This window comes from Fundulus heteroclitus, chromosome 23 (genome assembly GCF_011125445.2).
Source record: "Fundulus heteroclitus isolate FHET01 chromosome 23, MU-UCD_Fhet_4.1, whole genome shotgun sequence".
Lineage (NCBI taxonomy): Eukaryota > Metazoa > Chordata > Actinopteri > Cyprinodontiformes > Fundulidae > Fundulus > Fundulus heteroclitus.
The window spans coordinates 14,104,197-14,165,144 of NC_046383.1; the positions used below are offsets into that span (position 1 = coordinate 14,104,197).

At 40.5% G+C, this 60,948-nt stretch overlaps 2 protein-coding genes across 6 annotated transcripts; one reads left to right on the forward strand and one right to left on the reverse strand.

Annotated features, from left to right (window-relative positions):
• The first annotated feature begins 1,948 nt into the window (after nucleotides 1-1,948).
• egf (epidermal growth factor) lies at nucleotides 1,949-29,796 on the forward strand. Of its 5 annotated transcripts, none has more exons than XM_036127551.1 (23): nucleotides 1,949-2,326; nucleotides 7,429-7,628; nucleotides 9,726-9,907; nucleotides 10,249-10,476; nucleotides 10,606-10,808; nucleotides 10,923-11,036; nucleotides 12,224-12,346; nucleotides 14,481-14,603; nucleotides 18,510-18,635; nucleotides 18,799-18,935; nucleotides 19,135-19,283; nucleotides 19,745-19,849; nucleotides 20,087-20,313; nucleotides 21,256-21,423; nucleotides 21,661-21,810; nucleotides 21,892-22,044; nucleotides 22,135-22,251; nucleotides 23,010-23,175; nucleotides 24,563-24,721; nucleotides 26,730-26,832; nucleotides 27,292-27,345; nucleotides 29,325-29,415; nucleotides 29,530-29,796. In XM_036127551.1, exons 1-23 carry the CDS (start codon nucleotides 2,200-2,202, stop codon nucleotides 29,688-29,690), a joined length of 3,366 nt encoding a protein of 1,121 aa, XP_035983444.1. In that variant the 5' UTR covers nucleotides 1,949-2,199; the 3' UTR covers nucleotides 29,691-29,796. The 5 variants fall into 5 exon arrangements, with proteins under 5 accessions (XP_035983444.1, XP_035983442.1, XP_035983445.1 ...); XM_036127549.1 differs by having other exon boundaries at nucleotides 1,950-2,326; nucleotides 29,527-29,796; XM_036127550.1 differs by having other exon boundaries at nucleotides 1,951-2,326; nucleotides 20,090-20,313; nucleotides 29,527-29,796.
• A 9,815-nt stretch (nucleotides 29,797-39,611) lies between these two features.
• Nucleotides 39,612-59,163, reverse strand: elovl6 (ELOVL fatty acid elongase 6). Its single transcript, XM_012876937.3, has 4 exons — nucleotides 58,913-59,163; nucleotides 44,643-44,774; nucleotides 43,470-43,621; nucleotides 39,612-41,338 (listed from the first exon to the last, which is right to left on the reverse strand). The coding sequence occupies exons 1-4, from the start codon at nucleotides 58,993-58,995 to the stop codon at nucleotides 40,896-40,898; spliced, it is 810 nt and encodes a 269-aa protein (XP_012732391.1). The 5' UTR covers nucleotides 58,996-59,163; the 3' UTR covers nucleotides 39,612-40,895.
• Nucleotides 59,164-60,948: the final 1,785 nt, after the last annotated feature.

The following is a 60,948-nucleotide window of genomic DNA, read 5'->3' on the forward strand; positions in this document are numbered from 1 at the left end:
GGCAGAGGGAGGCTCTTCTACCATGGTTCCTGCTGCTATATTTTGATTCAACTGAATTCAAACCTCATAAGGTTCATTTAATATAGCACATAAATTATGTGGATTATTTTTCTTGAAATCTATGACTAAGTGGGATTGTTGTCACGGCCAATGAGCCGAGTCGTGCTGAATCTAATTGGATTAACATGCATGTTTTTGGACTGTAGGAATTCCCACCCCATAGAGATCAGGCAGGCCGGGATTAGAACCCAACACCTTGATGCTGCAAGGCACACAGTGCATCGAGCAACCAGAGACGGGTAGCATTAAATGCAATGTATGCAATGTATACAGCAAAATCAGATTTTCAATCATTTCTGATTAAGGTAATAATTGCTGGTTAAAAAAAAGGAAAAAAAGAAAAGCCAAACCTGTTTCTGTCTCAGGAGTTAAAAAAAGTTTTGAGATCATCTTCAGAAATCACTTTAAATCCAAAACATAATATGGCAAATCAAATTTAAATATATGTAAAATAGAAATAAAAATGTCACATAAAAAAACTGTATTAAACATACATGATGATATAGTGTTGATGTTTATGTTGTGCTAATATTAAATTACTTAACCAATAACCACAAATCTCTTCAAGTCTCTTTCCACCAGCTGGAAAGTTTGGGAACCTCTTTTCTCTTTAGTCACACAGAAAGTCAAAATAACTCGCACAGTTAAATATATTCAGCCAGTATAAAGATCATCTTCCTCAGATAGGAAGCTTTTTGACCAATTTGTCTTATTTGATTGATTTTGACTTATTAAAGTGCATTGGGATGACATGTGTTGTGAATTAAAGCTATAGAAATCAAACTGAATTGAATTGAATCAAGGTTTTTGACCAAAATAAATAAACTTGCCGTTATAATAATGATCTAAAATAGTCCAGATGAAATGATGGGTGGACACTGAAACCATACGAGAAGGAACCTAAAGCACACAGATGCCCACTGCTGCAATTGCCCACGATTTCCCACATTAAAGAGATCCATTTATTACAGCAAACATCATCTATTTTTATTTGTTACAGGAGCCTCCTCTTTATTCTTTCTGTTAAAATGGCAGTTTTTACCCTCCGGATGTGGTCGTTTATGGAGAAAAAAGCGAATATCTTATCAAAAAAATGTCCTCTACCTGCTGATTCCAGCTCATGTGTGCCTGTGACTCGACCCGCCAGTCATTTGGTGTCTGATTACCAGCATTAACATTTTTATTATCTGTCTGGGGTGAAGCGGTGAGCAAAGGTTATTGACCTTCAGGCCGGAGACAAGACAACGTTCTCAGCAGCGTAAATCTTCCGCTCCTCTGCGAGGTTACCAGTGGTGACGCCGGCTCTAACAATATCCCAGTCATGGAGGCCATGAATGGAGGCCGTGGTCTCTGGCCTGGGACAAACAATTTAGGGATAATCTGTTCAACTCGGACAACGTCCTCCAGAAATGAGTCATTCTGTCAATTCCTCCTGGGAGCCAGAAGAGCCTCACACCAAGCCCCAAACAAAATGTTTTCTGTCTTTTCTCTCTTAAAATGTCCAAACAGACCTTCACTGTAAGATGGTTTCACAAAATAGAAGCAAAACATTCATTTTTCTCCAGAATTAAGTAATAGAATTCATAGGATTGCCACAGCTGTGCAAATAAGGTCCATTCCGCCCATTTTTGCTCAGGCACAGAAGCGTCCATCTCCATTTAAACCAGGGCGCAGGTCTGTGGGTGGGGAGTGAGAGTAATGTGTTGTTGGGACCTTTCTTCAGATCAGTTTGGAGCAAATCCTGCTACAATGCCAGACTGGTAAGTGCAAAATCTACCACTGGAGTGTCAGGAATTTCAAGCTTTGCTTCCAAAAGAGAAGCCTGAAGGTTGGGGGCGAGAGCCGGACCCCACACACCTTTCTTTTTTTGTGAGTGGAAAGCTGCAGTGAGAGTGCTGCTGTCCTGACTGGGAGGCCCACCGTCTTCTCAGACCCCCCCCCCCACCACCACCACCACCAGCATGACTTCTGCTGGTATGTAAAGCTCCGGCCGTCTCTCCTGGGTTCAGCCTCGGACAAGGATGCCAAGAAGACAGAAGAAAACTTTGCTCAAGTTTTGGGAATTCTTGTGCGCCAGCGAGGAAAGCGGGAATGCCTGAAACGAAGTGAGGAGGCGCAGCCGGGCCAGAGCGCGGGATTATGCTGGCAGCAGTGATTAAAGCAGCGCTGCTCTGTGTTTTGGTGCAAAGCGCTGGAGGCTTGGCTCTCGGTGCGACATGTTGGGATGGACGGCTTCCAGGAGCAGAAAGTAACAGCAGCTGCACAGGTGAGTCTCACACATTTACCTGCAACTCCGAAAGGGACTCCTGGACGCCTCCAAGCATGGCCGTCCTTTCATTTCAGACAAGTTCAATCTGCTTTCATTTCTTCTTCTAACTGCACAATCTTGTTTTTACTTTACATTGCTAACTTAATAATGAGCAGGTGGAACAGGGTGTGACATTTGCAGAGAGCATCATCTACAAACGTCACAATATACAATAATAAAAAAAGATGCTTCTAATCATTAACAGGTTGTGATAAGTGTTGTTTTCTAGATGAGTTAGTAAAGTGACTGCTCTGATATTTATACTCCCAGGAAAAATTTATAAAGATTAGATTAGATTAGATTAGATTCAACTTTATTGTCATTACACAGGTACAAGCCAAGGAAATGCAGTTTAGGTCTAACCAGAAGTGCAATAGCAGCAAGTGCAGGATAAACAATGGTTCCATAAGTACAGGACATGGGTTTTTACTGAATAAATATAGAAATGGATACTATTATAAACAGAATTTTACTGATAGGTTTGTCCCTTGAGTATAATATATAGATAACTAGTATTGTGAACTAAATTTACAGCTGGATATGTACAGAATATAATATACAGGTGGATATTACTATGAGTAGAGTTTTACAGATATGTACAATAGCGTAATACACAGAATAATATAAAGCTGACATAAATTGAAACAGACCCTTTTTCTACTAAAACGTGACGGAAGAGGCAGAAAACGGCACCAAATGTTCAGACAGCAGACTGCGTGGCGTAGGTGGATTTCAACCGGAGTTGTCAGAGGGACGCCAGATGTTCACAGATGCTGAAACCCAAATGGCTGAATTTGTTTTACCGGCACACACTATAATATTTACTGCTGAAAAAAATAAAGGGAACACTAAAATAACACATCCTAGATCTGAATGAATGAAATATTCTTATTAAATACCTTATTCTTTATGTAGTTGAATGTACTGACAACAAAATCTCACTAAAAGTATTGATGGAAATCACATTTATTAACCCATGGATGTCTGGATTTGGAGCCACACTCTAACTTAAAGTGGAAAAACACTACAGGATCCAGCTTTGATGTAATGTCCTTAAAACAAGTCACAATGAGGCTCAGCAGCATGTGTGGCCTCCACCTGCCTGTAGCACCTCCCTACAACACCTGGGCAGCTCCTGGTGAGGAGGAGGATGGTCTCCTGAGGATCTCCTCCCAGACCTGGACTAACACCACCAACTCCTGGACAGTCTGTGGTGCAGCGTGGCGTTGGTGGATGGAGAGAGACATGATGTTCCAGATGTGCTCAGCTGGATTCAGGTCTGGGGAACAAACAGGGGGGGGGGGGGGGGGGGGGGGGGGGGGACCATAGTATCAATGCCTTCGTCTGGCAGGAACTGCTGACACACTCCAGCCACATGAGGTCTAGCATTGTCTGCATCAGGAGGAACCAGGGCCAACCTCACCAGCATCTGGTCTCACAATCAGTCTGAGGATCTCCTCTCTGTACCTGATGGCAGTCAGAATACCTCTGCTGAGCTCATGGAGGCTGTAGGCCCCCAAAGAAATACCCCCCCCCCCACCCCACCCACACCATCAATGACCCACTGCCAGACCGGTCCTGCTGGAGGATGCTGCAGCAGCAGAACGTTCTCCACAGCGTCTCCAGACTCTGTCATGTGATCAGTGGGAACCTGCTTTCATCTGTGAAGAGCTCAGTGGAGAATTTACCAATCTTGGTGTTTTCTGGTAAATGCCAAACGTCCTGATTGGTGTTGGGTTGTAAATATAACCCCCACCTGTGGACGTAGGGCCTTCATACCACCATCATGGAGTCTGTTTCTGATCGTCTGAGCAGACACATGCACATCTTTATTTTTTGAGCAGTATACACATGGTGGCTGCCATGGCCTTGGAAAAAATAGATTTTAATACCTGCTGAACCATTTCTGCAATGATTTGGTCATAAACATCACTCAATTTTGAGAATTCTGGTGAAGACCTAAATTTTTTTTTTTTTTAATGTGCTGGCCTTTCAAAAAGTCCATGAATCCATGAAACGCCCACAGCTTCACACATTCTCTGCCACGCTGTACTGAAGGCATGAGGTGCGTTTCCACATATTTACCCGCTGATCCACGTCGATCCCCTCTACAGTTTTTGTTTCCTAGAACCTCAAATTAATCATTTATGCCACCAGTGATTCTCCTACAAACAATTATTAGTTATTTATGGGATTGTTTCTTTGCTCCATTCACTGAAACTAAATGCTGCTACAGTAAAGGATTTGTTTAATTGAACAGTTTTTACACGTCTTGACGGATGAATAACTTATCTTTATCTTTGATGTCTGAAGAAGAAATTACATTTCATATAATGCATTGTAAAAACTTTAATTTATTCAAAAGGGAGGATCAGCTGAAATGTACCAGAAGTATTATTTGTTTCACTTCAAAACACAACTTCTTTTCCAATTCTAAGCCTTTACTGACTGATAAAATTATCAGGTTAATCTGAAAGCATGTTTCTTATTCTGTCTGATGAACATTTCTGAGCTGGATCAACGGCCACTGCAGGAAAATCACCGTGGTGTCGTCATTTTGAAAAATCCAATAATTTTTAAATAAGTAACCGAACAAACAGCCAAAGGAACCTTTGATCGCAGCTTGATTCTTTTCTTCAAGCCATCCAACATTTTCTAAAAAGTGTGAATATGAAACAGTTTTGCCTCCATTGTTATAGTCGGACGTTTACTTAACTCCTGACCAGGGGTCCGTTCTTCGTACGTCGCTAACTCAGTTAGCAGGATTTCATTGTTGACGATTTGGCATGATCTTGGATCATTTGGTTCTTCGAAAGACATCCTGCACTTGTTGTCATAGCAACATGTGCGCCAGCTTGAGCCTGCTCCAGAGCAGGCATTTTCATGTAAACAAGATTAGATCACGGCTGTATAAGCGGAGGAGATAGGGAAGTCTGTCGTAGCCATGTCCATTTTTACGACTGCAACCTGTTGCTGAAGATGCAAGAATAATTTTAGAGTTTTTCGAATTAATCGTGTATTGCGCAATAGACAGGATCCTTTAGAGCAGCGCGACAGTGTAGAGATTTTTTCTTGGTGGCTATTATAAACAGACAAACACATCATTTAAGAGTGGCTTTTAAAGAGGAAAAAGTTGTGTTGGAGCCATAAATCTAAAATATTTAAGTTATTTGTATGATGGTTTGCTTTTTATTTTTATCCTATTCAGTAAGAAGATTTGTTCAGGTCATTTTATTGTGAAGTTTAGTTTACTTTGAAAGGCTTGCTTCCTGTCGAGCCGTATATTATATTAGAAAAAACTATGGATGGATTATCTAGACACGGAGCAATACAGTTTTACCGTGTAAACTGTGGATGACTTGGAAAAGGAAAATTTAAATTTTTTATGGATAAAGATTTTTTTTTGTTAAAATTCCCAGTTTGCACGCGTCCTTTACTTCCAGTGTCTAAGGAATGACACTGAAATGTGGATCTCTTGACATAACAAGTGGCTTTTTAAAAAAAAAGTATAATAATTAAAGGCTACCATTTTGTAGAATATTCATGTATCTCACTTTTACTTGTCCCCATGTTCTAGTGGGTCCCGTGGAGGCTCTGATATAAAAGAACAAAGTAAATATGAAATTATTAAAATGCATAAATTCATACTGTAGTAAGTGATAGAAACATCTACCATGGACAGTATTTACGCATTAATTTGTCTGCTGCTTTTTGCCAGCCCTCTCTCCTGGCTTTAGCAGACTTTGAGGTGTTCGTTTTAATTAATAACTCAAATTCAGCATAACCTTCCATTAAAAGCTCGTGTTCTGCTGGGAGAAAAACTGTGGGCGTTCTTTGGCCATGCTGAACAGCCAATAGCAGCGCTGCTGATCATTGTTTCTACTATCGATACATTTCCCCTTTTAAACAAACGCATGAACGCGCAGTTATCTCAGATAACTCAATCCAGCCATACTAATCGTAAACAACAGGTGTGTTCGAAGAACCCAATTAGCCGGATCATGATTAGCCGGATGAAATCATCTTGGATGTCTCATTTGATCTCGGATGTTTTAAGCAACGTACGAAGAACGTAAAAATATTCCCCCATTTCTGAGCTCAGTCAACAATCCCAGCGACCATCTTGTGAACTTCTGAGCCAGTAATAGATGCATAGATGCATCTGTAATTTGGGACAAAATGGACACCGGGGGCCAGACAGTCCGTTCCTCATTGTTGTCACCATTCCACTGAGTTAGCAGCAGTGTCTATGGACGGTTCTGCAGACGGTTGTTTGTTTAAAGACCACTGATTTCTTTTAGCGGCCGCCTTGCTTTCTAGTTTAAGGAGACGTGCAGCCTGCTGGGAAGGAGCTGCAGAATCATGTCTGATAAATTAAGAGCTGCTGCCTTTTAATTCATTCACGGCTCAGAGAAAAGGGGCGGCGTGAGAGCGGAGCGTTGCTAAGGGATGGCGTTTCATCCAGAAGCAGCATTTCTCCCCATTGCTCTGGTGAAAAGACGTTTAATAGGTTGACAAGTTCAGGGCGGAGTGGCAGGGAGCAACGATTAAACTGTGAACGTGCCGTAGATTCCTCTTTTTGCGGGTGGATTTATGTGTTTGAACTGAGAACATGGGCACAAGAAAGCAGCTTTAGGCCCAAATTCAGACTCTTGCTTGTTCTTGCAGAGCCAGAATGCTAAACCTTGGACCACAATGCAAAGACAAGCGGTCATTTTATCATTACTGAGGCACACTGAATATTATTTATCACTGTTATCAATCACTTTGCAAACTGCGGTTGGCAAACTTTTCTCAAACAAAGCAGTAAAACATGCCTTTTTGAATGCAGTATGCCCCAAATCTGAGAAATAGTTGTACATTTAGTAACAGCTTGACAATCTAATTCAATTGTTTTCCAAATTATAACACAACATTCATTTTACACCCATTAGACACTTGCAAACACTGAATTATTACTATCATCTCAGTATGATGCCTCAAAGCACTTCTTAAAAACTGTTTTAAGATCTTGAAAAAGAACATTTAAAAAGCACTGATTTGTCTCTGATTTCTTGAAGTCTTACAGCCTTTCCTCATGTTTTGCCACGGTAAATCTGTCCATCGGATGGGCCTGGATGGCCGGCACCACCGGAGGCTCGCTGCTGGTTTGGGAAGCTCCATCTTCCTCGACTTCCATGTCAGAGAGCGGCAGCTTTACTGGGCTGACAGGCGTACAGGCGTCATCTACAAAGCATCCGTCCAGGGAGCACGCAGACAGGTGATTATGTGAAGATGAGCAGGTTTTAGAGGATGAGGATAGATCAGGATACGCAGCTAAAACATTGGTAATGAATGTTTAGCCCCAACATTAAAGATGTCTGACTAACCTGGAATCGTCCAGTTATACCATTGTGTCTAATATGGATCCCTTGTGTTGTCAGGATGCAGGTTTGACAATGTTGGAGGTTTAAAATAAGTTTTTTTTCTCCTTTAAATTCTACAGAAAGGCTCAAAGATGTACAAACCATTAATGCTTAAGAAATCACACCCTTTCTGTAACCATCAAGAACGTCCTGGCATGATTACGTCTCAGAATCCGGTTTCTTATCAGGACTGGTAGGATTTTAAGCATTGAATAAAAGTGTTTCAGTCAGATTATTCTAGAAGCTTAATGTTAGCCCGCTTTATCCGTCCCAGAACCAGTTCTGATGAGAGTCTGGGATCACGCTGCAAAAAGAGAACTAAAAGTAAGTAAAATTTTCTTGAAATTAGTGTATTTTTCCTTTATTTGAGCAGCTAAATAAGACTATTTGCCAATGGAATAAGAGCTCTGCACCTAAAATAAGAACACTTCATCTCCATCATCTTATTTCAAGTGCATGATATCTAATTTATCTTATTTTAGGGGTAAAAATACTCGTTCCACAGGCAAATACTCTTGTTCAGCTGTTCAAATTGAGGGAAATTTATTAATTTTAAGAAAATTTTACTTACTTTTAGTTCCCTTTTTGCAGTGCATTGTCCTGTTGGAACATCCAGCTGTGTCCAGTTTTCAATGATCTGTTGCTTCAAGGCGCATCTGAAGAATCGTTCTCCTTCTTTATGAGCCGGTACACCTTAAACATAATGCCTAACAGCGGCTTTGCTATTCTTATGAAACTCTGCGTCAGTGTGGCTGAAAAATGAAATCTCTGAAATGAAAACCTTTCTCTAAGTTGTTTTTTTCATGTGGGCAGCCATCTTGAAGCTCTAGATCTGTGATTTGCAAGTCCAGTACCCAGGAGCTACTATCCTGTGACTTTTAGACGTATCCCTCCTCCAACACACCTGAATCAAAGGGCGGACTTAGCATGAAGTCAACAGTGAGGTCCAAATTCAGGGGCTGCATCCTTTGAAGGTCACATTTTTAGGCCGATTCGTCACAGCGAGGTGACAAAGGCTGTCCAAGTGAGGCCGACAAACGCCTCCTTCTCCTCCCAGATTTGAAGGATGGGTCTGGTGTGTCCTTCGTGGTCCACCGTGTCCCATGATTCACTGCAAATCCAGGTGGATTGCTCAAAGCAGCACGTTTTCTAGATCTCACTTTCTCTAACACAAAATGAGCTTTTAAAGGCATACTATGCAACATTTTTCAGTTAATTAATGTGTTCCATACCGTTTTGGATGATTAAATGAGTCATTTCAGGTCGAACAAAGGTTTTTTCGGACGCCCTGCATAGTATACCTTTAAGACATTTTTAGGTGAGAACCAGACTGTCTGAACCCCGGATATCTGCTCTGTTTATCGGCATATTGCTTAATTGCAAAATCTCCAACATTTTTGGAGATTTCAGTTCCTGCTGCGCTCACAGCTAGCTCCATCCAGTCACCGCTGACTGGACGGTGAACCCAGAGGCAGTTCAGTCGGATGATATCTACACATCTTGGTTTATTTCTGTGGCTCATTTGTTGCTGAGCAAATCAGTTCGACTGAGACTAAAGTTAGGCACCATAATAGGACAATCAATTTTAAATTATTGATAATTAATGTTTTTCTCAAGAGAAAAGAACAGCATGCGTCTTTATTGCCCCACAGTGAATTGGGGAGTGCTTGAAAATGAATAATTCACTCATCCTTAACACACGCCTACGATGGCAGCACGAGTGCCTCGAGGATTAAAATGAAAAAATAAATGAATAAAAAGTTGAGCAAAAGTTTTCCAGCTTCACAGCTCAGTGCGACCCCCAGGGACAGGAGTAACTTGACTTTTAGGATGAACTATCATCCCCTAAAAGTCCTGCATGAGCGCGGCATTCATGACAGCAGCCACTTGTAGGGACTGTTTTCATTTAGAACTGTTGATTTCATTCATTTTACTCCTTGTTTCTCCTGCAGAAACTGTCTTCTACTGACAAACACGTCTCCGGCCTGGCGGTGGACTGGGTTGGGAACAGCGTCTACTGGACAAGCAGCAGAAAGGGCGAAATAAAGAACGTCGACACAAACGGAGAAACTGAGAGGACAATTTTAAGACACTTGTCACAACCAAGGTTAATAAATGTTGATCCCGCTCACAGGTAATTTATCTTCTAATGCAGCTTTTTTTAACATGAAGGAAATTGGGAATTTTCTTAAAAAATGAAAAATCTTTGTTGGCAGATTTTATGACTTTCTTTAAAAGACGTTTGGAGTTCTATCAATACAATGTTTCTTTAAACCAATGATTTGATATCTTACAAATAAACTCTGATGTTTTGTTATAGTCCGACTTTCATGACTTTCAGAGCAAAAGATCATTAGTTTTCTTGTGGGTAAGAAAAAAAAGTCCTATAAAAGAAAACCAGTAGATCTATGGAGCATAAAGTCTGTTGGGAAATATTTCAGAATATGTTCCAATTAACTCTGAAGTGTTTTGCAGGTTTCTTTTTTGGCTGTGTGGTGGGAGAACGTCAGGAATCCAGCGCTCTGATCTCACTGGACAAAGCAAAGTGACTGTTGTTGAGCTGGAAGAGCAGCTTGGAGCGCTGACCATTGACCGACGAGACAAAAGGCTCTTCTGGGTCCAGTTTGGGCTCCGGGGAGAGAGTGCCATCGGTTCCTGCGACTACCGAGGGAATTCCCTGCACATCCTGGACCTGCCCCTTCAGTAAGACAGCCTTCCACTTTCATTGGTCACTTATCTTGCTGTTTTTCAAATAAATCCAAGACGTTTTCTCTAAAGGAAAAAAGATGCTAACCTTTCAGAATTTCATGGCGCGTTGACGTGTTCTTTCAGGACTCAGTCACTTGGGATGTCTGTTTTCCTGGAGAACATTTATTACACTGATGCTGCCACCCGCACCATTAAAAAAATTAACAAATACACGGGAGGGGAGCCGGTGGATGTAAATCCTAAAGCCATGGTCAAAGCGCCGGTGGATGTAAAGGTGGTGCACCCCCTCATCCAGCCAACGGCGGATGCTTCAGCATCATTTCCAGGTCGCAGCATGAATTCATGTGTTTCATCTTCTCTTTTTAGTTTCTGCAGCTTCTACTGCTGAATTAAATCAGCAACAGTTTTTACACCATTAATAAAAGCATCTTTTCAAACAGGCTGCAACGACCAGGCTGGGAGCTGTCTGAACGTGTGTTCCCGTCTAGAGGACCAAGGGGTTTGCCGATGTGCCGAAGGCTTTGCTCTCAGTAGGCATGGCACTCATTGTGAAGGTAGGCAGAGCATCAATAACTTCATCTTCTAATTATGAAATATTTATAATGACAACAACATTATTGCCCCTTCAGTTTACAGCTAAGGTTCTGTACCAGTCTGGAAACAGGTCCGTGCCCCTGACTGGGTGTGAGCTATGCTACCAGACATACTGTAGAAAGTACCGCCTGGAAATATTATATTGAACATGTGAGCCTTGTTTTGTGCAAATGTGTTTCTAATCAGGATATGGACACAAAATATGGCAGAATTAATCCATGTATGGAAGTACATAAATAGTTTTTATAGTTTTAAGTCGAATGGCAGAGGAAATATTTTCTGAATGTCTTTACTGAAAAAAATAAGCAAACTGTCCTCTGATGTTGAAGGTTCTAGGATTTAAATCACGGGATTGACTCAGCCAATCAGCTTTTTTTTCTGAACTAGATGACTTTCCGCGGCTGGTATCATTATTTTGTTTCAGAATCCAAAATGTCTCGGAAAATCTCTCCATTTATTGATCTACCTGCAGCAGAGGCTGACAAAGAGCCCTATTCTCACCAAACATCACAGCGTACACGATGTTTTCAGACTAATTTAGATTTATTTCTTTGTTTCTGTGAATAACTTGTGTTGTTTCATGGCCAGTAGCTCTTCCAGCGTTCTGATTACTTTTTACTCATTTTCCACCCCAGTATTTAATCAGCACTAGACTTACACTTTACAGGAGAAGGCTTAAAGCTGGTTAGGCCAATTAACTCTGACCTATAATGTTTAATACACAAGAAGGTAACTAAATGTAAGAGATGAACCAACCTTGTTTCCACACCTGACAACTTAGCAGTTAACTAACTTTTTATTGGATCATTTCACAACAACAGTGTGATTCTCAAAGAGTTATGAGCTGAAATCACGGCAAACGACAAGTAACCGACTTGAACGGGACTTTTCAGGTCTTGTTCATTTGTCAAAAACTTCACCTTTGTGTTCTTCTCAGCTGCTGTAGATCTTTTTAAGTCTGACAGTTATTCTGTTTCTCTTCATTTGTCCAGGGAAACACAGCCGACGTTTAAAGAAAAACAACTTTAGAAAAAGAAGCGCTTTTAAAAATTACTAAATAAATCTGTGATGTTTTCAACCACTGGATAAATAGATTCTGTTCTGTAATTATAACAATGCAGTTAATTCACATCTTTCTGTGTTCTAGATGTGAATGAATGTGCCCACTGGAACCATGGCTGCTCCCTTGGCTGTGAAAACGTCCCAGGCTCCTATTTCTGCACCTGCCCCAAAGGTTACACCCTCCTGCCAGATAGGAAGACGTGCCAAGGTACACATTAAAGATAATTATTTTATATGAACTGTTTCACTAGAGATGTATGTAAATAAAAGCAAGAATTTCCATTGCAATAAAGTTTTAATTGCATAAAATATGTTAGACTAATTTCTGACAATAATAACCTGAGAAAATGCAAAAAGCGGTTTTTAAATGATGATTTCATTAATTTAAGTGCAGACCGATACACAGATCCGTAGGCCACTTGGGCTAAAGTGCCTTGCCCAGGGGCACATTGACAAACAAGCTTTTGATTGCAAGATGACTACGTTACCCAAAGAGTAGTAAAGGGGTTTAATGGGTCCAGATTTAGTTAACTTATTTATTTAGAGGGATACTTTACTAACCACTTAGAAACTGAAACAAATGGCAACTTTTGCAAATCAGGGTATTACTTCAGTGGCATATTGGTGCTAAAATTTCAGAAAAGATTAAGAAATAATTTGTATATTTGTTCAAATCAACGGACACCCCCCCCCCCCTCTTTTATTTGCTTGTTTTTTATGTAATTTTGTGTTTTTTCACACACACATATAAAAAATAAGTCAGTCTTAGTCTCATCTGACCAAAGCGCACATCTCCAGGTCAAGTTCCATTAAAGATGAGCAAATTCCACGTTTACAGTTTTAATGGAAAGCCAGAAAAGGATATTACTCCGATAGTCGTGTTTAATTATTGGGCTTATAGAGTAAATACGGGTAAATTTAGTCCAGCATCTAGGTTTTTGTAGCTATTTGCTGTATTATTAAAATCAACACAAATCTGTCGTACCGGTTTTCTTGTCTTTCCCAATTTGAAGAGTGAATGACAGAAATGGGCATCTCCCTCTGATTAATTCCACACAGCAGGGAGATGTGGATTCTAATTAAAAGCTCCTGTAAACTATGATAAACAAAAAAATGTTTAACTGTATAAACATAAAGGTGTTCAAGTTATTGTTATTTTTAAAGAAGTTTTTATGGGTTTCAATAAGATTGGCACGGGCAATGTTGCGAAATAACAACATATAAAAATCTGATTTTTTTTCCTGCACTGAGTAATTATATTTGCTTTGAGGGAACTTTTGTTATTTGTTTCAGTCTGCCATTCAACTGCTATATAAATTAGTTTATTTTAAACTTTTCCAAGCATTAAAATGCTTCTGTGAACACGTCACAGATGCAGATGGAGCTGACTCTAATACGTGCCAGATTTTACAAATTAGAGCAAAGCAGACAACAAAAAGTAGAGGTGGTGAAGTAGAGGCGGCAGGTATTGGTTGATAAAGTCGCCTGTGTGCTATATCGGTCCGATTCTACTCCTAATCTCTTCTCTAATCTCAGTGCTTGGAAGGCAGCACAATAGGAGGGGATCCCAGGCACAGAGGGATTAGACGGTGAGGTGACATTTACAATAAGGAACATATCTTGTCAGCAGCTTTGTCTGTTGAAGGTATTTAGTGGACAACCTTTGCCAAGGTCCAGAGGAGACTAAGCAACACAACATACGATGGAGATAAGAGCAGAGTCCTGCTGCAAGGAGGCTCGTTTTCTTTAAGTGAAAAGCAAAAAATAACATGTTTTACAAAATCTTTTAAGGCATGTTTGCCATGTTGCTATTATGCAAAATCCAAACTTTAAAAAAAAAAAAAAAAGTAAGTTCAGTGTGATTAATTTGCCATTGCAAAATTTCTAATCTATACAATAGTTTTTTTTTCCTGCAATTAAACAGCTGACTTTGTTAAAAAAAAAAAAATTGTCAGGAAAATTTGCCAAAAAAGCAACAATTTTCTCAGAAGCACTTTTCCGCAGAAATACTCTCCACATCAGAGTCCCAGCCGGCCTCTGTATGTCCCGGCCACATTCGCTCTGGCGCGGGCTGTCGTTCTCCTGTGAGCTAACATTACATCACCCTTAGTGTGTGTGAGCTTCTCAACACACTTTCTACCATTTCAATGGGATTAGGGGTGATTTCATAAAGGGATTTCCCCCGAGCAGGGCCTAAGAAGATTGATCCAGCTCATCTTCCACCAGCGAGGCCCTAAAATAGGCTGTGGAGTCTTAAACGTTCACTGTGTTAACGCCACATTTCAGTCCTCATTTCACCCAAACTTGTTCTGATGCTAAACTAAACTTTTTTTTTATTCCAGAAATAACGGCGTGCGAGGGCAACGCGACAAAGTGTGGCCATGGATGTGTAGCAACAGAAAACGGGGCCATGTGTGTTTGTCCTGAGGGATCCGTCCTACGGGAGGATGGACACGCTTGCTCTGGTACTGACAATACGACACCAATCAGGTCCACTTTACAAACTTTATATACAACAATCTATGTCTAGTATTTATTGAGAAATGTCCACAACCACTGCGTTAATGGGTCATGCATAAGGCTTCTCGTTTTCAGTAAAAAATGCTGTGTGAATGAATCCATACGCAAAGGATAAAAAGAAATCCATGCATTAACTAAGAAAAACATAAAAACAACACTGTTTCAGACGACAGATTGATCAAAAATCAATATTAAGCATGTTCGGTGTCCATCAGGGTTATAGCCTGCTATAAAAAACTCTTGTTCAGTTTTACCTTAACAAGCCGACTGAAACAACAGCCCTCCACCAATCAGTGTTAAAATAAACCAAAAAGCAAATGCAGGGAAAAAAACATTTTGATCATCAGAAAACATGCAACAACTAAATATACCATTTACCATGAACCTTGGCCGTCACATCATCAAAAGGTAAACGATGCTTCTAGCAGATTAAAACAAGTTGTCTTAGGAGGAGTAGAGAAAGACATCGAGGTGGAGGAGATCTTAAAAGGCCACACAGTAAGCAGTAGAGCTGGGCGATAATTCAATAACAATATATAACGATCTATAGATGTATATGTCTATGATAGAAAAAAAAAGGGTCAGTAAAAAGTTCAATAGAATAACAGTTTTCAGTTTTTTTTGCCAGAAGGCAAAAGGAAGGAAAAAGTTGGTTGAATAAAGCGTTTAGTTTGAATTCAGCAGTGACGTGCGGTAGGGTTCATAGCTGGTGAGGCACTGACGTCATCAGAGTCAGATTTACAAATATATAAACTCTACAGAGTAGACTCATTGCAAAGTGCTGAAGGAGACTGATTGAGCCAAATCAATTCACCAAGAGACATGGAAAAAAATATTGATTCTTTGATGAAAAAAAATAAAACTAAATTATTTGTCATTTGATTGGTAACAGTTTATGAGTTATGATGGATTTTTGCATTTGTAACACATTTTAAACCTATAACACACACTATGCACATTTCATTACAAAAACAAAACATGAATAATTATCGCTGTCTTACCTCTACTTTGAAATGAAGTCCATGCGGCGCTCTTTCTGCACAAAAATATCAGTCACTTCCGGTAAAAGTTCTCTTTATCTTCTTCAGATTTAAAAGTCTCTCAGTCTCAGTGGAGCTCACTGCCAGGGAGGAAAGCCTTCCTTCATCAGTCCTGTTCCGGCTGGATGTTTAGAGTCTTTTTAGTGCTTTACTTGTTTAGGAAAACTCGCTAATAATAATACATCCATAACTTGCTGTTACTCTACAGTTTTAGGATCAGGAGCGGTGCTCCTTGAGCGCCCCCTGCCTAGAGGCCAAGGAACTGCCGGCTTCTCCTACAACCAGTTCTCTGCTGGTTATGATCGCCCAGCAGCACAAAAACATGTTACCTGCACACAGTTTGATGACCAAAACCCAATAAGCTATTCACATATATTAAATTGTGTAAAATCAGTTCATAACTGTTTGAACAATTGAATTGATGATCTAGAGACAGGAAGATGCATCACAGAATGGAAGCCAGCGCAGGTAACATGGGATTGCGCAATCCCAGGGGAGGCCAAGCTCGCTGCGGCCTCACCGGCTTCGCTATCAAGCGCCACCAAGGATTTACATGGAAAATAGCGAAAAGGCTGCGATTTTAAAAAGAATATGATCAAAATTGAGGAAATTAGATAAAAAAAAATACTTATTACAAAATATATATTATGTTATTATATATTTTCTTTCTTTCCATGATGGCATGGCCATGATTCCAGGGGATGCCTCCCCTGACTGCATGTCACTGGAATTGTAATTGTGTGTCTGTATCTAAAAATAGGTTGCTAAGCAACAGCATAAAATGGCCAGGGTTGTACTTAAAATATATGTTTTGAATTTGTTGATAATTATCAATATCAATCAATATGATTTCTGTTTTATCGATATGCTTTTCTTCTATATCGTCCAGCCCTAGTAAGCAATGTTTAGGATTGTTCATCGGGGAACAATAGCATATCCCAAAATGGACTTAATGATAAACAACAGTTTATGAAAACGTTACATTTTATAGTTACCTTTAATATTTATGGTGCATCTACTCAGTCATCCAGGACAAGGAGATCCTGAGTGCTAAAGCAGAAGGCAACAGGACTTCTTCTCCTACTTCTTGACGTCTAGTGACCTGGATGGAGCAGTGTGCTTCTGTCCCAAAGGTTCTGGGTTCAACTCTCTCAGACTGCCACTCTGGGTCCCTGAGCCCCAGAAAGCTTCCTGGGCGCTGCACACAACATCAGCGGTTCATGTACAGCTCCAGGAGTAGAGACACTCGTTTGAAGACAGGACTATGAACAATTTGGTGAAAGAGGAGTGAAACAGGCCATCTATGTTAAACATGAAGAATCAACAGGAAATAGAAGAGGTGGCCTCAGATTTCATCTCTCTACCGCCTGCTCTGCAGCCCTGACTCGTCTCCAGATGTCTATTTGCATACGTTTAGCTTCTCAGGGAGTCTTAGTTTGGACATCCAAGCAAATTGCTAATTTTTAACAGGAAGAATCCATTTTTGCACATTTACTTCTCCAGAAATCTGAAACATTCATGTAAATTCCCAGTATATCACATCATCCTGTAAACTGACGGCTACCTGTCTTCAACAAACTTCAACATTTAAGTTTTGGCTATTGATTATTTGCACACTTTTTAACCCCTTAGAAAGCGTTCTTTTGTGATTTATTCATATAATTACACAGTAGTTTATAATGTGTTGTATAATTTACTGCTTTCATTTAAATCTTTTAGATGTTGAGGACTATTAGCTTCTCATGAAGTGTTTGAACATTATGTCTTGTTTGTGTCTGTGTGTTAGGTCTCAATTCTGAGTCGGTGTCTCACTAAACTTTCGTTATGGTTACATAAAGACAATAAAGATTCTGGATTCTTGTTCTGATTAAAACTGATAAGGCTGGTCCTTCAAAGCATGTTCAGAACAGAAGGGATGAGAGGCGAACATCTTTTCCTATTTTACGTTTCTTCTTTTTGTCATTTTTTGACAAATGTGAAGCACCCAGGGCTTCACATTTTACAATGTGAAGATCAGTGGGTTTACTGGCTCCTGGGGGCTTGTTTATTCAATAAGCAGAACAGGAAGGTTTTAGATCTTATTTAGTTTTGTTTTTTACTTAATCCACAGGGTCTTACTGATCATTTTGTGGCCACTTTCTGTCTTTAAAATAGCAAAAGCCTCATTATATCGTAGCTGTGTTTGTGTGTTGGAGGCACATCTGGAGTGATGAGGGGAACCAGCCTTTATGAATGGATGTATAATAAGCTAGAGAAAACAAAGGTCGACGGGTCTGCCATGACTGAAACACAGACAACAGATTCCAAACATGAACCTTAAAACAAGAAGAGCGCATTAACCAAAAAATCTGATCATTTCCATTTAGACACAGTATAAGAAGATGCACAAACAGCATAGATAATCTGTTTTTCTTGCTTTCCTGTGACGAGAAGTCATTAAAAATTCATATCATGGACAGAAATGATGTCAGCTGCTGGAAGTGTTTTCTCTCTCTCTCTTTCTCTCTCTCTCTCTCTCTCTCTCTAATAAAAACTGTGGTAGGATGCATAATAATGCACAATGGCATAAGACTAAATTAACTTTTTATAAATATTATCATTCGGTTAATGAACAAATCCCTCTTTTCTGCACCGAAATGAAAGACTGGAACAAATTGTAGGAAGCGTGACACAATGTTGAGTTTTCTCTAAGTGTCGATCAGCGGTGAATCAAGGAGAAAATGGACGTATATCTAAACGGAAATAGATAAAATAAATGCAAAGGTCTTGTTAAAGACAGGGCGTATCCTCTGTGCTGTCGCCGGTTCCCAGGTTGCTCCTCAGCAGACCGAGGTGGCTGCAGTCAGCTCTGTGCCCCAGTCACCCCGACCCGCTGGCGCTGCGCATGTCTTCCTGGTTACAGGCTCCACCAGGATGGCAAACGCTGCAGTGCAACTGGTGAGTCACACCACAGGCAGCAAAGTCAGATCAGCCCACAAGGTCTTCTCCTCTTATCTACATGCACCTCACTGCCCACATGTCTTTTCTTCTGAACCCAAATGTGCAGAATAACATTCCCCTGTGATGCATCTACTTAGTAAATGCCTCGTTCGCTTTCCAGGACCTCCTGCCTTTCTGATTGTAGCCAATCTCATGGATGTGAGAAGAATGGACCCTGATGGCACTGAGGAACAGACCCTGGTGAAGGAACCCAGAGGAACAATCTTAGCTGTGGATTATGACCCTGTCCACCACCATGTAAATCTTAGCTTCACCTGCTTTCCTTCACACCAGCATTCATATGTTCTGCTGCACTGCTCAGAGATGACAACTTCATGGCAGAGTCATGCAGTGCCACCTAGTGGTCGTTGATCTGTTTGCTTTCTTGCTAGGGTCCATCTCATCTCTATTAAATGACATTTTTCTTTTTTTCTATGAATTTTGGACACATCTACAGGTCTACTTCGCCAGCACAAGCCAGAAGACAATTGAGCGAGTTGATGTGACGTCTGGATCGAGGCGCCTTCTTATCTCTGATGGTTTAGAGTCTCCTGAAGGCCTGGCAATTGACTGGGTCCACCGCAGGATGTACTGGACCGATAAAAGGTAGCTCCCGTCACTGCTTTGCTCTCTGATAAAACTGCATGAATGTTACTGAGAAAAAAAAAACCTATTTGATGCTGCCACAAACCTGGCTTTCTAGAACTACAGAGGCTCTATCTTTTTAGGTTTTAACTTTAAAGGAGCAATAAGTGCTAGGTGCGCTGTTGAGTACTGTCTGTAGACCAACACAAGAACATGCTTCTCTCTACCTTCATTAAAATAAACTTTAGATGCATCTCACTGCTGGATTGTGCTTTCTTAAGATCAGGCTCATTGGCTCCACATGTGGCCCTGGAGGGCTACTTGGTGCCCGCGGGCCCCATGTTGGTGACCCCTGGTAAAATCTTACACACTGGGCTTTTAAGTATCATTGAGGAGACCTTTTAGTGTGATTTAGTGAGACTTTTTGAGTACCTGCTGCAGACTTTTTCCTACCTCTGAACACTTTTACGTTTTCTCTCCAGCAAGCCAGCTGTTGACAGCAGCAGTCTGGACGGACTGGACAGGAAAACTGTTGTGAAAGAAGGGCTGCAAAAACCAAGAGGAATTGCTGTTCATCCTCAAGAAAAGTGAGCTGAGTAGATTATTTCCACCACCAACTTATAAGCAGCTTAAATTTTAACTTTTAACACACATCAACCTGTTTATGTCAAATGAAACAAACCCCCATGACCATTGCTCTTGTGTGTGAAAACTCTGTATGTTCAGCTTCTTTTCCACCTCAGTTTAAACACATTTTCATCATCTTGTCTTTTTTTCCCCCTAAAATACAATTTGTTTTTTTTTTATTGTTTTATCTACTTTTGGAGGAAGTTATTCTGGACTGACACAGGTGCTCAGCCTGCGGTGGAAAGTGCCACTCTGGAGGGAAGCGGCCGCGCCGTCCTGGCGAGCGGCGGCCTCGTGTCCCCCACCGGCCTGACCATCGATTTCACCGACAACCGGCTGTTCTGGTGCGACCAGACGACGGGCCTGATAGAAACGGCTGCTCTGGATGGTTCCGATCGCCGGATCCTGGTAGAGAACCAAGTAGGTGAGGTTTGTTTGGAAGCATGTGCAAGCCAAATTAGACAATAATGAACTGAATCAAATAGCATAATGCTTGTTGTAGATAAGCTCGTTATGCAAAATGACAGTGAAATGTGTTGGTGAGAGATAAAACTGTCTACCATAGGTATTAAGCAAAATATAGTATAAAAGTATATCTTAGCATGTAGGGTCAGGTTCTATGGTTTTAATGTAACATATGTTATAACAAGAACAAAAAAAATTTTTTTTTATAAAGATATTTTTTTTAATTCAAAGTGCAAATGCAAACATACAAAGTTTGTGCCTTACATAGAAATCATAGTGTAATATAATAACATTATCCATCCATACATCTCCAGCATTGAATATTATAGAGAATTTAAAGATAACTAAAAGTAAACTTGAGATAAAAAGAAACATATTTTAAATGTTATACTTGGAATATCTATTAAATCTGTGGGGAGAGAAGTCCATTTCATTTGACTATAAACACAAAAAGCAGCTTTGTGGCATAACTTCACCACTGCCTGGGGGTGTGGGTGATCTGGCAGCTGAATACCAAGTCTTATTTTATATAAAGCAATTCAATCAATAAAAAAGTCATATTCTGTGACACAAGGCTGTGCAATGCTTTGCACAAAAGCAACTTTGAAGTGTAATATGCATTTTTTAGGTAAGTAGTGCAGAGATCTAAGAAGCAGGGTTTTGAAAAGATGGGCATCAGGATAAACTATTCATAGCAGATCTTCACGGGCCACTAAATATGTCTTTATGAAATACCAACATCCTCTGAAAAACCTCGAGATTTGTTTTTATTGTAATGCCTTAACATAATCTGGAGACCAAAATCGATAATCGGTATTAGTCATATTTATTGTTCATGCAGTTAAGCAATAATCTGGAACTCCTTATTTAGTCCTCTTGTCTTCTGTTTGGACGGGTGCAGGACGTCCTTTTGACCTCGCCGTATTCGAGGACAGGCTGTGGATCTCTGAGTGGGAGCACCAGCAGATAAGGAGCGTGCACAAGCGGACCGGGAGGAAGCTGCAGGGGATCCACGGCAGCTTGGTTCAGCCGGCAGCCGTCGTGGTGGTGCATCCCCTCGCTAAACCAGGTAGACAAAGTGAACCGCAGTAGATGTATTTGGGAAAGTTAGCACACCTAAATAAAACATTTCAGACGGTGAGTGAGGGAGAGCAAGGTTCTTTAAGCCACTAGAGCACCTTGGAGAGCAAATGCACGACTGCAGGTGTAGCACGGCACATAAAAAGCATGATTTCTCTCCTATCTTGTCAAAGTTGAGACAAGAAAAAACTAAGAGCCGTGAATGTTGAAGGAAACTTCTCCTCAGGGACAGATGCCTGTCTTCACCTGAACGGAGGCTGTGCCCAGGAGTGTGAAAGCAGCCTGGGGTTTTCCCGCTGCTCCTGTTTGCCTGGCTTCATCCTGGCAGCTGATGGGAGAAGCTGCTTGTCCGTCAGCGCCGCCGATGCATCCTCAGGTAAAGGAGCAGCTTTTATACTCAGGTATGGTTCTGTTAACTATATAACCAGAAATGCTCATGTTTCTTACATGATTCTAGACTCTGGAGAGAGTAAAACCTCTGATTCATCATCGGTGAAAAACCAAACATTAAATGAGGAGAGCACACCACCAACAGGAGCTAACAGGAAGGCTGACTTCCACTCAGACGGAGACTCTGAAGCAGCTCTGTTCACAGAGAAGATGATTGCAGGTAACGGTGCTCCTTTAGCGTTGTTTCTTTTATTTCTCTGCTTCGGCAGCTTTTTCAGCATAACTCTGTATCCGTGTCTCTCTCTGTCAGACCAGAACGACTGCTACTCGCTCCACTGTGCTGCCAACGCCAAGTGTCTGCTGGATGCGGGAAAGCCCAGCTGTTTGTGTGGAGAAGGTTTTACAGGAGACGGACAGACATGTGTGGGTAAGGACGCCGTTTATGTGGAAATTAACGTTCCTTAAATCCATTATCCAGCACAGCTTGGTTGTTTAGAGGTTTACCCGCGGTCCTGAAACTTTCAATGATGGAGCCGGCAACAAGGGATCAAGTTATTATCACTGAAACACATGTTGCTTCAGTTCTGAGACACATATTTCTGGAGAAAATTTTAAATAATCTGATATGACAGATTTGTTATGAAGTAGCTATTCTAGGATTAGGAGGTTTGCAGTATTGCAAATTTTCTGTCATTTTTCAGAGTATTGCTCAAAACAGTTGTGATTTTAAACAGGAGCTCATTGTAGACTTTGCTGGATTTGCATGCATGGTACCCTGCACCAGTGGCTGAAGCAGATGTGCTTTAGCTTGCTGAATGCTGCATCTCCTTATGTAACACATAAGCAATTAAAACACCTTGTTTAGGATCAAAACTCTTTTTTTCTTAGTCATTGATGAGTGTAGATCTGTGACAAACATGCTGAGCGTCAGAACAGTGCAGGAAGGTATCTGTGTAGGTGTCAGACTGGGTAACATGGACAGAAATGTTATGGTACCTCTTTTTTTTTTCAATCGGCATATTTAAAAAATGACTGAACATGCTTTTAAAAGTGGGACTGAGGCTCTCAGGCTTATGGTTTTGTAATGACAAGCAATCCGTCACATTCTCATCATGTTTTTATGTCTAAAAAGCAGTTTATACCAAATAGGACTGTGAGTAATTAGCATGCTGTTACATCCTCTAGCATTGGAGACCCCTTCACCGAAGGCCACATCTGAATCCCCCGTGGATGCGACCACCCGCCACCACAACAGCATCTCAGCACAGAAGTGCCCCCCCAGCTATGATGCCTACTGTCTGTATCAAGGCGTCTGCGTCTACTTCCCTCAGATGGACACCTATGCCTGCAAGTAAATACGTCTCCTCATAATCCTGCTGTGCACTTTATAATTTGCTGTGTATTAATCTGTTAAATGGACATTGAAGCTTGCACTGCAGCAACCTGGGCTGTTGTTTGAGCTGACAAGCACCAGGTGTCACTGTTGCTCCACCATCCAGGACTTTGGTCTGTCCTTGTCAGCAGACAGTCTCACACATTTTAGACAGAATAAATACTAAAAACCCATCTGACAGTTCTGGATACATCCATACAGGCGGGCAGAACTGCTGACTCATGCCTGAAGCGTTGGGAGAAACTGCTAAACTTCACCAGCATCCTGAACTCTGAACAGCGGAGATAAAACATTGCAGAAAGCCAAATGAATGTCCCTATGAGACGTTTGTGAGATGGTTAAAAAGTTTTTGACAGCTGCAGTGAGATTCCCCCTGACATGCTGGACGTTTCTGGGTTGGCTTGGTTGATGCCTTCAGTGTCACTTTAAATTTAAAGGTAAGTTTAGGTTCAGAGACAGAGTGGGCCATTCCTGTAGCTCTGAAGTAGGTCACCTGTCAGGAGAACCACTTTCATTTTGTCATTACATCCAGGATGTGCATAAGCTAGAAAAACCGTGGCACTTTCTAGACTTTTGCACATTGTCAGCTTCACTGCAAAAACAGAACGAAAAATAAGTTACAATTTTCTTGAAATGAGTGTATTTGTACTTTATTTGAGAAGGTAAATAAGATAATCGGCCAATGTAATAAGATTTTAGCACTTAAAATAGGAAAAAAAAAACATATCCATCAACTTATTTTAAGTGCACTATATCTAATTATCTTATTTTAGGGGTAAAATTATTCTATCATATGTTTTTTTTCTATCATATAAAATTCTAATAAAAAGTATTAAAGTTTGCACTGCAAAAGGACACTAAATGTAAGTAAAATCTTCTTGAACTGAGTGTATTTGTCTTTTATTTGAGCAGGTAAATTAGATGATCTGACAATGGAATGAGTATTTCTACCCATAAAACAAAATAATTAGATATACTGCACTTTAAATAAGATGATGGAGATGAGTTATTCCTATTCTAAGTGCTAAAATATTATTCTATTGGCAGATGATCTAATTAACCTGATCAAATCAAGGGTGAATGCACTCATTTCAAGAAAATTGTACTTACTTTTAGTTCCCTTTTTGCAGTGTGTAGTTGTTGCAGACCAGTTTCAGAAATGTGTCGCCCTGAATGCTTACATTAGTTATTCTTCCTTTGCATATGAAAAACTCGCTGATTTGCTCTAAGATTGAAGCTGAGCTGGCTCCATGGCTCCTCTCACGTGTCTGGAGACTTTCATCTAAGGATGAACTTCAGATGAAACCTCTCCTCTTCCTTGTTTTCTCTCTCCAACATCCTGCAGTTGTGTACGCGGCTACATGGGGGAGAGATGTCAGTTCAGTGACCTGGAATGGTTGGAGCTTCAGCAGGCCGAGAAGCAGAAGGAGAGGAACCTGGCCATCGCAGGCTGCACGGTGGTGCTCATTATCGCCATCACAGCCTGTGTCGCCTACTGCTTCCGGTGAGTCTGAAGCGATGCGTGGCGGCGGTGATGAAGGCTAGATGTAGGGTCAGGTACAAAAACCTGAGCAAGGCATGTGGAAAACAGCAGAGGAGTGTCCTGAGTCGGCTGTTATTTGGGTCTTCTGGCTTTTTCAACTTGTTTGTAAAAAAAGGGAGAAGATAAATGAGACGGTTATAAGTCAGTTATGCACATAAGCAGAGAAATTGGTTGCCTATCCTGGTAAAGACTTTTGGAAAGCTTTAAAATGACTTCATCTTTTTTTTGACGCAACAGAGTGAAAAATGTGGTAAAATTTCAACCAGGTACATTTATCCACTTATTAAGTCATCTTAATCAATGATAATTTTCAGTTGTGAAGCAGAAAATATTAGCGCCCCTGCTGTCATTACTTGGTACATCCCTCTTTTGTAAACACGACTGTACCTGGAGCATACAGAGACGGCCGTCTTTGATGTTTTATTACTGCTGAGACATTTTTGTGCTGAATTTGGATAGTTTTTCTCATTTAAAGACACGATGATGCACCTTTTTTATTCTAAAATGTTTTGTCATTCAATGAACTCAGAACAGAAACAGTCCCACAGCATAATGCATCCTCCACTGTAGTCAATCAACTTTATTGTCAATTTCTTCATATGCTCCAGACATACAAAGAGATCGAAATTATGTTTCTCACTATCCCACGGTGTTGACATGACATATTTACCAGACTAAGTACACAGACAACATAACATTCAGATAAAAGTAAATAAGAGGGCACATGCAGTGAAGAAATAAATAAATAAAAGCAGCAAAATTTGGTTTTTAAATTGTACATGGACAGTCAATAAAATATTAGTGCAAAAATCAGGACAAAAAATAATAATAATAATAATAGTCAACAGAGGGCAGGAGGTACTCTCTGTTTAACGCCAGCCCCACATGGAGAGTCTGTAACAGATTCAACCTTAGGGTCATTGGACCGAAAACATACATGTTATATTTGTGATGTCAGGACATGAAAGACGATTTCTTCTTCTGCAACTGGTTGCATCTAATTATGGTCATGGTGTCTTGTTAACCCTAAGATCACAATCTTTTCGGCAGGAAGTCAAGGGTTCCACATTTGTAGCGGTACCAATAATTGGGCCAGCAGGGATTTTGTTTAAGTTACTTCTTAAAATAAGATTTCTTCGGTACACAAATTAAAAGCAGGATCCACCCTGCATCCTTACATGGTGCTCAGTGTGCTTTAGTAATAGCGTCTTTATAAGCAGTACAGCCAGCCATGGAGGCCCTGCTCCTGTAAGGAATGAGCTGCCAGTGTTTAAAGGTGTCCATCAAACGTAACGCAGCGTGGGCCGCGTAACGTCGCCGTCTCTGTGAGACAGCAGGGCGGTCGGGGAACAAATCAAAAATGGAAGAACTGACATGCGGCCCTCATTGGCTGAATGCAGACCAACTCTTTTGCTATATTTCCACCCGACTTGTTTTATAAGCAGCTGATTTGTTTTATTGTTGTTTTGCTGCCGGCTCTCTCCCCTCATTTTGCTTCACAAAGCACGGCCCTCCCCGCGCCCGACAACATCCTGGTGTTTACACTCCTGCTTCCCCGGTGGAAATGGCACGCTTTCAATTACATGGTTGGTTTAGCTTGTTCTACAGCAATTACACACAAAAATAGGTCATTCCTCAGCTACTAAATGGAGCCGGCGAGGTATGACCCCCGTGGAAACGCTACATGGTCGCCTATCGCGCCGCCTCAAATTGCCTTCTGCACCGGGCTGAAAGCTTGCTACAGCGGGGGGGGGGGGGGGGGGGGGGTGCTGGATCTGCCTCACCTGCAACACACAAACAGTGATGAGGGAAATCCAAATATTTGCATCATCATCTAACTTCAAAATGAAATGTTGTCATATATAACTGTAACAATGAAAACCCCACATTTTCTTAAAACTGTCCAGCTGAAACCTTCTGTGATTTTTATAAACTGGTCTAACTTCTGTGGTTTTATTCTCTTCTGAAGAACTGGGAGGCTCTTCATCAAGCAGTCCTCAGAGGACAGCGTGAGTGAGATCAGCGTGAGCGATGAGAGCATGTCTGAGACCACCACCACCACCGTTCCTCGGGTAAACGCCTCTTATTTACACTCCGAACACATGAAATTAACACATAAAACAGAAATATGTCTAAAAAAAAACGGTGCTGCTCAGAGGTTTACGTCCACTTATCATCCCTGTGAACATCTCGATAATTAAAAACAATTCATTGAATTTAAAAACAATTGTGTTTCAGTTCAATGCGGATGTTCTCTTATCCTCGCATGGTCAAAATTATTCTCACAAGTTTACATTTATGTTCGCAACCTCATTTATATTTGGAGAAATGCAGGTTACAGAGAAATAGTGACTTTTAGCAGCCGTCAACAAGGCTGTCGTAATTCTAGCAGGATGTAGGACCGCCCTGAATGTCTGAACAGGTGGAGTTTATTAAAATTGTCTGGTATCTTAGCACCGACCCATCATAGTTCCTACAGTTCTAATAGTGTGGAGGTCAGCCTTAATTTTAGCATGTTTTAACCTTTCCAGAACCACCTTGGTTGTGTGTTCAGAACCACTGACCTGTCAGAAGATCCAGACAAGGTGAGGCTTTCAAACCTTTAAATCCTGTATTACTGTCAAGCACGGTGGTGACGGGCAGAGGTAACTAGTAACTAGTTACATTTACTCAGCTGCATTTTAAGCAAAATCTACTTTAAGGAGTGGTTTTAACGCACTCTACATTTTATTTTTACTTGAGTCATATTATCACTCAGGTATCGCTACTCTTACTTGAGTAAAATTTCTGGCTACTCCACCCACTGCGAGTACCTTCATGAATAAACAACTGACTACAACGAAAAATGCACCAGAGAGACTAAAACCTGGAGTTTATGTTAAAGTAAGACTTTTATTTATACACCAGCTTTAATATTTTTATGTTATTTTCTATCTGATGAGATTATTGAGCCATATGGAGGTCAGATCAACGTACAGTAAACAGTAGATCTTGTCATTGGAAGTACTTTGCACTGTTCTAACATACTGTAAATACATTAACTGCTGTAAGTATTGCCTTCAAGTTTGATGTGGAAAAAAAAGATTTAGAAAAGTGTTTATTTTGTCTTTAAAATACCAGAATTTGCACATAACCTTATATTTTTTGTCTTCTATGATTAGTTACCTTGTACTTGAGTACTTTTTTACTCTCAGTTGAGTCATATCTTGGCTGACAAAGTTTAACTTTTATTTGAGTACAAATATGTTGACGTAGTGCTACTCTTGAGTAAAATCTTTGGTTGCTCCACCCTCCTCCGTTATGCAGCCACTGGCACTGAAAAAATTAGGAGTTTTTTCTGCAGATTCTTTAATTTCCCCTCAAATCAGCAGTTTGATGGTTAAAACCTTATTACAAACAACAGAACGTTTGCTCCAAACACATCTGAACGGGTTTTTGATAGTGTTGCACCGATGCCATTTTTTGGCCCCGATACCGATACCCGGCTGTGCAGTATTGGCCGATACCGATACCATACCGATACCATCTGTTTGAAATTGATGTGTGTGTGTGTATATATGAAGAACTGTATACTACTTAGGGTAGTATAACTTTTTATTGCCTACCTGGAATGGGTGACAATAGTTGAATAAACTTTCGGCTCTCAAAGGCCAAAATAGTGCAACATTCGTGAAATAATAACATGTATAATAGTAGTGCAACAGTAAGACAGTAAAATTACATTAATAATTGAATAATCTCTTTTAAACCCTGAATTTTGGCTCTCAAATGGCAAAATAGTGCAACTTTCATGAACTTATATAACATGTATAATACTAGTCGGGAGAGAGAAGGCTGCGTTCAAGTGACATACAAACATCAAAATGGTATCAGTGCCCTATTTGTTGGTACTTGCCGATACCGATACCACCATTTTAGTGCTGGATCGGGGCTCCGATACCGATACCGATACCGATACCAGTATCGGTATCGGAGCAACACTAGTTTTTGAAATGGATTAAGGCAGTTACCGCTGAGGTTTAATAATGCCTCCATCCTTAACCTTCATGAAAGTTTACAGACTGTGAGTAAAAGCCGAGTCTTTGCCAGGAAACCACCTGATTGAAATGGACTCTCCCATTTCTGATAAGGGTGGTCAAGTCAGAATTATGCCAAAACTTTGTTTATAGCTACAAAAGGAGTGAACTTCTTCTGAAACTCGCTAATATATAAGGTGTGTATAAATATGAGCCTGCATGTAAACTTTCTAACCTGGATTTGAGAAACTTTTGTCCTTCAATTTGAATTTAGTGAAATATTTTTCTCTTCTTCTAGCAAACTGAATAGAAAACGTGGATCATAAAAAAATCCAAAATGAATCATAAATTCTTGCTCATGATGAACACACGTAGACTTCTGTCCAGTTATAGTGCGAAAAGTTTAATTCAAATCAGCACAAGTTCACATTGGATTGAATGTGAGAGACGAAAAGCCTCATTAACTTGTTACCAATACAGGCAAACTTTGCAAAAACATATAAGTTTTAATCTGTTAATGGAAACTCATCTGCTATATGAATTCACAGTTCTACATGGTGACAGAACATTATGTGGACAATGAGGCCATCCAACCACATCCAGGTAGAGCTGTCTCCCTATCAAGCACTGCAGAAACAGGTACCAGAAAAACCCTTCGTTCACTTTTTCTCCCTAAAAGTTTGTTTCCATACTTTAAAAACCATTTGAAAAGTTTAAAACATGCTCTTTTATTAACCCTCTGACCTGAAGAAGACTACGAGAGTACGATGCTTTCAGCTGCCACCGCAGACACCAGCCAGCCTACTGCCCATCACTCAAGACCCTCGCTATCAAGCTCAAATCCTGAGAATCTGCCGTCTGTCAAAGCAGGAACACGTCCCAGTACGCCCAGCCCGGAGTCAGGTCCTTCCTAGCTCAACAGACACTGGGACTCCGCTGCACATCGTTATAGACATGCATCTATAAAGCTTTTGATTAAATGCTACTGATAAAACATCAAATTAAACATGTGAAGTACCAGGTTTGGTATTACTCTCCAGTTTTACATGAGGAACCTCTTTCACATGTAGCCTACCAGCTTTTTTTCCCCATGGCTCGACTTGAATTGTGTAATTAGTGAATTTATTGGCGCACCACAGTCAGAGTTGCTGGTTTTTGGTTTATGCCCTGTGGAAAAAGCACAAAAAAAAAGAAAATGACTATTGTGTTATTTGCCACGGATATCAGTGTGCTGAAAAACGCGTTACGTGGGTCCGACCACGAGAAAACTAATGATATTCTGAGAAACATCGAACCCTGTTAAGTCTTTGACGTATCGCTCTTAATTGGATCCCGTTGTGAACAGTGCTTGTGCTTTGGGATCAGCGGTGTGGAGTTTAGGTTCCTGCCGACTCAAGATGCATAATTACCTCGGCCTCTTATTTTTAATCACACATCTGAGGATCCACAGAGCATCTGAGAGTTGCTTTTCAAAATGTTGTGAGTGCTCCAAGAGGTCAGATAAGTAACGAAATCTATGAGTGCGTCACTCATGTCATCAGTGTCACTCAGTTTCAAGCATAGAGCATACAGAGGAGAGTGAAACCTCAGGACAACGTAGTGTAATAATAGATACTGGATCACTGATGTGATGTTTGAGCCTCTGCTGCGTCGGTTCTGGGGCGGTACTGGATATGTTTGGTGTTCAAGACGTACAAGATTGTCCGTGGCAACCTGATCTAGCCGGTGATAAAACTGTGTGTCCTACAGGATTTAAAGATGTGGTAAGATTATATCCCTTTTCTATCAAAGGTAGAGAGGCGGTGGTGTGACGGGGTTAATAGATGCAAAATGTTTTATGCAATATTGTTATAGAAAATTTTTAATGACATTGGTGCTTCTTCTGCGTCAGAACTGCTCACATCTACAAACACTGGGGGAAAAGATCAATCATGTAGGAATCATAATTATGTAATTTTATTTTGGAGGATCATCCTGTAATTTGTGCGTAGTCAGACCATGACAGGTGTGCTTCATGCATGATTTTCATTTAAAAGAGGAAGCATGTGTGCAGACGGTATGAATTCTGTCACAGTTTCATCAGAATCAGAAAAATGGTCTCTTGTCCTGATTAAGATCTGCCATTCCATGAGGTTCTGACGACAGACGTGACCTGATGCAGGATGTTTCCTACAAACATCTGGAGCGTATATCTACATGGTTGTGTTTTAACATTGTGGTTCAATCGCACAAACTGCGTAAGTAACTTAGTGGCCTTTAGCATTTGCAACAAAAAAACCCAAAACAAAACAACTTAATAAAATAAAATGTGGGGGCTAATTTGTGATTTATGATATTCTACACAGGTTAGAAAATAAAATACCAAGATCAAAGATGTCTTTTTTGTAGTATTAACACAAAAACTAAAATAATTACGTCACAGATTTCTTGCGAGAGGTTGCTCTTTTCATTCTTTTTTCATTCTGATCCTCATGGTGAGGCAGCGGTTGAACTTCTTACATGTAATTCCTCATTTGAAAGATTTTATAGCAGTTTTTCCAACAAATTAAGACAACAAAATCAACTATAGTCCTCTGAGGCCAAAGTTGGTAGGATTTTTGTCAACATTGACCAATGTCACATCTGTTAATAATCCACATAACATAACATTTATTACAATCGGAAAGTATTATATTATATTTTTATACATGGCTGAATGGACAGTCCATTCTACTGAAGTGTTTCAAAAACTGGGGTTTGAAATAACAGAAATTACTTCTGATCATTCATCAGTCGTGTTAGAAAGGGAAGCTTTCTGTGTCTTGTTTCCGTAAAGAATAGTAAATGATTTTATCAAGAGAAGTAATGTAACATTTTTATCTACGCTGTGCTCCATGATGACCACAGCATGTTTTGCTTTAGACACCAATAAACTCCAACTGGAATCCATACTTTTACTTCATCAATAATGTAAAGACTGACAACAGAAAATCATGTAAAATCAGCTAAAACTGATTCCTTGACAAATGTTTAATTTCATGTCTTTATGTGTAAAAAGACACATTTTAATCATCTTTTTTTAAATAACTGAAGGACTATTTTGACGGTCTATGGACCCTCTTTGGCTCGTTACGCCTCATCACACTCTTCTCACAGCTCAGCTGTGCTCCACTGATGATGCTTTTCTATTCCCTGCAAATCTACCGCTCTAGTGATGCTGGCACCACTAGTGCCACCCTTCACCGCCACTCCACCTTTCCATTTCTGCCTCCATCCACCTCCATCCCTCCGACCCTTTCTCAAGGTTGACTGGGAATCGTTAATAGAAGGAACCACAGCCTCTTTGTTTCGGGGCCATGGCAGCAAACAAAGCACTTTAACTCAAAAACCATCAGTGGTCACATTGATATTGATTTTTGTGGCAAGACACACTTATCTATATATTGGGCTCCATTAGTGCTAACAGATAGGTTAGAGCACCAATCCAAACAGAAGCAGATCAGCCGGCGCGTATATATATATGAAATCGGGCCTAGAGTCAATTTATCTTGTATTACTGCTCAATTGGGGCAACAGGGGGCAATAGAGTCGCTGACACTGTAAGTAACGGGGTTTTAAGGGGCCTCCATTGTCTCCATTTCAAATGTGCTGCTGTGTAAATCTAATTAAACAGGAGGATTATTACATTCTTCCATATTTACACGCACCGTCATGTGAACCTTTTTCCTACTTGTTTCACAGGGTTTTTCTCACCGCAGAGAGGAAAACAAGTGAGAAACTGTCAGTAAGAACTCAAAAATGCTAAAAAAGTGCAGGGGAGACGTTGACACCCAGACGTCCTGGACATTATTATCATACAAATCTGGGGCTTTTAAAAATCTATTTGTGCAGTTTTAGGTTTTCCTCAGGGTGGAATCATGAAGCCGGAATACCCAGAGAGAATCCACGCATGCATTGTTAGAACAGGCTTACAATAAACAACTTCAATGATAAAAAAAGAGAAAACAATAAGGTGATGCACAAGTTTGGATCCATCCCAGAGTTCCTCTAAACCACACAGACTGAAAATTAAACAACAGGAATATTATAATAATAACACAACACAACTGGGTACAGAGCAGCCTGGCGTTAAGCTTCTGGTTCTAACCTCGATTCTGTTGAAAACGGGTCTCTGTCAGGAAACTGTGTGGTTTAATGAGCTCTACTGATTCTGCTGAGAAGACTGAGCCGATGTCCGGCCAGGATGACCCAGAGGTCGTGTTACCGACAGCAAAAACGGTGAGATGTCCCTGCAACTTACTAAAGAACATGAAGCAAATACTAGAGAAAATGTAAGTATGCATTTGAGTCTGTATGTGCAAGTTGTGGGAAAAAAAATGGTGCAATGTTCCTGCACATTGATTGAAGCAAATCCTACTCCAACATTCTTTTCACTCTTTCCCCTCCGTCTAGTTTTCAATATTCCTGCCAGATGGGTGTAGTTTTGACTTGTCGTTCATGTTTCCAGCCTGACACGGAGGAAAGCTGATGAGGGCTAAGAAGGAATTAGCTACCCACTCAAAGGCTTTGCTCTGATCCTTCAGGTCACTATTTGGTCCCCCCAGCTGTTGAGCAGGACATAGTAACACTGATTTGTGGGGATTTGTGCAGATTTAAAATCCAGGGGGGGTGTGCGGGTGGGGAGCATCTTTTAGACAAAGACACGATTCACAATCTATGGAAGCAAAGGAAGAAGAGAAAGCCCAAACTATTGAAGCCCTGTAAGTAGTCTCATCTCCCAGGGGGGCAAGGGATGAAATCTGCGCTTCTTTAAGTCTCTGTCAATCTGGAATCTAAACAAGAGGTACATTAATATGGAAGTCAAATATATTCTTGGTGGATATCCACAGATTAAGGTGTGGACTCAAAGTGAAATATTTCCCTCATTTTCCTTAGTAATTTTCAGCTGATAGGTTTCATTAAAGTGTACAGTTCGTGTCCTTAGGGAGTTATCTGTGGTGTTTTGCATCACAATACACACAAAACTCAATAATAGCTGAGCATTTGGTAGAACAAAAATAAAAAGTATGGAAAACGAATCGGTTGCTTTATAGATTAGCCACTAGATGGCGACAGTGTGTAGAGAAAACCATTTTGTAATGACCCAACTGTAAAATAAAAAATAATAATAAATAAATCATGATTAAAACATGTCATTTAATGCATTCAAACATATATAGGTAACTTTTAGGTAAATGCATTTTAATACTATAGTACAGATACTTTACATCAGAACACACCGAATAGCTGAACTGAACTGAATCAGACTGAGTAAGCTGGCTGTGGTAGTTCACTCTGTCCACATTTGGACCTACATGTCTCTGTCCAGAGGACAGTAACGCATCGTCTGGCGGTAACACATACAGTATCTCAGCATTATAAATCAGAGCATTTACCAACCCCTTTCACCCATTTATAGTCACAAATGAAAACCATCCTTCTACAAAACAGTGACATATAAATGAGATGCACTCGATATCCAGATCATTAATCTCTAGATCACCAGAATATTATCAGTCAGATGGACAGGCTAAATCTAGGCTGTTCATGTAATTGAAATCCATTGTTTATCAGTGATAATCCTGTATCTGGTGATAATCCTTTGTGCAGACACAACTGAGCGGGATGCAGATCTATACCAACATGTTTCCCCCTTGTTCCTAATAATTATTTCAGAATACATTAATTATATAGCAGCCTTACTAACTGTAGCATTTTCACCATGGGCAGGATTCAGACTTACATCCACATTGTTTAGCTGTTGGCAACTCTTTGCAGCAGACGGAGATGTTGTCCAGAAGACCTTCCATGTCTCGCCGTTCTGTCCATCCCCAGTCAGCAGGACTCTGTGTATCTTGTTGGTGCAGTTTTATGTATTTCCTTGATAGGAAGCATGTGTTGCAAACTAAAATAGTGTTGCACTAGTTGGAGGAATTGCTTTTTAAGGCCTCTGCTTCCATACAAACATTTATTGTCTCACATCAACATGTTCAACTGTTCTTGACAAGTCATACATTTCTACATACTCTCTGCAACTTTCAAATGATCATCTACTTGTTGGTAGGTACTGGCTGAGATGGGCAAAGAGATCAGAAATGACTGTCGTCATTTCAGCTTTGAACTTTTTGCTCTCTCTCTTTTTCTTCTTAATAGGTACACCTGGTCTGGCGTTCTGTTAACTGTGACATCATCCAGAGAAGACGGCTCACCCGCTACTACCATCTAATGTAGAACAGATTACTAGATCAATGTGTGCTTCTGTGCTTTTTTGTCTCTCTTGTTGTGTCTCTGCTCTGTCTTCTGTAACCCCAGTCGGTCGAGGCAGATGACCGTCCATACTGAGCCCGGTTCTGCCGGAGGTTTTCCTTCCCGTTAATGGGGAGTTTTTCTTCCCACTGTCGCTTCATGCTTGCTCAGTATCAGGGATTGCAGCAAAGCCATGTACAATGCAGACGACTCTTCCTGTGGCTCTACGGTTCTCCAGGAGTGAATGCTGCTTGTCGGGACTTTGATGCAATCAACTGGTTTCCTTATATAGGAAATTTTTGACCAATCTGTATAATCTGACCCAATCTGTATAATATGATTGAACTTGATTTTGTAAAGTGCCTTGAGATGACATGTTTCATGATTTGGCGCTATATAAATAAAATTGAATTGAATTGAATAGAAGCTGCAACAAACACACCCATAGTTGGCAATTCAGAAGACTGACGTAACCTTGCAAAACACTGAAAGCATTAAGGAAGATCATTAATTTGCTTTTTTCCAGTCTTATTGAGTGGTATAAGTCAATCCATCAATCCATCCATTTTCTGTACCTTCTTATTCGTGCAGGGTTGCATCATGGGTATTTGTTTCCACATTACTATTCACTTCAATTCAATAAAAGTTTATTTATATAGTGCCAATTCCCACCAATGCACTGTACAAAGTTAATTCAATCAAATCATAAAGACATATTGGTTAGAACGTTTTCTCTCTAAGGGAACCCACCAGGCTGCATCCAGTCATTGACTTCGCACTTGTTCCTCCTGGATCAGCGTGTAGCCACGGTGGACAGTCGCTGGCATCGTGTCGTTGATTTTGCAGTGATCCTATCGAGCATGCATGCAGCGACAGTGGAGAGGAAAAGTCCCGTTTAACAGGAGGAAACCTCCAGCTGAACCAGGACCAGGCTCAGTGTGAACGGCCATCTGTCATGACTGACAGAGGTTTTAAAGAGATTCAGCAGAGACACAACATACTCGATCCCATCCATTTTCATCACGTGGTTGCTGGGAACATCTTCAGTGTCGACATCTGGGCAATTTTCTCTTCCAGAAACCTAAATAGCTCAGTTATTCTGTCACTGTCTCGTAGCAAGTTCTTTGCCCTTGCTTATCATTGTCCATCTTTCTCCCTGTCCACGCTTTGACCTGGTTTCAGGGTTGAGACTTGTTGACTGGTGGATGTCAAACACTATATCTGTTCTGTTTTACTTGACTAAGTATACTGGTACTGTGGGAAGTTGTGATCATATCATCCTTTCAGGTATTGTTATCTGACCGTCAAAGATGGCCACAAACTGGCTTTTTTTTTTTTTGTTTGTTTTTTTACTGGTGCTGAGAGTTAGGTAAACAGTAAGGACCAATTTCATCAGTCAATCCAGAGCGTGTGGCTGACTGCTAAAACTGCTACAGCACGCTAGCTTGAGTGGATTGATTTTATCTAAACTCGGAATAAAACTAAATTAAACTTCGGAGAGATTTTAAAATCCTAGATTAGGATTCCATATGGTCAAAATTATACAGTTAGATACCACAACTATATATATTGGGCAGGTCTGTGCATATTTATTGCAAAAGACAATATTTCTGTACCAGACGTTGCAGCCTTCTGAAAATTGGGCGGCCATCTTGAATTTTAAGTATCCCTCCTGCTGTTTGGTGCTTGTATCACAGTAGATGATTTCTCAGAGGTAATGTTATGATCAGCAGGTCTTTGGGTTTTAGTTGTCATTTGTGTCTTTGTTTTGATTATTTGCTTGTTGTTTATTGATCTAAATCAGTTCAGTTGTGTCCATTGTTGCTAGAAAGGTGTTGCCATACATTTATTCCTTTGTGTTTAGTTCATAGTTTATTCTTGTGTTTTACTTTTGTACATTTGGATTTATTTCTGTTAGATCTCTGTTGGACTTTTCCCCTCGATTTAATAATTTCTGTGTGCCTCCATCTTGGTTAACTAGCCTCCATCTCTCAGTCTCACTACTTACATTTTGCCACAGCTGATCCACATCCCCTGATTTACACACCAGCATTAATTGTCATCCTCCACTCTTCCCTCAGTATATCAGCGTACTGGTTATCATTACTGGATTCTTCCATTGACTGCTATGTACTCAGTTCCCTCATTTATGCTGGCCAGATTTGTTTGCCTTATTGCTAGACCTGTTCCTACCATGTTTTCATGACACTTATGTTATCTGCTTGATAATGAAGCCCGCAGTAAAGAATCAATACGTCAGCTGCGGCTCTTCCAAAAACACCTGGACAGTTCATCACATGACGCCAGTCCTTAAATCGCTGCACTCTGTAAAACGATGGTTTTTTGAAGTCTCGTTACTGGTATATAAAGCACTGAATGGCTTAAGTAGGTTTGTGGTGCGAGGGTATCTCAGAGTAGCTCGACAGTATGGACCATGTAGCTTCCTCCAGTCATGAGAGACCTTACTACTTAGTGTTTGATCAGAACATGAGGAAGCAGTGTTTTGGTATTTATTCTTTATATGTGTACTGAAAATATTTCTTGTAAAGTCCACCAGTTTTTGATCGGTTGTTTTTATTTATTTTAATTTCATGGTTTATTACTCTACTGTGCTTTCTTCTCTTACTTTGCTGCTGTCTGTTGTAGCTGTAATGTCAGATAAGAAACCTCAAGCTGTAGCTTTATGAATAGAAGCAATAAACCTTTTTAATGATGAAGCTTGTTCCAGCAAAACTTTATTATAGAAACAATTCTCCCATTTTAGCTGGGGTTTCTAAACACCGGCTAAAATGGGAAGCTTAAGTTGTAGCTTTAAGCAATATACGAATATAAACAATATAAGCTGAATATAAGCTTTGAATTTTTAGTGATGAAGCTTGTTTCAGTGAAACAATGAAACAAAATAAGTTATTCTAGTTATAGCTTTGGACGAAATTACTTTGGATCAGAAATCCCCAAGAATATACTTAGCTTATTTCTGCATATTAATTGAAACAATTAAGTTTTTCCTATGTATGTCTGTAATGTTTTTCTGTTCATGTACAGCACTTTGAATCGTCTTTCTACTGAAGCATGCTATATAAATAAACTTGCTTTACTTCAGTTCCTGATGCATTTCTGATGTTAATATTTTTTTTTTATTGCTTTACAATCTTTTACATTAATTTCTGGTTTTACATTACCTTGTACTCTGTGAAACTGTCTGCCCTTGGCTTGCTTTGCTCAAGGACCTCAGCTCCAGTTTCAGCTTCAACAAATATTTCCAAAATAATATATTTTAAAACGTTCTGCTCTTTTTATACAACCTCTGTTACCTTAAAATTGTATCTATGGGATTCTAGTGCTAAGACAAGCTCTCGTAGGTAATAATGGGTAAACGTACTATCAGCCAGTGATCAGTTTTTTCAAAGCCTGCATCTCAACTCATGAAAAACCTGTTACTGTACATGATCCACAATCCTGGTCACATTCTGTAGATAACCCGACCTGCAGGCAGGGAGACATGTCAAAGTATGCCACAATGATGAGAAAAAAAACAAAGGTAAGAAACAAAGATGGCCATCAAATGTGACAATGTTTGTTTAGTTCAGGCTGAATGCTGAAGAATTTAAAGAAATTTCCAGGTTGGGTGAATATGAAAGCATCGTGTTAGTACCAAGAGATAGATGACAGTTTTATTTATCTTAAAATTGTTTGAGAAAGTTAATGTATTGGGATACAATATCTACAATATAAAGAGCAAAAATTAAAATGTCAACACCTTGAATGATGCAGGCGCAATGTCTCTTTTTGCTTAATTCTTCTATTGCTGAATGTAGAGGAAAGGGTAATGAAAATCTGAAGTTATATTGTAGGTTAGGTTACTTATAAAAACTTATTGTTACTCTCTAGCACAAGATATACATTTCTTCTTGTTGACTAAAAAGAAAATTCATAAATTCAGGTACTAGTCAAATGTATTTTTCGGTTTCTGGATAAAGCCATTAGGCTTGAATAAAGAGAATCAAAGTGGATTTAGTGCTTAAACTATGACCGGCTAAATACATCCAACACTGCAAGAACGTAACTAAAAATGAGTAACATTTTCTTGAAATAAGTGTTCTTGATTTGAGCAGTCAAATAAGATTATCTACCAAATGGAATGTGTATTTTGACCCCTAAAATAAGATAATTAGATATACTGCACTAGAAATAAGATGATAGGGATGAATTGTTCTTATTCTAAGTGCAAAAACCTTATTTAATAGGCAGATAATCTTACTTACCTGCTCAAATCAAGGACTAATACACTCATTTAAATTTTTTTTAACTTACTTTTAGTTCCCTTTTGGCAGTGAACTAACGCCTAAATCATAACTCATCAACAGAGGGAGAGAGCTGAAACCCGTTCTGCTGAACACAATCGTACGTGTATGGTCCTGCTAGGACTCAAATCTGAGACTTTAATCTGATTTTCGGGTCATCCGTCGGTGGCCATTCCTGATCATCACTCATCAACAGAAAGGCATCTGAAAGATAACGCCCAACTGGTTTTTTGAAATATCCTGGTAGGAGAAACTGGACAGACTGCATTTAAACTCATCGTTTGTTTTACTTTCAGCACCAAGAAACGGGTTATGTACGTGTGACGCCATGATGGCACAGACAAAAGAAAACACCACAAGCGTGTCACATTTTTCACTCTGTTCATACATTGGGGTTTTTCAGCAACAACTGTTTTCTGACATTGATATAGTGCAAATGCACAATAGCACAACAGACACAATTAAGTATACATACTTGTTTATCAATACAGCAGATTTTTGACAATTTGCATGTTTATTTTTCTTCATTTTTTTTTTATAATTTTTTTGCTAAACATAAATATGTTTGTACTCCATCTACGGTTTCAGTGTCCAACAGACTGGTGTTCCTCACCGGTAAAGACCCTGTAATACAGAGAAGGGTCTGGAAATCAGTGCATTCCCAAACATCTGCAAAGTCAAGACAGGAGGTGAAGCAGGACCCGGTCAGCTTCTCTTTCCCAACCCAGCCAGGCGTCAGCTTCAGTCCGTAAGCCCCGCTTCATTCTGTCATTCCCGCTTTGATTGTTTTGTCATTAGCGACTGTTGTGGAAGGAAACCAGCCACGCTGTAAACAGGAGCAGATGTTAAACATTTCTACTTTATCTTGATATGCATGTTATTTAACAACGCGTTCGCCTGAGAAAGTCACCCCCCCCCACCCCACCTCCACCGCCGCCACATCGCTTCACATCAACTGCTAGAACTTCAGCTTCATTTGCTCACCGGTGTCTCAGACGTTTTTCGTCCTCGGATTAAAGCCAAACAACAAACACAGACAACAAACGGACAGAAACTCAGACGGCTCGCATTAAAGCAGACGCCATCTAATCTTTAGGTGTACCTTGTTTTTTTGTGGGGGTTTTTTGTCAGTAATAAATAAAATAGCCTCTGGGAGAAGTAAGCGATTACTCTGATGGTTTTATTGTTGTAAAAGTTTTAGACTGAACTCGTTTTTTGTTATATTTCAGGAGTTTAAAAGTGTGAATTGATAAGGGTACGTTGTAGAGTTCAGGTGAATGACTCCTGATGGATTTTGGTCATGGTGGAGCTACTTCCTTGGTATCCTTCAAGGGAGACATCACCTCTTGTTTTGGGTCTTCACATTAAGTAGTAAACCTCACGCACACACAGCCCGCCCACCCCCATCCATAGCCCCCCGTGTCCCCAGACTCCATGACGCATTTCTCTCATCCCAGCCCAATCCTCCCTCATGTCACTGGTCCCTGCTCTTCATTTCCAAATCCCTTTTAATAAATCATCTCCCTGCATCCCATACTGTTGGCATTTCCTCTACTCGCTCTTCTTAACGTCGGTCTTGGCCGATGACTTGGACTTGCCAACGTAGGCCTCAAAAAAGAACTGGACAAAGAGCACGAAGTAGCTGAGGTACATCAGCGAGGACCACACAATGTTCTGCATGTGGGATGGACACTCCTGGCCCTGCTGCATCCACGAGTACACCAGGTAGTTGACCAGGCAGCCCATCAGCATCTGGGTGATCTGGGTCAGCGTGATGAACATGGCGAAGTTGCGCGACAGCTTGAAGCCGGCGGCTCGCAGGGCGTAGTAGGAGTACATGACGGCGTGGACCAGGTAGTTCATGGTCATGAACCACCCGCCGCCTGCCACCATGTCCTTGTAGGAGTACCAGGAGTAGAGCAGCACGGTGATGTGGTGGTACCAGTGGAGGAAGATGAGCTTCTGTTTCCTCAGCACGATGAAGAGCGTGTCGCCTGCAGGCAGGACAGGAGATCGTCAGTCATATTCATAATATTCAGATATGCAGAAATCTCAGGATGAGATACGGCGAAAAGTATTCACGCCTTACAGCCAGAGGGGACAAAGTCTGACCTGGGGGCCCTTTAAAGTCCGGTTTTAAATTTACACTTTTACAAACTAATTTAACCCTAACTCTTTTAGATATTTAAATTTGAAATGTCTTCCTTTAGAAAAAGAAAAAGTAGAACTAAAGTCAAATTCTTTGTGCCACAAATAAATTGATTTGATTGGACTTCAGGTAAAATGCTAATGATTTTTCTTTTACTATGTTCATTGCTTTTGCTTTAATTTAATGCTACATAGGAACGCAAACATTCAGCTTCTTTTACTGAAAAGCAGACTTGGGCTCAACTGAATCTAGTTAAATATTCCTATTGACTCATATCCACTTATTTTTACTCAGCCACCAAATCATTTTATCTGGACATAAATAGAAAACAGTTAAATAAACAGAACTTTGGAAACAAAATGTTTTTCCTTAAAAAACAAAAACAAAAAACGGTAATTTATTTATGCATGTTTAGTTTATTGTGTGTAAAAAAAACAAAAACCTCACGTAAAATTAACTTTAGCGATTTTTATTAATTTAATTATCAAATAGTTATGAAATAATATCAAAATATAAATTTAATAGTATTTACTAATTTTCTGTATCAAAATAAAACAATGTCACAACAAGGTTCTATCATTATTGAAAGGCACATAGTTTTTTATTACGTAGTTTAGATTTATTTTGGGTATATGTTTTAACAATACTATTTATTTTTTCATTTGTGGCAATACCTGCTCTGCTCGGCCCAATCCTCTCAAATGTTCTTTCCCTTCAAAATGATTGTTTGTTGCAATTTTTATCATTTTAGCAGTAAAGATGTCAAAAACTGTGACGGTCTCGTCATTTTTGGTGTCCCAGTTATAACACAGAGGCTCAACTTGATGACATAACCTGTAATGTCCCAATTCTCCAATCGTGCACACTAGTAACGTGCACACTCCACCCCTCATGTGCTCTTCCACCAGGTGCATCTACAGCATCTGCAAGAGCTGCACCAGTTTTTTTCTTCATGGTTTAGTTGGGGTGTAAATCAGCAGCTTTTTCACGATACGATGTTATATCGATTTGTTTAGATGACGATACGATATTTGCCGATATCACAAAATTTGTTGCGATTTCCGATCGATGGATTGAAATGATGCGATATCATCTGCTCAACTACCACAATTATATACATTGGTTTTAACTCACAAAAAAATATGATCTGACCATTTTATTTCTAATTCAATTAAATTAAATTTTATTTATATAGCACCATGATACATGTGATCTGAAGGCACTTTCCAAAGTCAAATTCAATCAGATTATACAGATTGGATCAGCAGGCATTTAAATAATAAAAAAAATATCCATCCATCCATCCATTTTCCAAACCGCTTTATCCCTCATGGGGTCGCGGGGGTTGCTGGTGCCTATCTCCAGCGTTCACCGGGCGAGAGGCGGGGTAAAAAAAATATAATAATAATAATAATAATAATAATAATAATAATAATAATAATAATAATAATAATTGGTCCCTGCTCATTTTAGTCTCATGCTTTGTGGGTTTCAAAGATAAAGGTGCATATTAAAAATGATGATATGGATCCATATTTTTATTTAGCATCGATGTAATTGGATCATTAATCATTTAATCGATACATTGATGTGGATCGATATATTGTTACACCCTTATATGGTTTAGACCAAACTTAGATCATTATTCAGAGTCAGAGGTTCAGTGAAGAACATTTGTGGAGGAATCTGGGGCTGCAACTGTCTGAGCTGTGATTTATTTTATTTATAACTTCAGCTAGAAAAATGAAGGGATCCAACAGCATTCACTTCCAACAGATGAAGTTATGTGAGCAGATTAAAAGGAATGGTTTATCTCAGGTGTGCCACAGCCAGAACCAGAAGAGATGAACTCATGTGGATGTGGATCAGAACTCTTTCTGATCCGGTCAGAGGGTTCTGGTCTCTCAGTGTGTGTCTCTGTACCCCACCCATCCAGCAGAAAGCATCACACGTGTCCACGGCACATCCTGACTCACCCAGTTCAGGTGCTTTGCTGAGCACGAAGGCGTAAGCCCAGAACTTGCTGACTGGGCCGTTGTAGAAACTCTGGTCACAGACCGACTGTTTCAGCCCTTTGGTCATCAGGATGAACGTCATGTAGCTCCCGGTGCGGATGGCGCCGAAGATACTGCAGGAACACAGATGATGAGGAGTTAATGAATAATAACAATAATGTTACTTTGATGTAGATAAAAGTAGCTGTACACAGTTTATACACATTAAGTATGCAGCGCCTTACAAATTAATTGATTTTGACTGTTTTTTTTGTTACATAATTAGTCACCTTACAGAAACCCACTTTATGATATTAAGATTTTAAAAAGCCAGACAAAGTTGTGCATAAAGTTGAATGAAAATGAGACATGGCCGTCTCTAGCTGCAAGCCTCCAGCTGTTTCTCACGTCCAGCCAGAACCAAAGAAGCAAAGAACAAATCCTCCAGTCAGAAAAGGCTTCAGGTTGGTGAGTTTCAGTCTTTTCTCAGGGTGGAGCTTTTGTTTTGATTCAGATCATTAATTTTTTTACAACCAAAGGTGAGACGTTCTTGCAGACTGCAGCTCTGCTGATTCTCATCATCTACAATAAAATCCTCCGATAAGAAAATCCCACAGATTGGAGGTTTTAAACTTTGGCCAATGAGGGAAATGCTCTCATTCTTTTTTGCTATTTTAAAATCTCAAGGTTCACAACTGGAGTTTAACTTGGTGCAGACTTTGACTGGACCACTTAGGCACATGAATACGCTTTGGCACAAACCATTGCCTTGTACCTTTTGGTCTCATTGGAAGGTGAACCTTCACCCCGCTCTCATGCCTCTGCAGGTGCTCCATCCAGATGATGGACTAATCAGAGCTCTGGGAGATGTTCAAAGCCTAGGATATTGTTGTAGAGCCTGACCCAGCTTTAATCTAAACCAGAACATTTATGCTAAGTTCCTTGGTCTTCATGATGCTGGTTGTTCTCTAAGGTTCTCTAAAGATTTTTTTCTGTTCAAAACCACGTATCATTTTCCGTCTGAGATTATTCATTGCTCTGTCTCATTGAATCCAAACGAGAAACATCTAAATGTGTGGTTGTAATGGGACAAAACATGAAAACATTTGCTGAAAACCTTCATAAGGCTTCGTGGCCTCGGCTTCGACGTCTTACCTGAACACGGCAAGCGTGAGAGACCAAAGCACCAGCGGTTTCCTCAGCTCAAACTTCTCCCTTTGCTTCATGACATGGCGGCCACCCAGGATGCAGGCAGCGTAGAGCGCCGAGAACAGGAACGACTTCTTCCTGTCAGAACGCAAAAAGAGATGCTGAGGAAACCTTTCACACTCACCGCTTACTGTCTCAGAGCCAAGGCAAACACGCGGCTCATGTCGGGTCTTATTGTTCAAGTAACAGAGAAATATGACGCATTATGGAACCAACATAAAGTGCAAAATCCAGATCATAAACACACAACACACAAAGCTGTTAATTAAAGCACAAACTACATCTAGACTGAATTTAATTATTATTATTATTATTATTATTATTATTATTATTATCTGAGTCCAGCAGTAAATGTCGCTAAATGCTTTCAGTCTTGAGATCAGTGCTTTGCCACATGAGGAGGAAAGTCTTGTGTTGAAACATTCAACAACCTAAAATCTCGCAGCACAGGGCTGGATTCTGAGAACAGCAAAGAAAATGCAAACTTAGATCAGCTCAATCCCCTAAAAATAATATTAAGTCAAAACACGAGACACTAAAAATCTTTGCATTCGATGGTTTATGTCACGGATGTTGCAGTTTACTCTCAGTCTGGGATCATTTTCCCTTAATCCTGCAAATGAGACCACAACCTTAATCTGATTAAAACACCAACTATGAACGCTTTTATATGGAGCTGCTGAGGAATTATGCTGCAGGAAAAACACAATTTTAGAATAAAGAAACATTTAAGGAGCTACCAGGATACCAGGTCTTTTGCATTTATAAAATAATAGAAATTCCATCCGCATTATTTGTTTTTGTGCCATTTAATCCCAGAACCACCACCTGGATTTGTGTCAATCCGATACTGTGGACTTTCTCCTTCACCCTACAGGCACCAACCAGTTAAATCAAAATATTATCGGTTCATTTCTTCAGGAAAAACCTTCAAACACACTCGTTTGACTTATTTCCAACAGGATTGAGGGTCCAATAAAAACCAAAGACACCTTTTTCTGTTAGTAGGAAGGACAGATGTGTACAGGCGGAGCGCTCGCAGGAAGCCCGTGAACTGATGCGGGCTCCTTCTGCAGAAGCGAGGAAAAAGCAGCACGGTGAAAGTCAAAAGGAGGAGAGAATGACATCGTTGTTCCTCGGCCAACCACACAGGGAGAGGAACAGATCAGCAAGACAGCAGACAGTGGCCTGCATCCTGGCCTGAAGCTGCCCGCACAGCAGAGGAGGAACAATCTCAGCATTCTGCTTCAGGGAAATGCCGTCCAAGGCCAGAAGTCAAAGGTAAGCGTGGTTATGTAGCCTCAGCTTTAATTTGTTGAGTACACTGAGTCCTTCTACATATAGTCAGATCCTGAGCACACAAACACAGCACGAGGCATTCATGTGCACCCAGAGATGGAGCTTTCACTTCTGTATCCAGAGGCAGAAATCTCCTGGTAGCGTAAATATTTTCTTCTCCAGGTAAGCCCGGATGATTTATAAAAGGACAAAACTATTTGTGACAGAAGAAGTCACACAAAGGCACGTTTATTAACTTCACAGCGGAGCCCAACAGCACAGAAAACCCATCATTTTAGAGGATTCTAGATTAAAATGAGATTTTAATGAATCAAATCAATCAATGCTCTTTTTTTTTTTTAATAAAACTCTTCCAACGTGCATAGAGAGAAACACAAATACTTTGCCTCAAATAAAACGAAGCCAAAGAACAGAAACAGGAATAATGTTGGCTAGATGGGCTGAGGAGACACAATTTGGTTATTGATGAGAAAAATGAACCAGAAATAAGTAAAGATGATAAAAAAATACTAAATAAAAGCTGTTAAAATTGACAATTTAAAGTCAAGTATCCAACAAAAAAAAGGAAGCAACAACTTAAAGCTATTCTTCAGTCTCTGCCAGGCTGTTATAAAACATTCCTGCCTCCCAGTGGAGGTTTTTTATTTTTATTTCTTTACAAAAGGTAAAAACCTCAGGTGCCTGGGTGATGCACCATGAAAGCAGAGCTGAGCTGGTCTGAGCTCTCTGTCTAAACTTTGTCAACACAGTTATAGCTGAACATCAGAGTGATTGTAGAGAGAAACATTAGAGCCATACATTCATCTTTTCTACAGGAGATGCTAGGTGGCCATCATCTTCATGGTGCAATTCTAGTCATTTAATTCAGGTCATGAAATCATATTTTGGGTCATATTTTACTATTCTGTAACAACATATATTAAATCAAATACAATGTAAGGATTTTTAATTTGCTAAGGGTTCAATCCCACAGTTCAGACCTTACTGTACGTTTCTCACTGAATGAACTGCCTGTCAGGTTAAACCTCAGATTAACCTCAGAAGAGAGTCCTCACCAGCGACTTAAAGCTATAGTTGGTAATCCTGTTCTTTTTGTTATACTGGGTAAAATGGTCCTTCCATCCTGACAGTAGTAAATACTTTATGGCTACATTCACACTGCAGGGATATGTGACCCAAATCCCATCTTTTTACACATATGTAACCCAGATCGGCCCAATTCTGATCGTTTCACCCCCCTAAAAATCTGATTTGTACCACTTCCATGTGTGGTACTAATATGGATACGTATCAGATGATTATGTCTCATTTATCCGTTTTTCACGTCACTGTCCTGTCTCTCACTACACATCCACACACAGCAGTAGCAGCTCCATAATAGACTTTTGTTAACAGCTGTGCTGCTTTCTTCTTACCTTCCTTCATCTTACTATGATGTGGTCTTATTGTTACAGCTTTCAACTAATAACAAGGAGAGATGCCGGCTGGTATCTAAGTTTTTTCATTGTTTTTGTATTAAACAAAACTTTATTGAACACATCTAGAAACAATTACATTCACCATTACTTCTGCAAACCTTCTGTTATCTGCATATGCGGGTTGCTTTACGGTCTGGTGCCGGTCACATTTAATAGTAGTATGAACGGCTACCTCAAAGAAATCAGATTTCAACAAAAAATCTGAATTGAGCATCAAGAGCTGCAGTGGGAATATGGCATTAGTATTCAGAAAAAGGAGGTTAAACATTTTTTATCTCTGTGGGAGTTGCAGGCCTGTAAAAACTCTGACCAATCCCAGCCGCTCAGTCTAAAGAGCAGGGATTGGTCAGAGATTAGTTCCTGCTCCCCCCGTCCCTCCCCCCCCGTCCCTCGGGCTCCGAGGTTTTTTCTTATTTATTGGTTGTCCCTGATGTCAATCATTCTGACGCGCTCACGTAACGCCAGTGTGCGTGCTCGTTCCTTGTTAGTTTCTGCTTGCTGGCTGCGCACTTCTAGTGTTTATGTATCTGGTTAGCTTAGCTGTTAGCTTAGCGGCTAGCTTTGGTGTTAGCCGTTCATTGTAGCTCCGCTGCTCTCACCGTACACCTTGAGTCGCAAGAAGCAAACAGTGTACAAGTTTATGAGAAGAAGAGGAAGGCCTCGGTAGAAAGAAATAAGACCAGAGTGGATTTGGGAGATTTTTTTGATGCGATCCCCCTGAAGAGCAGACGGGAAGGGAAGATGATCTCCTGCAGTTATTCAAAAAGGGACTTGGGGAAACTTCCAGAAAAATCGCTGACTCTACCTTTAATATCTAAAATACAATTAAAATCACATCAATTAGCTGTGGGTCATCAGAAGAGGGTTTGGTGTTAAAATAATTTAGATTTTTAACAGCTGATCATAAAACTTCCCTGTCTTGCCTTTGATTGTTTGACATGAGAACAGGTTGAGTGAAATAAACCGCTTGGCTGTGGTATATTTAGAAGATTGTTCATCCTGCTGTCAGAAAAAATTAAAAAGGCAAAAAATAAACCTAAAGGGTTTGAGATGGCACTGCTGTTATATTTCAGTCACAGCCCTGAAGCACCAGCTACAGCCACAGGACTCTACCACACTTTTCTCCTCACCAGCATCATGAGCACCCACCTTTACCACCTTTCTGTGGATATAATCTCCCTGTTTTAGGAAAGTTTCTACCTGTCTTTTCAACTTGGATGACAACATGTATTTATACGCCCTCTGACACTAGAAGAAAAACCTCTTGAGAGGCGGTGTTGATTGTCCCAGAATAAGTTTGAACGTCAGTGAGGACTTTGTTCCTGCTGCTCTCGGGTCCCAGCTTTGTCTCTCAGCTCCACGGCGTGCAGAAGGTGAGAAATATCGCACCAGTACGCCCCGTCACATCAGGATGACGCTATGATGAGGGGCTAACACTGCCGGTCGCGATGCAGTCTCTGAAAATAACTTATTAAAGGCAGAAGGGTGACTGAATTCTACACTTTCCTCTGTGCCTTCACAGATACATGCAGTTTTTTAACATAGATTAAGATTCCTGTTTTAGAGACAATGAGACTAGAAATATTATGAAACATTCTTTAATCTTTACACTTTAGATTGACTTGATTCTCTTCTAAATTGTAAGTACCAAATATGGATGATGATATGTCGGCTGGGTCCTGCGACACATCTGCAGTGAAGGGATGTGCTGCTGCTTTCTGGTGACAGAAAATGGAATGAACGAGTTTATCTATGTATCTACATTGGTGGGCTCAATGTAACTATATAGGTGAAGAGGATGTATTTATTTCTGTCTTTTTGTTGGAAAGGCTTTTAGCCTTAGGATTATAACATCATTCAGACATTCGTGTTAAAGTATGAGGAGCCAGCACAGTTCCTGCTGTAGCCATTTCAGACAGCTCGAGCAGGGAGTAAACAGCCAGACCGCAGCTGTTGTTTGTGAACATAAAGTTAACCTGGTAAGAAAATGCTTTCTTTTGTAGTAGATTGTACTGTTCTGTCTTCTATTGGTAAACAAAAATGCCTGCTAATAGATTAGGTTGCTTATCTTAACCTCTTAGCTTCAGGTGCTACTCAATTATTTCTTCATGTCCGAGTCACATGAAGGAGAGCGTTTCAATGCTGCTTGATTTTAACTTTAAATAGTCAAACATGTTGTGTCGAAGATAACTGTAGACAGACTTTTAGAGTTTCTGTAGCTATTTTCTGGAAAGAAGTAAAAACTGCAAAATCACTGCGCAGCTCGCTAACATTCTGGTGTCGCAGCTAGAGATGCACCGATCCATTTTTTTCGCGATCCAATCCAATACGATACCTGGGCTAAGCGTATCTGCCGATACCCGATAGCGATCAAATACTACTGTTGAATGAATGAACCGTGTTCCTTGTCATGTGAGTGAAGTTATCAGGCTTGAAAGAAACATTATTAAAAATAGTTCTGCGTACTGTTTAGCATGGTGCTTTTGGAAGCGCTTATTTAAGTTTGTGGTGTTGCGTTTACCAACCGTATCACCCTCCTCGCAACGTATTACAGATGCTGCATGTTGCAGTCGGACTTGTTGGCGTATCAAGTTTGAAATGTTTCCAAATAGCCGACTTGGCTCGGTCCGACATTTGCTCCATGTTGCTCTGTGTTTGCTCATCACTAGCTGCTGTCGGCAGCCGCCGTTACAAACATGGAATAGAAGTGACTAGATCGCCGTAACTGTTAACACATTACTGTGTACGATATTAATAATAAAAAAAGAAATGACCGGATCGGAATGCTGGATTGGCATCAGTCATCCGATATGCAATCCAGCTAATCTGTCAATATCGGAGCCGCTATCCGATACGGGTATCGGATCTCTAGTTGCATGTTTGTGTCAATCTGGATCATGTCAGAATTTCATCAAACTACAGGTTTTGTAGGTTTTTTTTAAGCCCTGTGGAGGATTACAGACACACTGCGCTCAGCACTGAGTCACTCTGGAGAGTGCTGGTTTGTTAGGTCTCTTAACCCCCGCAATAGAAATTGTGAGCTGAAAGCACAAACACATTTGAAAAGGGAAAGTTGTAGAGATTGTGATTATTTGCCAATTTTGTCAAAGGAACAGTTACTGTGAATGTTGGGTAAAAGAAATAAGAAATATTGTTTTGATTGTGTTTTTATTATTCTCTGACTTTTGTCTTATATGTCCTCTCACCTAGCCAATGAAGAAACCCTGATTCATTTTAATGCAATCATAAAAAAAAACCAAATAGAGACATTGAAAGCATGGCTTCTCCCGCTGAAATGCTGACTACACGACTAAATATGTGTGCATTAGAGGTTGTGGCAATAAGCTTGAATTGGCGGTTTGTCAAAGAGGCCCGAGGCAGCACAACCGAAAAACTACGCCGTCAGAGCTCTTTAGGAGAGATCAGCACGGAGGAGTACTGGCATCAGCAGAGTTTTCTTGCTTTCTGCATGTTGGAAAGCCTGCAGAGGTGGAAGGGTTGGGCAGCAGCACGACAATGAAAGTATTGGGATAAACAAAAATTTGACGTTTTCCAAGCACAAATCGTGTAATCTGCACTTTAGAGGTCATAAATCAGGCACTCTAATTTCGTCACATCGTTCTACAGCAGAAAATGTTGACATGCAAGGTAAACATGAAAACATCCCTGGCATCTGCCACCAGAGAGGCGGATCAGGGCTACACTGTGCTTGTGTTGTAACGGCATCATCAGAGGACTTCAGTCCAACAAATCAAATCTCTACATTACAGCTCAATGATAAATGAAGCAGAAGTTACATCAGGCTGAAGAAGGTTAATTAGTCTATCTTCAAATGAATCCAGCCAAATTCTAGTGGGGTTAGCAAATCTAAACGAGCCGTAAATGGCTGTAAGGACAAATAAAAATGCAGAGAAGATTCTGGCAGCTTGTGAAAGTCCCTGACAGTACAAAGCATAAGAAGGAGGCTGATGCTTCGGCTACTCCCCTCCCCCACTGACATAGTTGTTTAAAGCTGCTGGCAAACCTGCCGGGTAACTTGGATCTGTATTAGCTGGCCGAGGAGATTTGAGCTATTATGTAATTCTGTTTTCAGGCTGAGGATGAGCCAGCATGGCCGTCACAATGAGCTGTCTCCCCAGAGCGTGTTGTTACAGAATCGGTTATGGATATGCCCGTGCCTGCAAAAGGATGTGAATTCAGCTGCATTCTGTAAACCCCTGTAACCGTAGACTGGTTACAAAGACAGTCGCTGAAATGGAGGTCACAAAACAACACAGAGATGCAGACGTGTCCCTGCAGTTTATGAATAACCTGTTTTCCAGCATTCACATACAGCCACAAATCCTGCTTACAATGGACAACTTTACCTATAACTTAACATCTCTGGATCTGACTACAGATCAGCAACACAGCCACCGTCTCTAATCTCTATTTCACCGCCATGCATCGGGAATAAACAAACACAAATACTAGTTTGACCTCTCTCTCTTTCTTTACTTCAAACCAAACCTTTCTTGGCCAGTCCAAATAAAATGTGACACTGACAGCAGAGTGCAGCGATACTTGAGGCAGACCTTAATTCCTGAGCCCACTTCTCTATTTCTGGCCTCAAAGACGACGATGGAGAAGAGAGCATCGGAGCTAAAGCCAAGCCTGAGGTGGATCCTGGGTTAACATGGTCAACATTCATCAACATCACCAAGTGCTGCAAAACTGAGCAGAAATAATAGCTTTACTTACAAGCTTATCATCACAAGAAACAACATCTAAAACAAACTGCACACAAAATTATGAATTTATTTTGACCCATATGCATAAACGTTAATGTATTATATGGGGATTTTATGTGACAGATCAACATAATGTTGTCCATTGGTGTTAGGTGGAGAGAAAGTGACACTTAATGTAAGTGTTGTTTAAATATCAACAAATATTAGTCAATTTGATGAGCTATGTGAATAAATCAATAAATATTTTATTTCATACAACTTAAATTGAAGTAAAATGTATTCATATTTTACTCTTGGTTCATAATGCCTTAAAATACCTATTACTGAAATCTAATGAAATGTCGTTACTGAAAGCACATGAAATCTAACGAAATCCCGCAATGACAGCAGAAATCGGCCAGACTGTAAACACAGAGAAATGTGGCGCTCTTTTGTCAACAAAAGTGAAGTTGAACCATACATAAGGCAAACAAAAATAGGGATTTATTTTGTGCCGTACAGTTTGGTCATGTGTATGTTTTGTTCTCTGTCATTTTTCTCTTCATAGAAGGTATACCTGGTCTGGCGTTCTGTTAGCTGTGACATCATCAGGGGAGGCAGATCATCCTTTATTACCATCTAGCATAGAAAGTACTCCTGGGTCAATGTGAGCTTCTGTGCTTTCTGTGTCTCTGCTCTGTCTTCTCTAAGCCCCAGTGGGTGGAGGCAGATGAGCGTTCACACTGAGCCTGGTTCTGGTTCTGCTGGAGGTTCTCCTCCCTGTTAAAGGGGAGTTTTCCTCTCCACTGTCGCTTCATGCATGCTCAGTATGAGGGATTGCTGCAAAGCCATCAACAATGCAGACGACTGTCCACTGTGGCTTTACGCTCTTTCAGGAGGAGTGAATGCTGCTTGGAGAGACTTGATGCAACCTGCTGGGTTTCCTTAGAGAGGAAACTTTCTCACCAACCTGGAGGATCTGATGGAGTCTGACTTTGGAAAGAGCCTTGAGATGACATGTGTTGCAAATTGGTGCTATGTAACTAAAATTGAACCGAACTGAATTGAATTGTATTTTTCAACTGTGGAAATTAAAATTCAGATCATAACAATGCTCATTCTTCATCCTCTCTGATGTATTTTTGGGACTCTCCTGTTATCAGTCGTCAGGCAACAGCATCCAGGGATTCATCATAGGTGCAAAGACCTGAGGGAAGCAGTCAGCACTGTGAGAGCCTTTCAAAACCACATTTTGAACAACCTGCATGCTAATGAGGGATGGTGACGTCTGGGGGAAGCAGAGTGAGTCAGCGTGATGCAGATGTTGCCTCACAGCTGGAAAAATCAGGCTTTTGGAAACTGTAAATGTAAAAGATTCAAAGATTTGAGGTAGGAGAGCAATCATATCAGCTCTATCAGGTCATCATGTATTAATACAGACTGGAGGTGATCAAGTTAAACCTCAGCAGGTTTTATCTCTGGCATCATGAGCATACTGCTCTTTGTCTGCTTATCATTATGCTCTGGTAACCTGGAATGCTGAAACTGCTGTGTGCTGACAGTGGAAGCAAGACAAGATCTGAAACAGTTCCAGTTCCAGTAAAGCCATTTACCACCACTACATCGCATCAAGTCAGGTCCATTAACTATGATAACTAAAGATTTTTATCCCAGTTTCTGTTTTCTCTTAAAGCTTAGCAACACACACTGTCATCTGTACATTCTGAGGAGAAATGCCGTTAAGAACAGCATAAATAACATAAATAGGGTTGTGTTCAAATAGTCACAGCTCAGCATCAATAAGCAGATCAATCACTGAGAAATTATAATGCTGAACAGCAAGAAATTTACTAGAAGGTAGTAATAGTCATACGGCAATATAACACCAACAATCAGCTGCAGGGTGATCGGAGAAGATCTAAAGTTACCTAACATCAGTGCTCCAATTAGCAGAAAACAAAGAACATACTGACGGGCCTAAAGAGAAATAGCTCAACATCTGGCAGGCTTCTACTACACTGGGAGAAACCCTGCACACATTGATAAAAATTGGTTATTGGGCAAAACAGCAATATTAATTCTAATAAACCCACCTTAGACTGTGAAGCGCAGTGGCACAAGCATCATAGTAAGAGGATGTTTCTCATACTATGATGTTGGGAATATTTATCGAACTAGTGATGGTGGATCAGTTCGAATACAGAAAATATTTAAATAGGTCATGTTGGCTTATGCTGATGAGGAAATGCTCTTATGCTGCGTTTCATTTGTCCTCGGTAGTCGGAAATCTCAACTGGAACTTCCACTAAAGTCAGAATTACAAGTCGGTGCAACAGCACCATACCTAACATTAATTATGGCTGCTACTCGCAGTAACATTGAGTAAAATCTTGCACTTTGACTGTTTTTGGCAGTTCTACATACAACTTTTCAGTGATCATGAGACGGGACGTTTCTATGTAGAAAGGCCAGTGTAGAACGGTGTTAGTGTTTTAACAGCAGTGACCACATGGCTAAACGAGCAACAATCACCACCTACTGCTTAAGGCTTCATGCTCAGTCCAACAGTTCAGCACAGCTTAAAAAAGATAAAGATTTTTCGGTAAAATGTGACTTGCTTTGCTGTATTTGTACATTTAACAAAGGATTTTGCGCGAGCGTCCATGTTTTTTCCTTTTGTCCAGAATAACAGGAGCAGTGCTCTCAATGCATTTACATAAACGGAAATAAAGCTATAATGAATTTTCTGACGTTTACTCACTTTTATAGATATTTTTAGTAGTTTGAACCCACGTGTGTATGATTTACAAATGTCAAAACATCATTACTTTTAGTCATTTAGCGCTGATGCAAAAATACCTTAGAGTTATACGATTGAGGTGTTAAAGAAGCGGTTCTTAAGACCAATAGCTCCTAACTGATGTGCACCAGATTGTGGTTATGCAACGACTCTGATGACCAAGGTGCAACATGATGCTGGATCTCCTGAAATAGCAGGGAAACAGTGATAAGAGCAAGTACTGACAAACAATAAATATTTGGGGAGCTTTTTATATCGAAATGTGACATCTTATCAGTTCATTCCCTCACTGCCGTCTGTTTCACGTATCGATCTGTTTCGAACGAATGACCTCGAGTTCATTCGCAGCATCAGGTCTGATCAAACATCTACAAGCGGCTGCAGCGGGGGGGGGGGGTTACAATGCTACTGCTGCATGGCAGCGCGACCCATATTTACCTCCTCCTCTTCCCTAACAGCCTGTTTTACGATGCCGAGCTGCCAGAAACCACTCCAGTGGGAGCTCATCACCTTCGCTCAGACCTGCCTGACACAGGTCTAGGTGTCTACAGGTTGGATGTGAGGCTTGAATATAAACACAATCAAAGATTTTACCTAGGAATGGTTAGAAAACATGTTTAAATAACAATATTAGATGTGTGCTGGTCTATAAGACAACATCTTAATAATCTACTTTGGCCTTCTATGTTTAAATGGTACAAATGTGTCAAACATTATATACCTCATTCTAATTTATTTATTTATATTTTTCAACTTGTGATTAAAATACAAAAAAAATGAAGCAATGTCATTTAAAAAATAATAAATAGACACAGTTCTTATTCAGTTATGTTCTCAATCAGCTGGGATGTCAGTCGGTTTGCAGTCAGGGCCAGTCAAGCTTAAAGCATAAAGAAATTTAAAGACTTGACTTATAATTACTGTTTGCACTGCGTTGTATGTATTTGTGCTTCCAAACCAAGTTAATATAATATCTAATTAACATTTCCATGTGCAATTTAAGTCTGGCTAGAGCTTAAGAGCTTCAAACGCTATTTAAAGTCCCCGAAAAAGAAAAATACAAAAATAAATTTTCTAAAATGGGACCAAAAGCCGACGCAAGGTCAAATGTTGAACAGTTGAACAGTTAAATATGTCGTCTGGTGGCTTTTTGCAGATGCTGTCAGTCACTGATTTGAATCCGACTTGACAAGAAAGAAAAACAAAATAGTTTCACTAAAACGGTTGGAGGTATGCGTCAGAACAGCTTTGAGGTTTGTTTAATGTGTTGAATGGAGCTGAAGCAAAAACAACAGTAAGTCCTGGACGAGCTGAAATCAGAGCCGTTTCTGAGTGTTTCCAACATCAGCTTTACTGACTAATTTTCAGAAAACACGTGCCTTTACATTTATTTCATACAGTGATAAAAATGTCTCTGTGTGTCGATTCTAAACTCTGGTTAGTCTGATTTTTCGGCTGCCGCTGCCTGTGGGGGGCCATGTGCACCGGCCTGCTCTCTGGCATCCAACTTCCTACTCACGGGAACGCGCACAACGGTGGGCACAGATCAGCTGCAACCTGATTGGTTGTTGCTCTGTCAGCAGACATCTGAAGATGGCCGTGATTGGTCAGCTGTCAGTACCAGGGAATGGACAGCTCCAGCACAGAGCTAGCCTCGCCTGTCTCTCTCCATTTCACACACACACACACACACACACACACACACACACACACACACACACACACACACACACACACACACACACACACACGTTTTAATGAATAAGGACAGACCTGTCCAAACCAACGCTTCAGGAGCTCTGCTCAGCCAGAATCTGTTTGAAATGTGACTCTTTTCTCCTCTCACCTCTCAGTTATACCAGGCAGACTTTAAATGAACAACCTCTCCTCACACACACACACACGCTGCTTTATTCCACAAACCCTGCCGCTTCCTTACTGTGCTAACTTTAGTCATGACTCGTTCAGTTTTGCTTGGACTTATTTCTTGGTCACCCCTGGTTGGGACAAAACTGACAGCTGAACATCAGTGATTATTAATGCTGCAGGTTGTGCAACGCCTGATGGACAACGCCTTGTGCAAACAGTCCCATACATGTGTTTTCTTCTAAAGTAATGGTCTGCCAGGCAGGGAAATGAGATGCATAATAACCGACAGTACTTATAGCTGTAGACAAATGTGTAAAACGGCTGAAACACAGCCTACTGGAGTACAAAAAAAGTAGAATTTTAACTCAACAAAGACCATCCAGATGGTCACATCTTATATCTCTTTCACACATATATAACTTTTACAAAATGTTGTGATGTTAACTCATTATTCATTAAATAGAAATTGAGAAGAGTGCATTAAGCAGCTAAGGTCCTCAGTAATTGCGTGCCACCTCAGTAAATACTGTGTTTACAAAACTCTCAGATGTGACATTAAATATTATGCTGTCTTTTATCTGTAGCAAGTGGATTTTATCACACATCTCCACTCACACAGCTTTATCATTTATTTATTCAGAATCTTTTAGTTTTAAAAGACTTTGACTTTGCAGAGAATGTCCTAAAATGTCCCCAGTACATGTGCATCTTGGATAGACGAATTTTGCGCTGTGGTGACTCGGGTATTCAGGTGCAGACGAAGCTAACAGAGAGAGGAGTCCTCCTGCTTCATAAGGACAGTGCTTTGCCTTAATAGCCATAATAATAATAATAATAATAATAATAATAATAATAATAATTAGTGCCTATCTCCAGCTGTCATTGGGCGAGAGGTGAGGTGCACCCAGGACATGTCGTCAGTCCATCACAGAGACACACAACCAGGCACTCAGGCCTAAGGCCAATTTAGAGAGGCCAGTGAACCTGACATTCATGTTTTTGGACTGTGGGAGGAAGCCAGAGTACCCGGAGAGAACCCACACATGCCTACGGAGAACACGCCGACTCCAGGCTTCCTTACCATCTAATAAATCACTAATAAATCCCTTCGTACCACTAAAAGGCAGCCCTGGTACCACTGGTGGCACATGCACCACAGTTTGAGAACCAAGGCTTTAACAAATGTTACTTTTTCTTCTTTTCTATTAGCTTTATTCAGCTCTGCTCCAGACATCTCCTCACTTTTATATCCTGAATCATCCCAGCCATAAACAAACGTCTGCGTGTCTCGTACAGGGTGATGATAAATTCAATTCAATTCAGTTTTATTTATATAGCGCCAGTTCATGAAACGTGTCATCTGAAGGCACTTTACAACGTCAAATTCAGGTTATGCAGATTGGGTCAGATTTTACAGATTGGTAAAAAAAAAAAAAAAATCCTATCTAAGGGAACCCAGTTGATTGCACCAAGTCTTGAGTAAATATATTTTATTTTTCTAATAAAAGAGCGAGCAGGGCCCCGGCTTGCTGCATGAACACTGATGTAAACAACGACCGATGCTTTGATTTTCTGCAGCAGAAGCCTGGGAAGGTGGTGTCTGGGGTTCAGATGCTCCTCAACGATGAGGCCCATCAGCGCCAGGCTTGGCTTAACAAACAGGCGGCTGGAGGATGGATGACCTTACCAACACCACCACCATGATGATGATGATGATGATGATGATGATGATGGGGGAATAACCGCAGCACGTCAAGGACAAACGCTCCCTGTGAAGGATGCCCAGAGAGCTGCAGCTGGAAGTGCAGCAGTCTGCTCCTCTAGAGGCCTTTGTGTGGTTTTCTGCTTCCTTTCGCCGCTCGGATGGCGGCAGGAAGCATGATATAACCGGACACGGCGAGCTTTAATCCCGGCGAGCAAAGCTTTACGCTGCAGCTGCTGCTGCTGCTGCTGCACGGCGATAATTCAGCAGCAGCTCACCGAGCTAGGATCCGCGTCCCGCCGCCGGTCCCGGTGACCGTGAGGCGGGATTAAAGACGAGGCGGAGGGGGCAAGGCTTACCAGTTCTCCTGCATCCAGCGGATGGCTTCCTCCTCGTTGAACTGCCTCTCAAACTCATATTCTTGCAGAGCTAAGACCGACATGGCTCTCCGCGCTCTGGTTCTCTCTGGTTCTCGCCGCTGGAACAAGATGTTTTCTGCTGGCTGCGCTCCTCTCCTCTGTCCTCCTCAGCCCTTTACTCGCATCGCTCACGCCGCTGTCAGCAGGCGGCACCTCGGCAGTCCCTCCCCGCTCTCCCCTCCTCCTCTTCCTCCTCCTCCTCCTCCGCCGCCGCCGGCTGCCGGAGCCAACACCCTCTTCCTGAAGACAGCAGGACGCCGGGTCCTAGCGCCGCCCGCCGCTTGATTCGAGAGTTTTCGTCTCGCGAACCAAAAAAAAAATTCTAGAACATACGGAAGAGGATTAGGCTCATTAAAGAAGTCCATTCAATTTCTCAGAATTCTGAGAAAAAAGTCAGAATTAAATAGACTTTTATTTTATTTATTTTTTAATTGCCCTTCTTCTGTACAAACATTATATCATTATGGGAAGAAGAAAAGAAGAAGAAAGGAAGGTGGTTTTCTAAAATCCAAAACAGAATTGAACAAATGAGAACAACAGAAAGAAACAGGAGAGAAGATAATTATTTCACGACTTAGAATAGAACACACTGGATTGAATAGATCATTATTTTTGATAGGGAAGCATCAGACAGGGAAACGTGACTGGGGGGAAGATGAGACAGTAGAACATGTTATTTTTAAATAGGAATTATTTGATTCAGAGAAACAAGTTAATTAGGAAACTTAGTAATATGAAAATGGAATTTGATATTGTTGATTTGCTGAAAAAAGGAATCGGGAAGCAGAGGATATCAGGCTATATTTGATTTTTTGAAACAGAGTAAGTTGTATAATAGGATATAGTGTTGTTGTTTGTTTGTTTGTTTGTTTGTTTGTTTTAGGTTTTTTTTTGTCATGTGGTCCACACTCTTTACCAGTTGGAAGCTGCAATGCTCACCTAAAGTTTTTGCCAACCGCCAATAAATTTCAAGAAGAAACATTATATCGTGATTTTTAAAATCTTTCATTTATTATTTTGACTAAAATAGTTAAATTCAATTCAATTTTATTTATATAGTGCCAATTCATGATGCATATCATCTAAAGGCTCTTTATAAAGTCAGACTCCATCAGATCCTCCAGGTTGGTGAGAAAGTTTCCTCTCTAAGGAAACCCAGCAGGTTGCATCAAGTCTCTCCAAGCAGCATTCACTCCTCCTGAAAGAGCGTAGAGCCACAGTGGACAGTCGTCTGCATTGTTGATGGCTTTGCAGCAATCCCTCATACTGAGCATGCATGAAGCGACAGTGGAGAAGAAAACTCCCCTTTAACAGGGAGGAGAACCTCCAGCAGAACCAGAACCAGGCTCAGTGTGAACGCTCATCTGTCTCCACCCACTGGGGCTTAGAGAAGACAGAGCAGAGACACAGAAAGCTCAGAAGCATAGTGTGTTTGATTTTCTGTAGGGAAGCAATGTGTAAATTATTGTAAATCCAAAACTTAAAGGTGCATTGCACAAGTTTTGAAGTTAAATATTATGTATTTTATTTCTCATATGCGCCCCTTCGAGTTGAGTTATCCTCTATTTCAGTTAATGAGAGAGTTATTTGGGTTGTATCCTCTGGGCGTGACGTGCTGCGTGCTCTTATTCTCCACCATAATCGATGCATTAGCGAGAGAGCTCAGGCTAGCTTAAATGTTTATAGCTTCCTTACCTCAGGAGAGATTACGCCTCACACAAAAGACCCATGCAGTCACAGCAGCAGATGCTTCTCTTCTCCCATGGACGTGCACAACACTGGTGTTGTCTCACCTTGTCGCCAGAAGGGGCAGACATCTGCAAAAGTTCTGGAACTTGTGCTATGCTCCTTTAAAAAGGGTTTTGAAATTTAAAGAAGGTAATTTTGTAATCTCTTTGGTCTCAATGGGAGGAAAAGTTTATTCCAAGCAAGAAGAACAGGATTGGAAGCAAAGTCTGGGACTTTGACACTGGACA

What these genes read in the sequence shown, in the direction of transcription:
- egf (XM_036127549.1), top strand. Translation starts at nt 2,200, where the DNA reads ATGCTGGCAGCAGTGATTAAAGCAGCGCTGCTCTGTGTTTTGGTGCAA. An exon ending in ATCCTGGACCTGCCCCTTCA is followed by an intron (nt 10,477 to 10,605) that starts GTAAGACAGCCT and finishes GTGTTCTTTCAG; the next exon opens with GACTCAGTCACTTGGGATGT. An exon ending in TGTCAGAAGATCCAGACAAG is followed by an intron (nt 27,346 to 29,324) that starts GTGAGGCTTTCA and finishes ATGAATTCACAG; the next exon opens with TTCTACATGGTGACAGAACA.
- elovl6 (XM_012876937.3), bottom strand. Translation starts at nt 58,995, where the DNA reads ATGTCGGTCTTAGCTCTGCAAGAATATGAGTTTGAGAGGCAGTTCAAC. An exon ending in CGCTGGATGCAGGAGAACTG is followed by an intron (nt 44,775 to 58,912) that starts GTAAGCCTTGCC and finishes GCGTTCTGACAG; the next exon opens with GAAGAAGTCGTTCCTGTTCT. An exon ending in CAGCAAAGCACCTGAACTGG is followed by an intron (nt 41,339 to 43,469) that starts GTGAGTCAGGAT and finishes TCCTGCCTGCAG; the next exon opens with GCGACACGCTCTTCATCGTG.